Source organism: Myotis nattereri (assembly GCF_964212035.1).
Source record: "Myotis nattereri genome assembly, chromosome: 7".
Taxonomy (NCBI): Eukaryota; Metazoa; Chordata; class Mammalia; order Chiroptera; family Vespertilionidae; genus Myotis; species Myotis nattereri.
This window is the reverse complement of record NC_138082.1, coordinates 45,969,797-46,041,885: the sequence shown is the minus strand read 5'-3', so window position 1 is coordinate 46,041,885 and position 72,089 is coordinate 45,969,797. Positions and strand designations below refer to the sequence as shown.

The following is a 72,089-nucleotide window of genomic DNA, read 5'->3' as shown; positions in this document are numbered from 1 at the left end:
GGCGGCTATCCAGGACTGACCCCTCTGATTCAAATGCAAAATGCTATTGCAGCCGACAGTCACTGGCACAAAATGTTCAATGGAAAGATTACATTTCCAGTGGAGCAGAAAGATATTTGCCAGCATCTCATTAAGGCTTCGATACCAAGTCTTGGATTTCAATCAGCATTGAGATGGAAGAGCAATAATCCAGTAGCAAGAATGTAGCCAGGTCTTTGTTTCCCATAGCATTACGCATTTTTCCCATCTATAATAAAATCCTGAAATTTTTTTCCAGGAGAATAGATAGGGAAAGAAATAACGTTGTAATCATTTTAACACAAAGCGTTCGGGGAAGCCTCTGCGGCCTAATAACTTTGCCTCTCGCTAGAGGAGAAGGTGACATCATTTGCATTTAGCCCAACTCGTGAAAAGGCCTGAAATTCTCTGCATCGTAAATGTAGCATCAATTCTTCCACCTTTGCAGCCCCACCTCCCGTCATTAATACAGTCCAGCCATTTTATCACCAGCATTTTCTCCACTTTGCCTAGAAGTAATTTACCGACTTAATGGAAATGTGAGGGGTTTGCTTTAACAGATTTTATGAATTTAAGCAAAAGGTCCTGCTGAACATTTCCCTCTGGAGAAGGGTTATTCTTTGGCCAGGAGGCATTTGTCATAGTTAGGTAATCAAAAAAGATTTGCCTCGGACTTGCTAATTTGCTCAGACTCTTAAGTAACAAAAGGATCTAAACTCTGCCTCTCAATTTAAAGGGAGCCCATAAAAGCTTCCCAGTTTAGCAAGGAAATCTAAGAATCCACAATCTGAGCTTTTCACCCCATTTCAATTTGTGCAAGTGTAATATCATTAGGGACTAATTTCGACTATGGGGTAGCTGTGGCTTTTCATGGAATTTAGTTCTTTATCCAAGAGGTGGTGGGGTGGGAGGACACAGTGAAGACAAACTACCACAGAAATAGGCTTGTTCCCCTGAAGGATTAGATGCTGGGAACGCTGCAGATTTCATGGGAAAGTCTCTTTTCTGTAAAACTTTTGGTCAAATGTAGGCAGGTAAGAGCTCGGGATTAGAGTTGAATTAAGGGGTGGAAAATTCAACTGTATTCTTTTTTTCTTTTTTTTTAAGAGGAGAATGATGATTTTTATTTTAATTTTAATATATTTTATTGATTTTTTACAGAGAGGAAGGGAGAGAGATAGAGAGTTAGAAACATCGATGAGAGAAAGACATCAATCAGCTGCCTCCTGCACACTCCCTACTGGGGATGTGCCTTCAACCAAGGTACATGCCCTTGACCAGAATCGAACCTGCGACCCTTGAGTCCGCAGGCTGACACTCTATCCACTGAGCCAAACCGGTTAGGGCAACTGTATTCTGAATTTTCATGGCTGCATCTGAAGAAGATACAATCAAGCAGATTTACGACACTGTATTCCCAGCATCAAGAACAGTGCCAGGCACTGGGATGCTCAGGAAACATTGGATGCATGGATGAACTCTAGTAGCACAGAGTCATAGCCATTGTTTGGCGAGGGAGAGACACTGTTGCTTGCCTCAGTTTGTATCAGCATCCCGCCATTCTTGGACTGGCTTCTTTGGGCTGGTTGCTCCAGCTCCTGCTTCTAAACACTTCTTTTCCTGGAATCAATTAATCAAACTGCACAATTTAATGGGAAAAATATGTAATGAAGACTAGAGCCTCGTAACCCAGAGAAAAGTAGAAGAAAACTAACCTGTAAATCTATAATCTTCCTCAGCAACTTTGGTCCTTAAAAAAAAAAACCTACACAATTGAGAACCTGGAATTACCGTATTTGCTGGAATTCCTGAGAGAGTTCTAATCTTTAAAGTTTTGTCTCACTGCCTTAGAAATCAGTGCCTAATCATACCACGTGCTCATTCTAATTAGACTGGCAGGTAGGGAGAGAAACATAATAAGATAGCCGGAAAGAGAGGACAGGCTTTGCCAAAGCTAACAGAACTAAATTATCTCCTCCGGATATGTCGTTCTGAGAATTATTAAAAACCCCACCAAACAGGATGACCAGCCCCCCACAAATAAGGCAACAGGGATAATGATGCAAGCCTCGGTAGCCCAGCATCTGATATCCAAAGTAGTATCAGTGGTGGTGAGACTAAGGTCGGTTCATAAGGGTATATAAAGAACCACCTGGGAAGGAAAGGTGACGCGCTTAGGTAACGGGGAGGGGAGAGTTCCATGTGACCGAAATATCAGCAAGTTTGTTTCCTCATCAATCCTCTCTCCATCTGCGCTAAAAATTCTTCCTGAAATACCCTGCCACTCCTAGGGCAGTTCTTCCTGAGCACTTTGTACTCGCACTGTCTGAGGCCCGTGGCCTGGCCTGTCTCACTGGTGTGTTCATTGGCTAAATCATGCTGAAGTCTTGCAACTTTTAGAATCAAGGAACAAAACAAATATCACTTTGGTTGGAATAAAAATTCCTGTGGAGTACTACTTGTCATAGGCAAACGAGAGAGGTGGCGGGGGGATGGGGAGGGGGGAGGGAAACATATAGGGATTTTGCCTTTGTAAATAATCCCTATGTTTTTGTTTTGTTTTTCAAAATGTGGATAAATGCTTTTCTTAATTTTTTTATTAATTAATTGATGCTCATAATTTAAACAGTCAAATGATAATATTAGGGCTCTGCCCCAAACTTCCCCACCAATAATATCTGCTCTCTTAGTTGTTTATCCTCATTTCTAAATAATATTTTTAAGCTACTATTTCTTAATTTTTTTGCAGTTTTATATTTTATCTTACTTCCTACTATAGAAGAATTTGATTCTTATCCACATATCCTCCCACCCAATCTCTTCTTCACTTTCTTATCCTATATAATAAAGAGGTGATATGCAAATTGACCCTCACTCCATCACACCGTCACAAGATGACTGCACACACAGCGGAGGTGGGGTTCCCGTAACGAGTCGTAACAAGTGATCAGCAGGGACCTGAGGCTGCGTGGTGCCAGGCCGGGGGGGACCTGAGGCTGCACCCCCTACCTGGTGGGGCTTGATGGGGGACCTCAGGCTGTGCCCCCGGCCTGGCGGGGCTTGATGGGAAACCTGAGAGTGCGCTGGAGGACATGAAGTTGTGCCCCCTGCCTGGCGGGGTTTAACGGGGGTGGGGCCAGCCTGGTCTGGATCTTGCCCAATGGGGGTGGGGCCAGCCAGGTATGGTTCTCGCGAAATTTCAAGGTGCATGCAGGTGGGCAGGGACTTGACTCTGGGTCCCGCAGGGTGCCCCATACTCTGACAGGAGGAAGATTTTCATATACATTTTACTAATATTCTTTCATCTCTGACACTTCTATTACAGAGAAAGGCAAATAGCAATATTAAAATATTTTCTCTAATTAATTTCCTTTTAATGTGCATGAATTTTGTGCACCGGGCCACTAGTGTAGATATAAAATAATTTTCATTCACTAATCAATGTTTACATAATTGCCATGTTTAAATATTTTTCACAGCTAAGCTATAAAGTATACTATAAATACATTTTCTTTATGGTACAATGCTTAGTTTTCTCTGGCCATAGTTTTCTCATGTTTCCATTTGCTTAATTTTCTGTGATTCATTCCTAAACTTTTGTTGTTGTTGTTGTTGTTGTTAATCTTCACCTGAGGATATTTTCCCACTGATTTTTAGAGAGAATGGACAGGAGAGGGAGAGACAGAGAGAAACATCAATGTGAGAGAGACATATCAATTGGTTGCCTCCTGCATGCAACCTGACCAGGGCTGGGGAACCTGCAACCAAGCAAGGTACATGCCTTTGACTGGAATCGAACCCGGGACTGATGCTCTATCCACTCAGCAAAACCGGCGAGGGCCATCCCTAAGCTTTTTAAAAGAAGTACCAATATCCTTCCAGTACATTCAGATACACCAAGTAATCTAGCAACTCCATTTTAATCATCTTAGAGACATCCCTACCAGAGGGCCACATTCTCTGACTCCCATCTGGCCTGGCTGTGTCCAGGCCTGCTCTACGCTGAGAACTTCCTTCTACCCTGTCCTATATCGCCTTCCTCATTTCCCAGACCCTGTGTCTACTTTCTTGTTTTTGCAAAGCAATGTCATTACATTTCTTTTTGCTAGACCCCTAAATTAGTCTGTCTGTTAAGTCAATGGTTTCATTTCCTCCCACCAACTAGAGTTTGGTCTTGGAGATATGGAAATCAATTACTTATCTGGCTACACAACTATAACAAAGAGCAGAATCGAGCATTGATTCTTCCCTATTGAATGAGATTAATCCTTCACTGAAAACAAGATGCTTTCAGAATTGACTTGGTCAAATTCTCTTAAAACAATTAAACCTCAAGATCAATACAAAAAGAATATTCCAATGCCCATTTATGCATTTCTTTTACATGCTACAAATGTATCTGTCTGTATTTTTGCTTTTCTCTACAGTAAGCATTGCCAGTTGTCTTGGCTGTGGTATTGCACAAGCAAATAATCTTTTCTCTGAAAATCTGAACTGTCATTAATGATTCAAATTCTAAGGCAAACATGCAGAGAAAGGATTACAAGGGCCTGATTACCCTATAAGAATATTCTTCAGCCCTAACTGATTTGGCTCAGTGGATAGAGCATCGGCCTGCAGACTGAAGGGTCCCAGGTTCGATTCCGGTCAAGGGCATGTACTTTGGTTGCGGGCACATCCCCAGTAGGGGGTGTGCAGGAGGCAGCCGATCGAAGTTTCTCTCTCATCGATGTTTCCAAATCTCTATCCCTCTCGCTTCCTCTCTGTAAAAAATCATTCAAATATATTTTTTTAAAAATAATATTCTTCAATTGTTAATTATTTGATACATTTGCACTTAACAGCAACAAAAGCTTCTTCCCTTCCCTTCTGTTCATGGGAAGTTGCAATGTTTTCACTTGAGGCTCCAATAAACCAGGGATAGATTAGGTATTCCCCAGGCTGAGCATGCCACTTTAGTGCCAAGAATATGGGATTTCTAAAAAGAGGAGTGTAGGACTTCCAGTCAAGATGGCAGCATAGACAAATGTGGTACTCACATTCTCCCACAAGCACATCAAAATTACAACTAAACTAAAGAACAACCATCATTCAGAACCGCCTGAAATCTAGCTGAATAGAAGTCCTACAGCTAAAGATACTAGTCTAAAGAAGAAGCCACATCAAGACTGGTAGGAGGAGGGGTGGAGATGCAGAACAGGCTGGTCCCACACACACATGTGCCAGATAAAAATGTGGAGGGATATCTGGGCTGTGGAGGTTTCCCCCGAGGAGCAAAGGGTCCTAGCCCCATACCAGACCCCCCAGCCCAGGGTTCCAGTGCCAGAAAGAGAAGTATCCATAACTTTTGGCTGTAAAAAACAAACAAAAGGGGATAGTGGTGGAGCATGACAGGAGTGCTGCTGGAGTCCCAAACATTATACATTATATATATATATATATATATATATATATATATATATATATATATATATATATATATATGAAGGGAGAAAAGAGAGAGGGAGAGAGAGATAGAAACATCAATGATGAGAGAGAATCATTGATCAGCTGCCTCCTGCATGCCCCCTACTGGGGATCAAGCCTGCAACCCAGCCATGTGCCCTGACTGGGGTCTTCTTTATGAAGAAGAAGGAGAAGGAGGAGGAGGAGGAGGAGGAGGGGAAAAAGATTTAAAATATGACTAATAATATGGCAATAAATACATATCTATCAACAATTGAATCTAAAATACAAAATAAACGAACAAGCAGAACAGAAACAGACTTATGATACAGAGAACATTTTGACAGTTGCCAGATGAAAGGGGGTTTGGATGAGTGGGTGAAACGTGAGGGGATTAAGAACAAATTGGTAGTTACAGAACAGTCACAGAAATGTAAAGTACATGGCCTATATAGTCAATAATATTGTAATAACTATGTATGGTGTCATATGAGGATGAGATTTATCAGAATGATCGCTTAGTAAGTTATATAATGTCTACTCACTGGGTTGTACACCTGAGGTTAATATAATACTGCAAATCAACTGTAATTGAAAATGAAAAAATTGTTTAAAGTTAAAATATTAATCAATGAACTATTTAAAAATAAAAGAGGAGTGTAGGGATTTTTGGTTTGTTTGTTTTAACGGCATTAAACAATCCCCTTATGTAAATCAAGACATTCCTTGTCTGGCCTCTCTGCAGCAAACACTCCAAAGGGAAAAGTACAGACTAGAACAATAGTAAGGATAATAGAAAAGTAACGCTGTTAAATTATGAGGACAGATTTGCTGGTCAGCCTTTGAACATTGCTCTGAGTGAAGGAGTTCTGTAGAGAGCTGCCCTTAGGCATGAGAAGTCTTGTGGTTGCAAGTTCTTGTGGTTTGCAGAAAGTAGAGGACGCTTTGTCTCATTTGCCATTTGAAGGGAAACATCATGCATTTTCAATGCAATCCCTTTTCCTCTACTCAGCCCCAGATATGAAAAGAAAAGCTACTAAATTCCAAGGAAATAGAAAAAAGAAATCAGAGAAAGATGGAGATCAAGAAGTGGATGTTAAAGGATCAGGGGTCAAAAGGAAAGAAAGGGATTCTGAAAGACTCACAATTTATTTGATTACATTAAGTTATTTAAAGTAAGTCAGTGAGCAAATCTGTACATGTTGTTAATCCACAATTGTGTAAAATTAGAAACTCATTTCCATATTAATGTAGAAAGTCTTAACCACCCTGAAATTTGCCTAAAGTCCGTGAGGTCAAATGTTGAATAAATATTTATTCAAAGAGGAATATTACAGGTCAATGCTTCTAATCTGAAAAAAACTAATCAATCTGGTTCTGATTGGGATTTGCATAGGGCTTGTGATTGTTTCTTTCTCTGCCAATTAGTAATTGCTGTTTTCTACCCCTACACTTGAAAACACACATGTTGAATATCCAAGAATAACTTTTAAAAAAAATGATACAAGATTTTATTCCACCACAAGAAAGTAAATCAATACAAGAAATTCTGGGAGGATGAGAGTATCCCCCTACCACATTTGTGGGGGTATATAGACTCCTTTAATGGGGCACTCATAATTCTCATGACAGTTGATGGGAGTTGCATGTATGTGTCATGAGGTGCACAAGCCTCGCTGTCTCCATCAGAAAAGGATTCCTTTTGTGTTGATCTTCTAGCTGTGTTTTCATTCTCCCTTTTAAAACCATTACACCTAATAGAGTTGTGAGTGCCTTATAGGTAACTTTAAGAAGCCGTCATTATCTCCTCTCTCTTAACCAAAAGTGAGAGCACAAGATACACCATGCTGAGGAGCGGGGACTTGCCTTGAATTTTTGAACCCTCAGCCTATTTTCTGTAATGCTCAGTGGTGAATCACTCTTAAGTACTCCATCATTCACTAGGATATGTACTTCCGGCCAAAGGTTACCAGATTACAAAAGTACCCTTAGCTCAGAAGGGACTCATCATTTACCATCACCTTATTTTGACACTAAGAGAGAAAATATGTGCATCAAGACAAGTAGAGAAAATAATGGGGGGTTGGGGGGGGGAAGCTATATTAAGTTAACAATGCAGCAAACACCCCAAAGGGAAAATACAGACTAGAACAATAGTGAGGATAATAGAAAAGTAACGCTGTTACATTATGAGGACAGATCTGCTGGTCAGCCTTTGAACATTCCTCTGAGTGAGGGAGCTCCTTAGAGAGCTGCCCTTAGGCATGAGAAGAAATGGGAAAGTTAAGATAGCTCCCAAAGTTGGAAGAGAATAGTTGTGTCAACATTTCTAAAAGACAAGATCAAGTACGTTTCCTGAAGGTGAAGTAGAAGTATTTAGAAAAAATTAAAAATACCAGTGCCTTGGAAAGAGCTGTTGACAGGAAAAAGATGAGCAATCTCCACATCTTGGAGGCAAGGTGGTGGAGACCTCATGAATTTAGGCAACCAAAGCAAAATCTTAGAGGACCTCTGATTAACATATAGAAAAAAATAATAGAGCTATCATATTTAAGAAGAGTTGCTAAGAAATATGCTCTTTGCCTAGTAAAAAGCTCACGGGAATGAACTTTTTAGTGCATTTCATTTTGCAAAGTTATAACCAAATGAGTGACATTTACAGAAGAATGCTAAAAGCATAGTTACCAGAAAACTGCATCATACATGCAGCTACAACTTTCTTTTTTACAATATAATGTCATCATAGACTTTGTATGATGAGGTGCTTATCGCAAGGTTTTCAACAAACTTATTATAAATTCGAGAGTTGCCTACTTGGGAAAGACTTAACTGGAGTCCCTTCAATATTTTGAGACCCTGGATCACTGGGTAACAACACATTTTTAACGCGTTCACATTCCTTCCCTTTCCAATGTGGGTGTGTACTACATCTTTCAGATGGTGTGTATATTTACTTATTTTGAAGTGCCATGTTTTAGTATGTTGCTTCTTCTTAACTTCTTAATTGATATAACATAGATACAGTAAAGAGGAACCTTCTTAAGGGTAGAATTTTTTACAGAATATAAAAATCAGTAAATTTATACCATTTTATAATGTATAATTGTACAATGAATTTTTTGCAGACTATATAAATCTGAGTAACCCCCACGCAGATCAAAATACGGAATATTACCAGTACCCAGACACCATCCTATGTCCCTTTCCAATCAAGACTCTGTAAATGAAATCCTGCAGTATGTTCAATATTATCACTTCAAAATTTTTTTTTCATAAGTTGGCATATTTGAGTTCAGGTGTAATTCTAGATATAAATTTGTTCAACAAATGACAAATTTTATCTATTTGTATCCTCTCTTACAAACCATTCTGAGAAGATTTAAAATGCAAATTCCCCAACCATACCTCCCCTAAAACAATATAACCCTTCAGCACTAATGCTCACTACATCTCCTCCTCAATCCTGCCAATTTAAATAATAGGAATGACATAGTGGTTTGAGCTATGTAATATCTGGAGTACTGGCCTCATCTTAATCATTATAGTCTTTGTAATCAATGCTGATAATGGATTTTTTAATATTAAAAATGAGCCCTAGCTTGGCTCAGTGGTTAGGGCGTCAGCCTGCTGACGGAAGGGTCTCAGGTTCGTTTCTGTCCAAGGGCACATGCCTGGCTTGCGGGCTCGATCCCCAGTAGGGGCGTGCAGGAGGCAGCCAATCAATGATTCTCTCTCATCATTGATGTTTCTATCTCTGTCTCCTTCTCCCTTCCTCTCTGAAATCAATAAAGAAATATATTTTTTAAAAAATGAAACAAAAGCCCAGAAACAAAAAGTTATACGTTTATATATAATATTTTTTAAAATTCAGGCAGGCCACAGGCGAAAGTCTTCCTGTTACTTTAGATCCAAAGACATCTACCCTTCCTCTCTAGAGACATTCATTATTACTGACTTCTAGTGTGTCCTTGCAAAAATAGCATACACATACATATGTTTCTCCTTTTTTGCACAAATGAGTCAATCTGTGCAAATGATTCTATACCTTATTTTTTTCACTTCTAAATTATATTGGAGGTCATTTGCCATCAGCATATAGAGAACTACTGTGCTGATATTAATGGCTCTATGGCACTGCATTCCAGGGCTGTATCTTTATTCACTAAATCAGATTTTAGGATTTGAAAGATAGGTATGCATCCCTGTTTAGCCAGTAATTCTTTAACCACATGAGATGGAAATTTCAGGACACAAAGACACAGAAACTAGTTAAAGGGTTTCACATATGCTTTATTCCCTATTAAGCAGATGGAACTTCCAAACAATGTTTAGATCTTTCCTGCACCACTTTCAGCTCCCTGTCTCTACCCTGCCTCTTCTCTCCATCTCCCATCCTTCCAACCAAGCTGTATAAATAGGGTCTCAGCAGAAAACAAAATTCACCCACATAGTTCACATGAAGACATTTTAATGAAAGGGCCAGTTATAGGAGGGCTAGCTGAGGTAAGGCAGCAAATAAGAGTTGACAGTGTATTTAGATACTAGCTACAGAGGAGATGCTGAAGAGGCAAAGGGAGAAAATAAAGTTTGCAGAGCCCAGTGAAAAGTGTAGCCATGAAGGAGGGGCCACCTGACAGGAGCTATAATCATGGAGGGGTGAAGTTACTGCTGGAGATGTGACATCAAAAGAGAAAAGGGCCCTGGCTGGTTTGGCTCAGTGGATGGAGCGTCGGCCTGAGGACTGAGGGGTCCCGGGTTCGATTCCAGTCAAGGGCATGTACCTTGGTTGCGGGCACATCCCCAGTGGGGAGTGTGCAGGAGGCAGCTGATCGATGTTTCTCTCTCATTGATGTTTCTGGCTCTCTATCCCTCTCCCTTCCTCTCCGTGGAAAATCAATGAAGTATATTTAAAAGAAAGAAAGAAAAAAGAAAAGGAACGGAGGAGAAATGCCCCATTTCCCTTTCCACCTGCCTTCTGATAACCTTGCCTAGGCCTTTCTTTTTTTCTTTTTTTTTCTTTTTATTTTATTTTATTTTATTTTTTTTCTTTTAATTAAATCTTTATTGTTCAGATTATTACATTTGTTTCTCTTCCCCCCCCCCCATAACTCCCCTCCTCCCAGTTCCCGCCCCACCCTCCACCCTCACTCCCCACCCACTGTCCTCATCCATAGGTGCACGATTTTTGTCCAGTCTCTTCCCACATCTCCCACACCCCTTTCCCCCCCAAGAATAGTCAGTCCATTCCCTTTCTATGTCCCTGATTCTATTATAATCAACAGTTCATTCTGTTCATCAGATTATTTATTCACTTGATTCTTAGATTCACTTGTTGATAGATGCATATTTGTTGTTCATAATTTGTATCTTTACCTTTTTCTTCCTCTTCCTCTTCTTAAAGGATACCTTTCAGCATTTCATATAATCCTGGTTTGGTGGTGATGAACTCCTTTAGCTTTTCCTTATCTGTGAAGCTCTTTATCTGACCTTCAATTCTGAATGATAGCTTTGCTGGATAAAGTAATCTTGGTTGTAGGTACTTGCCATTCATCACTTTGAATATTTCTTGCCACTCCCTTCTGGCCTGCAAAGTTTCTGTTGAGAAATCAGCTGACAGTCGTATGGGTATTCCCTTGTAGGTAACTGAGTTTCTTTCTCTTGCTGTTTTTAAGATTCTCTCTTTATCTTTTGCTCTTGGCATTTTAATTATGATGTGTCTTGGTGTGGTCCTCTTTGGATTCCTTTTGTTTGGGGTTCTCCGTGCTTCTTGGACCTGTAAGTCCATTTCTTTCACCAGGTGGGGGAAGTTTTCTGTCATTATTTCTTCAAATAGGTTTTCAATATCTTGCTCTCTCTCATCTTCTGGCATCCCTATAATTCTGATGTTGGTACGCTTGAAGCTGTCCCAGAGGCTCCTTACACTATCCTCACATTTTTGGATTCTTTTTTCATTCCGCCCCTCCGGTTGGGTGTTTTTTGCTTCCTCGCATTTCAAATCTTTGCCTTGATTCTTGCGCTCCTCTGGTCTGCTGTCGGGAGTCTGTATAATATTCGTTATTTCAGTCCGTGTATGCTTAATTTCTAGGTGGTTCCCCAATATAAGATCGAGGGTCTCATTAGTTTTCTTGTAGATCTCATTAAGTTTATCGGCGGCTTCTAAACAGTTCTTGAGAGACCTTAAAAGTGTGGTTCTGAACTCTATATCTTCCATTGACAATTTTGTCCTGTTTCTTTGTCTCTGCATTTTGTTATGCTTCCTTGGTGCACCCCCTAGTGGTCTTTGTGCGCAGTCTTATAGTTAAACCTTGATTGCTGTAGCTAATACCAGGGAGGGTTTGACCTCCAGGCCAAGTGGCTATGAGAATCAGCTGTGTCAGCAGTGAGAGAACTTCTGTCCTCTAGGGAGGTGCTAATCTAGCCTTTGCCTGAGGCTATCCGGCAAATGCCTGTGTGCAGGGCTTGGGCGGGGCGGGTCGCACAGGATCAACAGGGTGGGCCGGAGAGAGCAGTGATGGCCGCTCTCAGTCCTGTCCCCAGGGGCTCTGCCTCTCTGAGTCCCAGCAACGGCTGCAAACCTCGGAGAGAAAACTGCACTCGCTCTGACTGAAGCCAGACAGTCCCGCTTCTCCCGTTTGAGTCTGGGTCCCTAAAGACTCGCCCGGGTCTGGAGCTCAGAGTCTGCGACTCCCTCCCGATTGAAAACGCCAACCGCGCCCTCCGCCGCCAGCCCGCTCTGCGCGCTCCGCACCTCAGAATTTGACTTCAGCACTGCGCCTCCTCTGAGTGTCCGTATGCGTTTCTCTTTCCTCCTAGTTGTAGGACCTCCACTCAGCCAGCGTTCCTGTGGTTCTGGGTGATGTCCCTTCCGTTTTCTGGTTTCACTTTTGAAGTAGTTGTTCAAAGCAGCAAACTCCGGCGTTAACCTATGCCGCCATCTTGGTTCTCCCGCCTAGGCCTTTCTTTGGTCAAACCCAACCCCAAGGAAGTCCTCAGAGAGGCTGAGGTCAATCCCCACAAGCTAGAGCTTGACACAGAAGGGCAGGAAATGAGTCTGAGGGCCAAAGAAAAAACACCACACACCAGCCTTTCTTCAGACCACTTCAAAAGGTCAATTGTTTAATATGCTAACTGCTTCATACTATCCTCCTACTTAAAAGCTGTCAGTGGATTCCCATGATCTTCAGGACTAAATCTAAACTGAGATATGTGATGCCGCTGTTATTTATGTCTTCACTCCCCAGTTCTTGTCTTAGCCTATGGCCGAATGATTTCCAGATTCTCCAGTCATCTGTGCTCTCACACTTTTGTACATTGGCCAGGTTCTTTCCCCTTCTTACTGTAAGGGACCTTTTTCCATCCCCTTCGCATGGTTAACTTCTATTCAATCTCCCAGAACCAAAGACAGCCCTAGAATCCTGAAAAATTTTCTTTTCCAGAGTGTTTCCATTATTTCCCTACTTAATCAGATCATAATATTTAGTTGAACTGAGTGTCCTGACAGTCTTCCCATCTTGAGAACAGAGATACACATTTTAGCCCTTAGACCTACCACCATTCCTGGCGCAGAGTGGTTAATCAATCACAATTTTTTCAAATTAATAAATGAAGACTCAATGTTAGGAAAGAAGAAAACAAAAAGGCAGAGCAGGCACACCTTGTTTTATTGCACTTCACAGATGTTGTGATTTTTATAAATTGAAGGCAAGACCTTCCACCAGCAGAAAGATTACAACTTGCTTTATTGTGATAGTCACTTTGTTGCAATGGTCTGGAACCGAACCTGCAATGGTTTTGATATACATTTATAGTTATAAAATAGCTCTTTGGAATTTTAGGTTATGGGGGAAAGTCTTAAAATTTGGAGAATTTTCTTTCTCAAATTAATTTCTGAGATATTTATCTTGTATATTAGGCCCAGGCCCAAGGGCTTAAATTTGAATCCTAAAGGTTAATCTGAGATTTGACCGTCTAGAATATAAGACATTGCTTTGGTGTTGGCTTTCATTCTTGCCAAATAAAGCTTTAAATTGTGTAAATAAAATTTTAAGAAATGTGTATCAACCCATAAATTTCTGGCAAATTCATATTCTAATAACTTTTGCTTTCTTTGTATATGAAAAAACCTACAACTGTGGAAACCATTTTTGCTTGGTTTAGATTTCAATAGTATAAAATGCTTTCTTTTAAAAAATTCTTGGAAAGAAAACCACAATGCTACCAACTATACTGCAGCAAAGTACAGGAGAGTTATATGCTATGATGATTAATATTATTTAATATTATTTTATAATTATTAGTTTTATAACAGTACTAATTTTACTTGTAGCCCAAATAAACAGTCAGTCCATGTGTATATGATGAAATTTAAGAGGAAATATAGGAGTTAGAAATTTTTATTATTAATTTTCAGAACTGTAATACTGCAGCTAAGCAAGTGTACATCATAAATACTAGTAAAAACTGAATTAGGTTTACAAGGAGCTTTCTAATTCAAGACAGTTTCTCCCAGTTTTTGACAGAATGGGGTTACAGTACTTTTTCAAAATTTAAATTTTTAAAAAATATTTTTATTGATTTCAGAGAGAGGAAGGAAGAGGGAGATATAGAAACATCAATGATGAGAGAGAATCATTGATTGGCTGCCTTCTACTCGATCCCCAGGAATTGAGCCTGCAACCCAGGCATGTGCCCTCCAGTCCGCAGGCCGGCACTCCATCCACTGAGCCAAACTGGCTAGGGCAAAAATTTAAATTTTGTGTTATAAATTTTGCCTAAGGTCCCACATGAAATCTCTATAAGGCATTTTTTTTTTTTTCTTTCTAAGACTGGTATATATGCCCTAGAAAGTTTCTACACCAAAATGTGCAGTGCAATATATAGGGTGTCCCAAAAATGTATATACACTTTGAATAATTATAAAGGCAGTGTTTATTAAAATGCATTTCATTTTCAAAATTGAGCTATCATCTGTTAAAGTGTGTATCCCTTTTGTGGGGACACCCTGAATAGATTCACCACTGGAAAATCCTTAAAATTCAGCCAGTGTTGAGTCCAAGATCTTAAGATACAAGGAGCACTGATCAACAACAGACTGAATACATTAAGCGCTGGAAGCTTCTCATGGGAGTTTTGAAGGAAGAAGGCCGCAAAGTGGGGAACCGCAAGACTAGGAAACACTACATGTCCCAGCATACTTTGCGACGACCATTGACCACAGCTCCCAGAATGCATTGCTCGCCCCAAGCAAGTGTCTCTTGGAGCTGGGGCTTGTAGTTTTCCCGAGTCGTGTCTGTCTGTTGGCCAGGGCGAGGTTGCTTATCCAGTCCGAGGATATTAGCAGTCGTCTTAGTTTTTGGTAAAGCGGAAACACGTCGGGCTCCTTGTTTCATTCCTTGTCTTCTGCTTTACGCAGGTAAATCACGGAAGGGCTACAATTCCCCGCAGCCGGGCTCCACCCCTTCTTCCTGGGAGCGACTCCGTCCTGATGAAGCCATTTGTCCCGAAGCACTCGCCGTAGCAGCCACCGCCCATCCCTCTTTGTGTGCCTGGAGTCGCCGCGGAGCCAGTGGCGGCGACGCTCGGTGTCGTGGCTGGAGGAGAGGGACGTTGTCGGAAGTTGCAGGCGGGCGGATTCTTCCCCTTCCCACCACCTGACAGGTGGGTGAACCGTCCTCCCCTCAAGGCCCTCCTGTCCGCTAGGTCTCACGTCGGGGCTCGAAGGGCGCCTCGGGAGTGCCTGCTGACATTGCCGCCCGCGGCTGCGGGGCGGGAGGCGGAGGGCCAGCCGCGGTGACTCCGGAAGGCCGCGGCGAGGCCACGCCCTTGCTTCTGGCCGCCCCGGGCGTGCCTCGGAGGGTCCCGTCCCGCGCCCACCGGTCCGCCCTCCGGTCCCCCCTCCGACGCACCGTCCCGGACGCGCCCTCCGGGCCGGGACCCCAGGGGAGGAGGACTCCTTGTCGCCTGGCTCCTGTTGTCAATACAAGTCATTGCTGCGTTTCCCTCCCCTTTGTGTGTGGGAAAGTTCCCGGACGCGGAGACGGCAGCACGAATGCCAGAGACATTCTCTTCCTCGGAGTTTTAGGAAAGTGGCCGTGCGTGAGTCACGGCGGCTCGGGCTCCCGCGAGGATGCGCGGGCCGGGCCGCCAGCTGGGTGTAGTTGAGCGGCGGGACTTTGTTTCCGGGCTTTCACCAAGCGTGCATTTACTGCAACTAAGTATATTCGATAGCAAGTGAGGGTGATGCTTGTGTTTTGCTTGTCAAAATACTACGATGACATTGCACTTCCAGAATTTACAGAAACGTTGTGTGTGACCACACGTTGTTTTTATCAAATTCCTAGGAATGAATGGAAACTCTGGTAATAGATTTGATCGGTATGGTTTTAAGCTTCTTCATGCCAATCCACTAATCTGTTTTAAGAGCCAGGTATTGTGTTAGGTTTGGGCCTGTGAACACTAAAGAGCAGTGTGCTAGCTACTGTGCTTAACGCTGAATAATATTCCTTATGTACGTTTGTTCATAATGTGTTTCAAGTCTTAGTAATGTATATGCTTCCAATGTTTTAAAGTTAGAGTTTACATGTTCTCTTTAGATAGCACTGAACCACACGGCCTCTTGAGACGCTTGTTGAAGACAACTTTTTGAAAAGAGTGCTGCTTTTACCAGCGTTATAATGACTGTATATGATTACATGCTTCTTCAGGTCACAAACATGTCGGACAAAAGTGAATTAAAGGCAGAGCTGGAACGTAAGAAGCAGCGGTTGGCCCAAATCAGAGAGGAAAAGAAGAGAAAAGAAGAAGAAAGGAAAAAGAAGGAAGTATGTCTGAATTTTGAAAAGAAACTTAATATAAAATAATTGGATTTTATTTCAAGTACTTACACCTTTATGTAAAGCTTTCAGAATTGTTTTTTTAAAAAGTCCAGCAGTTGTGATTGCAAAATAATGACACTATAGGTGAATCTGACTTTAAAGAAACAGGTCTAACAAAATTCATTGCAGATGGTTGCATGAGTAATAATTATCTAGTCAATGTAGGAATTTGAGATGTACATTAGTCTCTTCTTACCTGTGGGGTCCATGACCCCCAGTGGATGCCTGAAAGCGTGGATAGTACCGGGCATGATACAACGGATCAAAAGTGGTCAATTAAAATATGATTTTTTTACTAAGTAAAAATATTTCACGTAGAATGATGCATTTCTAGGGTTTAATTAATAAAAGTTAAATTTACATATTTAGTTTTCTAAGAATATATACTAATAAAAGGGTAATATGCTAATTAGACTGGGAGACCTTCCAGGAGACCTGGATGTTCTTCTGGACAAAGCCATGCGGGCGGGGCTGAGGTAGAGGCAGTTAGAGGCCCGGAGGGGAGGGCAGTTGTGGGTGATCAGGCTGGTGGGGGGGCGAGGCCGTTGGGGGTAAGCAGCGTGATGGCCAGTGGGGGCAAGCAGACCAGCAGGGGGAGTCAGTTGGAGGCGGTCAGGACAGCGGGGGGGGGGGGGGGGGCGCAGTTTGGAGTGAGCAGGCCAGCAGGGGGGCAGTTGGGGGCGAGCAGGCCAGGGGGGAGGGAAGGTGGGGCGAGCAGGCCAGCGGGGGCAGGGGGCAAGTTGGGGGTGAGTAGGCTGGAAGGGGGGGGGCAGTTGGGGGTGATCATGCTGGCGGGGGGCGGGCATTTGGGGGCAAGCAGGCCAGCAGTGGGGAGTAGTTGAGGGCAAGCAGGACGTCAGGCAGAGTGGTTAGGGGCAATCAGGCAGGCAGGTAGGCAGGTGAGCGGTTAGGAGCCAGCAGTCCTGGATTGCGAGAGTGATGTCCGACTGTCAGTTTAGGCCCGATCCCTGTAAACCAGCAGTAGGACATCCTTCGAGGGGGTCCCAGATTGGAGAGGGTGCAGGCCAGGCTGAGGAACACCCCTCCCCCGTGCATGAATTTCGTGCACCGGGCCACTCGTGTTAGGGGTATCAGCTCATAAAACATGGCATCTATAGTATATCATAACGTAGTTTCGATTTTGAACCTATTTACCTGAAAATTTTACTAGCCTGAACTGCTAATAATATTTCAAGATAGTATTAACGACAAAGAGAAATATATAATAGAATATTTAATTGGTTAGGGCAGTGGTTGGCAAACTGCGGCTCGCGAGCCACATGTGGCTCTTTGGCCCCTTGAGTGTGGCTCTTCCATAAAATACCGACTTCTGTGCATGGGCCATGGAGTTTCAGTTGCACTGTACATGCGCTCCCACATGTGGTATTTTGTGGAAGAGCCACACTCAAGGGGCCAAAGAGCCGCAGTTTGCCGACCACCGGGTTAGGGGATTTGTTTTTATCTCCTTTATCATGAGTAGTTGTTGAAATATTTTTACAGAGTTATGGGTTTGATAAAGGTGGCCCAAGTACTTATGTCTTCTGATTTTTGGCATCACCATTTAATCATGTACTACAAATATACATTGGCCCTGAGCTGGAGATATTTTACTTGCTCCTTTATTGAAATGTACTGTACATTTATCTTGATGAAAGCTCTTTAGATAAATTTGTATATTTTCACCACAGATATGTTTTAAATGGCCAGTGTAAGGTAATTTGTCCTGTGACATTTTGCCGGATGGACCTTGTACCAAGTTTTTCAATGTGATAGCCTAAAAAATAGTCAAGACTTACAGGAATCTCTTAGGGGAAAAATAAAAATATTAGTAAAATAAAATCAGTGGTACGATATATATGTGGCATGCAATGATGCTGTGAAGGCCTATAATTGAAGAATTTTCTAGTGTTTTCTGAACCTTTCTGTGGTACATTATTATAAGTGAGTTGGAGCTTTTAGTTATTTCATTAAAAACTATCTGGTAGAAGCATGAGTCAGACTGGCAGAGCCATTACAAAGTAGTATCTATAACTTTAAGCCTCTTAGTGCTGACAGCAAATTTGGTTTTTGTTTTCTAAGGATGGTCATAAGTGGCCTCTAAGGGATATCAGTTACATAATTTATATATTTAATTTAAAAATTTTAAAACATTACAAGTGATAATATTAAACAATGAGCCTACAATATGTTATACGTATATAGGTAAAGTGTCAACTTGATAATATAGCCTGTTTGACTATTTTGACGAAATTTTCTGATGAATTTTTAAAGTTAAAATGGCATCATAGAATATTATGACTAACAAAATTCACTGCAGACAAGTGTATGAGTAATAGCTATCTAGTCAAAATAGGCATTTGAGGTATACAGTAGCTTTTTCTTCTTCAAGGGATAAGGTTCCAAGACACCCAGTGGATGCCTGAAACTTCAGATAATACCAAACCCTATAAATACTATGTCTTTTCATATACATACGGACCTATGATAAAGTTTAATTTAGAAATTAGGCATAGTAAGAGATTAACAACAATAATACAGTCAGGCACCACTTAATGATGGGAATATGTTCTGAGAAATTTGTCAGTAGGCAATTTCATCCTTGTGCAAATATCATAGTTACTTACACAAACCTAGATGGTATAGCCCAGTGGTCGGCAAACTGCGGTTCGCGAGCCACATGCGGCTCTTTGGCCCCTTGAGTGTGGCTCTTCCACAAAATACCACGTGCGGGCACGCACATACAGTGCGAGTGAAACTCCGTGGCCCATGTGCAGAAGTCGGTATTTTATGGAAGAGCCACACTCAAGGGGCCAAAGAGCCACATGTGGCTCGCGAGCTGCAGTTTGCCGACCACTGATATAGCCTATTACCCACCTTGGCTGTATGGTACAGCCTATTACTCCTAGGCCACAAGCATGTTACTGTACAAAACAAAACAACATCAAGTCTGCATAGTACATACGTGTAAATACATGGTAAACAGATATATGAGGGCTCCTGCCAGGGTAACATGCATGCTGTTTTACCATAAACTCGTTTTTTATAAATAGAAATAGTACACTCTAAAATAATGATAAAAAATATAGTAAATACTTAAACCATTAACATAGTCATTTATTATTATTATCAAGTGTCATGTAGTATACATAATTATATGTGCTGACCTTTCATCTGACTGAAAGCACAGTAGGTTTGTTCACACCAGCATCAGCACAAACACGTGCTTAATGCATTCCACTATGACATTCCTAGGAGATAGCTAGGAATTTGCCGACCACTGATATAGCCTATTACCCACCTTGGCTGTATGGTACAGCCTATTATAATCTTACAGCTCCATTATAATTTTTCAGCTCCATTATAATCTTACGGGACCACCGTTGTATATCTGGGTTATTGTTGACTGAAACAGTGCAGCCCATAACTGATAAAATAGAGCAATTATAATAATATACTGTAATAAAAGTTATGTGAATGTGTTCTCTCAACAAACTAGCACAGATTTCTTTTTCCTTTTTTACAATTTCACAAATAAAATATTCATTCTTATCATAGAATAGATCTTAGCAACCTCAGCGTACAATTGTTTTTCTTTATTAAGTCAAGAACTTTCACCTTTTCACTTAAAGGATGCATTTTATGGCTTCTATTTGGCATATCTGAAATGCCAGTGTCATTAATGTGGTTTGGGACATTATTATTATTTTGTTGTTGTTAATCCTCACCCAAGGATATTTTTTTCCATTGATTTTTAGAGAGAGTGAAAGGGAGTGGGAGAGACAGAGCGAGAGAAACATTGATGTGAGAGAGAAATATCAGTTGGTTGCCCCCTGCATGTGCCCCCAACCAGGGCTGAGGATTGAGCTTGCAACCGAGGGACATGCCTTACACCTGAATCGAACCTGGGACCCTTTAGTGCACAGGCTGATGCTCTAGCCACTGAGCCAAACTGACCAGGGCTGGTTAGGGACATCTATATATATGAAAGCCTAAGCAACCGTTACGACCGAACAACCAGAATGACCAGTGGCTTTGATGCACACTGACCACCCGGAGCAGATGCTCAATGCAGGAGCTGCCCCCTGGTGGTCAGTGCACTCCCACAGTGGGAGCGCCACTCAGCTGACACATCCGTCCTGGTGACAGTGCAACTCACCAGCCCGGCAGCAGCCACTCACTCCCTCAGTACTCCTGCAGTTCCAATCTCCAGGACCAGCTCCGCCGCTATGATCCCAACAGCGCCACTGGCCTCCTGGAAGTCGGCCTCGGGCACCGCGGCCGCTTCCCTTCCCTAAATGCTCCGCAAGGAAGAAACAATATAAAAGTGGCCGCCAGGTAGCTCCCGACAACCAGTGTCAACATCCACAGGACGGATCTGGATCCCAGGCCGGAAAGGGCGTCCCACCACCAGCTCAGAGGGGCGATCGCATCCCGCCCCACCCCTTTATCCCCCTTGGGACCCCACCTGTGCATGAATTTATGCACTGGGCCTCTAGTTATTAAATAAAATAAGGGTTTCTTGAACACAAGCATTTCAACACCATGATAGTCGATCTGATCACCAAGACTGTTACTAAGTGACTTACAAGCGATTAGCATATACACTGAAAAAAGGGATGATTCACATCCCAGGCTGAAAGGACAGCTTCAGAGCAAAATTTTACCATGCTATTCAGAATGGCATGCAATGTAAAATGTACGAATTATTCATTTCTAGAATTTTCTATTTAATCTTTTCAGACCAAGGTTAACCACAGGTAACTGAGAGCATGGAAAGTAAAACCATGGATAAGGGGACAATACTGTATATATAGAACTTTCCCCAGAAGGCTTAAATTTCACTTGAAATGTTTTGGATGATCTGAGAGTATTGAGGTTTCTCTAGTTTAACTGGAAGATTTTGCTGAAATTATAAATGTCTAAAATAAAAGTTGACAAGAACTTAATTTAAAAAATGTTTTGAACTATGCAAAAGTGAATTTTATCAAACCCAGCCATATTTTTATGATGAACTAGAGGCCTGGTGCACAGGATTCGTGCACTGGTGGGGGGGGGGCGTGGCCTGCGGGGATTGGCCTGCTGTGGGAGCGCCGCTCATCCGAGTTAGCCAAGCGGCTACAGCGGGAGCAGCCACTCATCCTGGTCAGCCGAGCAGCTGTGGACCCACCCTCTGAGCGGCTGCTCCTGCTGTGGCAGCGCCACTCATCCGGGTCAGCCGAGCGGCACTCCCATTGTGGGAGCACATTGACCACCATGGGGGGCAGCTCCTGTGTTGAGCATCTGCCCCTGGGTGGTCAATGCGTGTCATAGCAACTGGTCGACTGGTCGTTCTGCCTTTTGATCGCTGGGCTTTTATTATATAGGATAATAGCTATAGTTAAAAAAAAATTTGTAAAGCTTTTTTACAGATGCATTTTTTACAAACATCCTTACATAAAGTTGCATAAATACAATGACTACTTCATACAGAAGTTTGAGGTACCCTACTGTTTTCAACAAATCAAATTGTCTGTTTAGTTAAAATTAGTTACCTTTTAAAGAACTCCATCTTTTTTATTTTTTTTTTAATAGCATTGTGATATTTATGTCTAAGCTTTTGTGCCACTGGGGGAGAGTTTCACAATTCCTAACTGTGGATAACAATTTAATATTGTAGATAATTAGAAGTTGACTGTACTTTTAGAATTTACCTATTAGGAAAATTTTTGTGGGAGCTCTTTGATTATATAAAAAAGTGAATCTAGTTAGTACATATCATTTAGAGATTACTTACTAGAACTCTGTTGAGAATGATTTTCACTTAATTAGTATAATGTCTATTCAAAATACATTTTTTGCAAATGTTGTGTACCATATGTAAACTTAAGTTTTTAACTTAAAAAATTTTAGACTGATCAGAAGAAGGAAGCAGTTGCTCCTGTGCAAGAAGAATCAGATCTTGAGAAAAAAAGAAGAGAAGCTGAAGCATTGCTTCAAAGCATGGGGCTAACTCCAGAATCCCCCATTGGTAAGGATAAGAATATATCCATTTATGAGAGACATATATTCCGTTCAGCTCAGATGTACTTGAGATGAGTGAGTTGACAATATATTTTGCATATTTTTCTTATTCGTGTATCTTAAGAATTATTGATCTTATCTTTTATTTTGAACTAGGGGCCCGGTGCACGAAATTCGTGCACTGGGTGTGGGGGGGGGGGGGGAGTGTCCCTCAGCCCAGCCTGCCCCCTCTCACATACTGGGAGCCCTCAGGCGTTGATCCCCATCACCCTCCGATCGCCTGATCGGCCCCTTGCCCAGACCTGACGCCTCCGCCAGAGGTGTCAGGCTTGGACAGGGGACCCCCATCTCCCCGCGATCACTGGCTCTGGCCCCCGCCCAGGCCTGAGGCCTCTGGCCCAGGAATCATGCCTGGGCAGGGGACTCCCATCTCCCTCTGATCGCTTGCTCCACCCCCCGCCCAAGCCTGACGCCTCTGACCCAGGCTTCAGGCCTGGGCAAGGGGACCATCATATCCCCCCAATCCCCGGCTCCGCCCCCCACCCAGGCCTGATGCCTCGGCCAGAGGAGTTGACCCTCATCACCCTCCGATCACCAATCACCGGATCGGCCCCTTGACCAGGCCTGAGGCCTCCGGCAGAGGTGTCAGGCCTGGGCAGGGGACCCCCAGCTCCCCGTGGTTGCAGGCTCCGCCCCTGCCCAGGCCTAACGCCTCTGGCCTAGGCATCTGGCCCAGGCAGCGGGGACCTGCAGTGGCAGCGGGGGGCGCCGCGATCGTGGGCTTCGCTTTAGGCCCAGGCAAGGGACCCCTAGCTCCTGGGACTGCCAGCTTCGACCTTGCCCAGCTCCCATCGCTGGCTCCACCCCTACTTCCTGCTATCACTGGCCAGGGCGGCAAAGGTGCCTGATTCTCCGATTATGGCTGGGTGGCAGGGCAAAGGCGGCCCCAGGGCCACCTTTGCCCTGGCCCCCAGCTCTTAGCTCCCCCCTGGGTTTCAGATCACTGTCAGTGGCAGGGGGCTTCTTCCTGCTTTCCCTTTCGCCTCCCTGCATTGTGCCTACATATGCAAATTAGCCGCCATCTTGTTGGCAGTTAACTGCCAATCTTAGTTGGCAGTTAACTGCCAATCTTAGTTGGCAGTTAACTGCCAATCTTAGTTGGCAGTTAACTGCCAATCTTAGTTGGCAGTTAATTTGCATATAGCCCTGATTAGCCAATGAAAAAGGTATCGCCGTACGCCAATTACCATTTTTCTCTTTTATTAGTGTAGATTGTCTTTTTTCAGATGTGCTAATACATGGTTCTTTTGTTTGTTCAAGAGAGCTGCAAGGTTAATTATGTTTATTAACATACATGAACCACCACTTAACTTTTCTTGTTAAGTCAGTAATTTATTTCAACAAATATTTGTTGATCAAGTTTTCTGTGCCATACTGTATTAACCTTAAAGATGACTGTGATTCCTTATTTTAATTCTACATTCTTTGCTGTAGGTTAGACAGAGGTGTAGATAATCAATCAAAATTCTAAAGGTATATTAGTATTCACAAGTATAGGAGTGGAAGGAGAAGCTTATAGCCTTCTGCTCTCAATGGTAATAAGGAAAATAATATTGGTACATTCTTTTGACTTAGTCTCATTCTTTTTCTGTGTTACTCATTTTTATAGCAGTGCTAGACCAAAAGGCTGAAATAGAAGAGGTACTGAGGATAATCTATAGTTACATATTAGAAAGCATTAGTGCCTAAAATAATTTTGAGCTGGGTGCTTTTACATGGTATTTTAGTTTGACATGGTCATTGTCCTTTAGGGACCTAAAATTTCAGGGTTAGCTTGTGGGCTGATTTCATCTAGTCCAGGGAACAAATACCAGAGATAGTAACTGCTGTATACCTGTTGCAAAACTACAACAAAATAGTCCTTAGAGCTGATATTTCTAAAAGGTTTGAAGATGAAAAAGCTGGTTTCTCTCATGGTCTGCTCCATTGTTATTTCTTTCAGCTCATTTGCCTTTTCCTTTTTGTAGAGTGTGAAGATTGAAATATGTTAATGTTTAATAAACTGACGTTGCATATTATGGTTTTAAAAGTAAATAAATCAGAACACTCTTTTCTTGTTTAAAAAATATCAAGTTGCTTGTTAGCTGCTTAGTCTTTGAATAATGATTTTTTTTCTGAGCCTTTGGCTTTTGTTTAGATGTTAATATTCCAGGTTTGGAGCACTTGTGTCCACAAGGGAGCATAATTGTAACAAGGGCTGTTTTTGAATAGTAAGAATCCTGGAAGAAATTCTTACAACCTTAGATTACCTTAGAGTTGTAGTCACTTGAGGTGTTGACTGGGACAAGAGGATTTGCTTTCAAGGATTTTTTTTTTTAATATATTTTATTGATTTTTTACAGAGAGGAAGGGAGAGGGATAGAGAGTTAGAAACATCGATGAGAGAGAAACATCAATCAGCTGCCTCTTGCACACCCCCTACTGGGGATGTGCCCGCAACCGAGGTACATGCCCTTGACTGGAATCAAACCTGGGACCCTTCAGTCCGCAGGCTGACGCTCTATCCACTGAGCCAAACCGGTTAGAGCACTTTCAAGGATTTTTTTTCCTTTTCTGTTCTTTGTAAGATATCCATTTCACTGCATTCACCTGCACATATTTATTAATTTATTGCCCACCTCCATAATCAGTTCTTGAAAGATCATTCTTTAGTTGTATGCATATGTGTGTTTGTTTCTCCCTTATACCCCACCTACAGTTTCATTCTTCTTCCGTCTTGCATTAAGTACTTTTGCATTTTTCACATACATCCTTTTGATCTGTCCTACATGTGTTTACATTTTTCAAATTTTCATATATCTATGTGTGTATGTTTTTTATACATACATGGCATTATACAGTGTGTCTCATTCTTCTATAAAGGGGAGCTTTTCCCTCCATAAACAGGGCTATGTGGTTACTCTAACTCAGCCATGGGCAAACTACGGCCCTCGGGCCAGATACGGCCCGTTTGAAATGAATAAAACTAAAAAAAAAAAAAAAAAAAGACCGTACCCTTTTATGTAATGATGTTTACTTTGAATTTATATTAGTTCACACAAACACTCCATCCATGCTTTTGTTCCGGCCCTCCGGTCCAGTTTAAGAACCCATTGTGGCCCTCGAGTCAAAAAGTTTGCCCACGCCTGCGAGTCTAACTGCATTTTATGTTAGAAAAGCATGAGACATGCTTAACTTTTCACTTTAATTACTAATAGTCACTTCCAAGGTGTGGCAGATAAGGGTGTGTGTGTGTGTGTATTTTATGACTTTGCTGTAATATTCTTGTACTATCCATACTAAGTGGCCATTCTCATTTAAAATAAATTGGACAGCTTTCCCTTTTGCTGTTTTATAGAACAACTTGTAAAGGATAGATATTACCTGTTCCTTAAGAACTTGAAAAATTGAACTGTAAAGCTGCCTGGGATTATAACTTTTTTCCCCAGGGGTGGTGGACAACAGGAGTTTTTTTGTTTTTGTTTTTTTCACTGTTTCAGGTTTTTTGTTTTTGTTAAAATATATTTTATTGATTTTTTTACAGAGAAGAAGGGAGAGGGATAGAGAGCCAGAAACATCGATGAGAGAGAAACATCGATCAGCTGCCTCCTGCACACCTCCTACTGGGGATATGCCTACAACCAAGGTACATGCCCTTGACCGGAATCGAACCTGGGACCTTTCAGTCCACAGGCTGATGCTCTATCCACTGAGCCAAACCGGTTAGGGCTGTTTCAGGTTTTAATGATTATAGTCTATTTAAGTTTTCTATTCTTTTACCAGGTTTGTGTTTTTTTTTAAATACACAAAACAATAATAAACGTTTATTATCTCTAAGTTTTTGTTAGCCAGGAATTTAATAGTGGCTTAGTTGAGTGGTTTTGTCTCAGAACTCTCATGGGGTTGAAGTCAAGATGTTAGAGTTGTAGTCACCTGAGGTGTTGACTGGGGCTAGAGGATTTGCTTTCAAGGTGGCTCAGTCCCATGGCTGGCAAGTTGGTGTTGGCAAGGGAGGGCTGAGTTCCTCCCCCTGTGGCCACTCCACAGAACTGTTTGAGTATCCTTGCAGCAGGTCAGCTGGGCTCTCCCAAAGTGAGCAATCTGGGAGAGAAAGAGAGCCAGGAGGAAGCTGTCCTTTTTATGGCATACCTTTGGCAGTCCCACAGCATCATTGCTGCCACATTCTGTCCATTGCAAGAGAGTCACTAAATCCAGCCCACATTCACATAGAATTTGTGGATGTTCTTTAAAACCACCAAAATATTTTCAGAACCTTATAGGTCTCTTCATATTTTGAGATGAAAATGTGCTTTGTTTTCCTTTAAATATATATGATGATTTATATTGGTATGTTTTCTAATGTAAAAGCATATTTACATTCTGCAGCTTAGCTTTGAGATACTATTTTTCTTATACATTGCTAGATTTGTTAGTATTTTATTTAGGAACTAGAGGCCCGGTGCACGAATTCGTGCACAAGTGGAGGGGGGTCCCTCAGCCTGGCTGGCAATCGGAGCTGATCGGGGCCATCTCACCCAGTCCTGATTGAGGCCGGCCAGCTGGGGGGAGGGACCATGGGAGGTTGGCCGGCCAGGGGAAGGGGCCGTGAGAGGTTGGCCGACTGGGGGAAGGCGCCACTGGAGGTTAGCTGGCTGGGGGGTGGGAGGGGCTGCACAAGGTTGGCCCATTGTGGGGAGGAGCCGCAGGAGGTTCCAATCAGGGCGATTGGGACCCGGAGGAGGGGCTGCTGAGGTTGGCCAGTCGGGGGAGGGGCCACAGGAGGTTGGCTGTGGGAATGCACTGACCACCTAGGGGCACTCCTGCATTGATCATCTGCCCCCTGGTGGTCAGTGTGAATCATAGTGACCAGTCGTCCGGTCATTCCGATCATCCAGTCATTCTGGTCGTTCGGTCCTAATGGTCACTTAGGCTTTTATATATATAGATTCTTTATTTAAGCTCAGAAGACTAAGATATTTTTTTTCCTTTTACTGTATCTGGTTTTATTATAATGGTTATACTGGTCTCATTAAATGAGTTGTGTGGTTTTCCACACATGCCTAAAAATCTTTCCAGTATTTATGTAAAATTGGGCCTGAAGATTATGGAATACAGATGTAGACAGTGGTTGTCAAATTTTTTTGACCTTAACCCATGAGGGAAAAAAAACACATGTTGTATCATGATCCAGGGTGGATACTTGTTTTTCTTTTTAATACAGAATAAGTTTGTTAAATATATTTTATTGTAAAATATAAAAACACTGCTAGGATACTCAAGAAAATTTATTTTTTTTAAATCACTCTATTATTTTTTTAAAATGGATTTTTTTTTAAATATATTTTATTTATTTTTCACAGAGAGGAAAGGAGAGAGATAGTCAGAAACATCGATGAGAGAGAAACATCGATCAGCCGCCTCCTGCACATTTCCCACTGGGGATGTGCCCGCAACCCAGGTACATGCCCTTGACCAGAATCGAACCTGGGACCTTTCAGTCCGCAGGCTGACGCTCTATCCACTGAGCCAAACCGGTTTCAGCTAAAATGGACTTTTTATTCTTTTTTTTTATTCTACCAAAGAGAATTCATGTGTTGCTTTTTTTTTGTAAAAGATATAGCTAATAAAAACTCTTAGCTTCTGTTCACTGGTATATCCTTATTTATTTGGTCATTTGACTGCTTTCTGTCAGAGGTTCTTGAGAGAGGAGATAACATTTTTATTCCTGGTGCCCAGCACAGGCTAGACAGTTAAATATTTGTTCAGTTATTAGGTTATATGTCTTTATAGCTGGTAAGGCCAAGTAAAAGCCATTCTGCTTTAAAAGCAACAGCAAAATCTTAGTGTTTAAAACTTAGGAAAAAGCATAGTGGAAATTTCCATTATGCCTTTTTTTTTAAAACTAAATTTAAGTTGAAGTCTTAAGAAAGTTAATTTTAGATACAGCATTCAAGACATATTGTATCAAATGTGGAGTTCTTAAACATTGATGATGGAAAAAATAAAGTGAATCTCCTTTTGTATGTGTAACTTCTGTTTTATCTAGTTTGTAAAGAGATGAAAGCATATTGTCAGTTACTCTGTAGCCTGAGTCTGTATCAATTGGATAGAGTAAATGTGATATCTAGGTTTTCTTTTATTAAAAAGAAAAGAAATTTATTGGTCAAAATAAGTATTGCTTCATTTTTTCCCCTTCCTCTTGTAACTTTTGAATATTTTAAATATGATTTTTTGATAGGATGCTTTCCGTATACCAAGTCATTTTTTTTCAAATTTTAGTCTAATTTTAAGTTTCTTATAGTATTTTAATTCTGTAAAATTTTATTTTTATTTCTTTTTAAGCATTTATCTGATGCTCTGAATTATATTGTAGAAAATAAAAGAACAGAAACATTTAGGGGAGATTAGTGGAGAATAAACTTCATTATTAGGAGAAGGGGCCAGAGAAAAGGGAGAAATTAATGATTTCTAGAGATTTAAGGTTTAAAGCAATAGCTTTCAGGTAAAAAAGAGTAAGGTATGAAAAAGTTATTTAGATGTTAATATTCCATGCTCAGAGCACTTGTGTCCACAAGGGGGCATAATTGTAACAAGGGCTGTTTTTGAATAGTAAGAATCCTAGAAGAAATTCTTACAACCTCAGATTATCTTAGAAGCTCACTCTTCTATATCACTGTCTTCTACCACCACTTTCTTTCCCTGCATTTATTTGCCTTGACTGTCCACCTTTCTAGGTCCTTTTTCCTGGAAAAGTCCCTTCTTGCCAGAGGTTTTCTTTTACTTGAAAAATAATTGGGTGGTGCAGCATTTTTCATCTCTGAGACTTCTGTGTAGTTTTCAGTGGTTGACTCAAATGTAATTCTAATTCTAAATCTAGGTACATTCCCAAGACCTTTGTGCTTTAAGAATATTCTAGACTTAGCTGGTTTTGCTCAATGGATAGAGCGTCAGCCTGTGGACTCAAGGGTCCTGGGTTCAGTTCTGGTCAAGGGCACATTCCCAAGTTGCGGGCTCAGTCCCCAGTAGGGGGCATGCAGGAGGCAGCCAGTCAATGATTCCCTCTCGTCATTGATGTTTCTCTCTCTCTCTTCCTCTCCCTTCCTCTCTGAAATCAATCCTATATAATAAAAGGCTAAGATGCAAATCGACTGAACAGCAGAATGACCGGTTGCTATGATGTGCGCTGACCACCAGGGGGCAGATGCTCAATGCAGGAGCTGCACCCTGATAGTCAGTGCAGTCCCACAGGGGGGCGCCGCTCAGCCAGAAGCCAGGCTACAGCTGGTCAGCGCAGTGGCAATGGCGGGAGCAGGCCTAAGCCATCAGTTGGACATCCCCTGAGGGCTTCCGGACCACGAGAGGGCACAGGCCGGGCTGAGGGCCTTCCCCACCCCAGTGCAGGAATTTCATATACTGGGCCTCTAATAAAAACATATTTTATATATATATATATATATATATATATATATATATATATATATTCTAGTAGTTTCTTCACAGGGCAAAAATCAGCAATGCTAATTTTATATCCCTGGAAGGCCAAAATCTAAGCTGGCGGGAAAGGCCTTCTCAATTAGCTTTTTGTCCTAGAGAATTAGAGTCATAACCTTTCAGTATTACTTACATGATCAGTGAGTGCTTGGTGTAGATTTGTTTTTCAGTTTACTCCATATTTCTCTGTCGGTTCTAAGAGAAGAGAATAGGTGTCTTTGCTCTAAGCTTCTAAGACAGCGGTTCTCAACCTGTGGATCGCGACCATCGGAAAACATATATAGCATATCACATATTTACATTACGATTCATAACAGTAGCAAAATTACAGTTATGAAATAACAATGAAAATAATTTTATGGTTGGGGGTCACCACAGTAGTCATCAAATAAAACTACCATTCCCTTTTTTTCCCTATTAACATTCTTCCTTTTTCAATAATAGTAACTTCCTTTTTTTAGTTTTGTTCCTTCTTGTGGTTTACCTTAATTTATTATTGCAAGATAAAGTTGGTGGGCCAGATAACTTTGAGATCTTAATAAACCTCTTCGTCATCCAGCTTAGAAATCTTTTTTTCCCCAGAAAGAATATAGTTTTGGTATAGAGATTTTTATCTTATTGTAAACTTGAAGTTATGGTGATTTATTTTGCTTCTGGCTGATAATTTGGTAGCATCACACCTAAGATGTACTTTTTTTTTTTTTTTAAATATATTTTATTGATTTTTTACAGAGAGGAAGGGAGAGAGATAGAGAGTTAGAAACATCGATGAGAGAGAAACATCGATCAGCTGCCTCTTGCACATCTCCTACTGGGGATGTGCCCGCAACCCAAGCACATGCCCTTGACCGGAATTGAACCCGGGACCCTTCAGTCCGCAAGCCGACGCTCTATCCACTGAGCCAAACCGGTTTCGGCCTAAGATGTACTCTTTATTTCTGAAACTTCTATTTCAGAATTGGCTAAGTTAGTGTATTTATTTATGTATCTATAATTACAATTTAACATATCTCCATAAAGAATTTGAGGAGAATATGAATATATATATATATATATATATATTTATTTTAAATGTAGTCTTAACCAAGAAAGATACTATTGAACTTGTTGAGTGGAATTATTGATACTTGAAGTCACTAGAAAGGGGAAATAACATATTACATTGAAAAAGAATTTTATAGTTCATCACAAATAATTACATGGAGAGGAATATTACTATTTTCTTCTAATCTTTCTAATAATTACTTAGAAAAATTATTTTTTAAACATGAAGTTAAGTATGTAATTTAAAGAATATAAACTTTCTCTTTTAAAAACCTCTAATATCAAAACATTATGTTGCCCCATTATGATTTAATAAACATGTACTTGTGCTTATAATGGCAAACCACTATTAGATATTGCTCTTTATTTAGATCTTAAGGGAAGCCTTATAGTGAGAAATGGACAAAAAGATAAGGAAATGTAACATAAGAGAAGTTAAGGGATATTAATGTTCTTTTATTTCAGATACAAGTAATTTTTAGCTACTTTGAGTTATACATGCAGCACTTAGCACAGTGCCATCTGCATGCGAACTATAGGTTATCCCCCCAAAATGTATATACACACTGAATAGTTATAAAGATAGTGTTTATTAAAATACATTTTGTTTTCAAAATTGAGCTATCAGCTGATAAAGTGTTCATACATTTTTAGGGGACACCCTGTTATATGAAAGTGATTTGGTTTTATCATTGTCTCTGAGAGATTTAATCACAAAGTTAGAAACATTTGATTTTGCGTTTCAAGTCCTTTGGAAATTAAGTAATAGTTCATCACTATCTCAGGAAACATTATAGCTATGATTTTTTTCCTTCTAATCTTACTGGTTACCAATAGAATTTGCCACTGAAAAAAATAAGATGATCAGTTGTGCACCTATGTTTAAGATGTAATTTGTCATACTAAACTTGTTAGACTAGCAAACCCAATGTTTCTACTGCAGCATGTATAAACATTTAACATAATTATAAGGGTTCAGTGAATATGACTATTACAATAACACAGACTTTTAATTAAGTACATATTTCGTTAGTTCCTATATAACTGGGAACTTACCTTCTTTTCAGTAGACTAGTAAAAGAAGGGCTCACAGCTCAACATAAAATGTATTAGTCACTTAATATTGTACATTAGAAAATGATTTTAAAATGATATTTGGGGTTGGGGACAATTATGGTAAAATTTAACCAGAAGATGGCAGTGATGATCTTCTTACACTCCCTGCAGTGGTAATCAAAAAGTTTTACAAATGTGAAAGCATGAAATATGCACGCTCAACTGTTAGTATATAATGTTATAAATGACAGTTTAGGGGAAAGCATTTGCTGTTTGTTTTATATATTATGAAAAATGTGTATTTTTCTATAAGAAGGGATTAAGAATATTTTGGGTGTCTGTATCTTTGTCTGTACACTTCAGTTTTTTCTGAATACTGGGGTAAGGAAGTTACCATAAGTCTTGCCTTGTCTCAGTTGCATGCATCACTTTATGTTATGCATCATGTCTAGAAGGCATGCTGTTTTATGGCCTGTTTGCACTTTTCACCCAAATTGCTGGAAACTAATGGACATTTTAAAGGAGTCATTCCTGTAGTCAGTCATTCTCTAAATTGGCTTTTATTTTTTGGTGGGGGAAAATTAAATCAAGACATTTTTGAAAGAAAAAAGTATTAAATAAAAATTAACACTTAAAAATAAATCTCAGAAAAACCAGAGTTAATGACTTTTGAAGCATATTTTAGAGTTTTGATATTGACAGCAATTATAAGTATTATTTACACTCTGGTGATCTTAAAAGTGGGAAATTAGAAAGGGGAGAAGGAATGCTCTCCTTTGAAAATTAGTGCCCACATTTTGTATTGGCTGAGATGAAGATGCATCCTTCTGTAACCTTGCTTTTTAAAAATATAAAGCCCAAATGCATTTTGCCAGAGAAGTTGCATGATCATCAGCATGCATTTTTAACTTTGTCTTTCTTCTCTTCTTTCTACTGTTCATTTTCATTCATGTATTTTGTTTTTTGGTTTGACATTTTTTATTTTTTGTTAATTACTTCATGTTAAATTACTTTTGAAACGTCATAAGCTGAGCAACCTCTCTGTGTAGTAACAGCGGATACCTGTCTGTTTCACTATTTAGTCCCTCCTCCTATGTCTCCATCCTCCAAATCTGTGAGCACACCAAGTGAAGCTGGAAGCCAAGACTCTGGAGATGGCGCAGTGGGATCCAGGTATAGTAATTTTCTTTTAATATTTTTAAGAATAGAATGCATTTAGTGCCCAGGTACTGTCGGTGCTTTAGAGGGACTCTAAATAATTATGTTGAAGTTAATATTTTGAGATCTAAATGGTACAGAAATTTTTGTAAAGTGGGGGAAATTTTTTTCTTTACAATATTCAGTTATTACACTTGATAAATTTAGTATTGAGTAGTTAATGGATTTTATTCTAATTATATTAAAATAGAGGTGTTAATTTATTTAAATGTTTTCTGTTTAAGCAAACTTTATATTGGTTAATATATGACTGTTTGGAGTATAGCATAAAACCTTTCTATTGTGCTTAATTTCCCATTCAGTAATTGAAAATCTCACCAGTACAGTTAAATAGCCCAATTCTGTTCTATTAATTCACTAGTTCTGATTAAGATAGAAAATAATAATGCATAAAATATCAAGAATAAGGAATAACTGCTAAGGAAACATTAAGTTTTTCACTGCCTTGAGGACATCATGCTAAGTAAAATAAGACAGAGAAAGACAAATAACCATATAATCTCACTTATATGTGAAATCTTAAAAGATAAATATGGTCATAGAACAAATTGGTGGTTGCCAAGATGGGGGGGCGTGGGCAGGAGATATGAAAAATGGGTGAAGGGAGTCAAAAGGTACGAACTTCCAGTTATGAATAAGTAAGTCATGAGGATGTGAAGTACAGTATGATGACTGTAGTTAATAATACTGTATTACATATTTGAAAATTGCTAAGAGAGTAAATCTTTAAAAAGTTCTCATCACAAGAAGAAGAAATTTGTGTGGTGATGATGTTAACTAGATGTATTGTGGTGATCATTTCACAATATATACAAATATGGAATCATTATGTTGTATACCTGAAACTAATATAATGTTATGTGTCAATTATATCTCAATGAAAAAAGAAAAGAGTGCTTACTACCAAGTTTTCCTAAATTAGCATCTTCCTTGTGAAACTGTATTTCATGTTTGTTTTAGGATCCTGCACACTTGTTGGGTCTTGCTTTTCAAAAGTTCAGTAAGATTTCAGCTTCTTTCTAAAAATTGTGTTGGGAAAATTATTATTACTTCTTTCTCTCTCTTTCTCTCCCTCTCTACCCCTTTCCCTCTTCCTCTTCTCTCTCTCTCTCTCTCTCTCTCTCTCTCTCTCTCTCTCTCTCTCTCTTTCTCTCTTTCTGTCACATACACACTAATAGCAAGTTTTTAATAACATCATACTTTTTTACTTCTTGTGACAGCTGAAATGAGATTAAACATAGGTTAAAAATCTTTATTTAGAGTCCTTATTTTGAGCCAGGAAGTTACATATCCTTCTCAGGAAAATCTCTTAATACACCTTTTAAAAAAAATTAAAAACTGAGAACTTTTATCTTTGTTGTGCTTGACCCCCCTCTAATTGAACTTACAAAGAAGTGATGAGTCTCTAAAAACAGGATCAGCAAAAGAGGAGCAAGGGAGCTAGGTAATCCGAAACTTGGTACTTATTATTCCTAAATAATCAGGTTATCATTAATAATTAGAAGGCACAAGAGGTTCAGTTTGAATTTGAGATGTGCTTTCCAAAACTGTTCTGTATATAGAACCAAAATTGCAAATCAAAGCAATACTGTCATTGGAGATAAATGACATAACTCTTATCATTTAAGAAAAATCAGCCATAGCCGGTTTGGCTCAGTGGATAGAACGTCGGCCTGCGACTGAAGGGTCCCAGGTTCGATTCTGGTCAAGGGCACATGTCTGGGTTGTGGGGCTCAATCACCAGTGGGGGGCATGCAGGAGGCAGCCAATCAATGATTCTCTCTCATCATTGATGTTTCTATCTCTCTCTCCCTCTCCCTTCCTCTTTGAAATCAATAAAAATATATTTTAAAAAATCAGTTTTCTTTTTAGAAATACTATTATCTTAAAAAGAGTATGTATTAAAGATTATTTAGTCTAAATTTATCTCTAAGGCTTATTTAATTTTTAAAATACTCAGACTTTTGTGTTTTTATACAAATATGTTAGTAGTAGAGGCCCAATGCATGAGATTCGTGCACTGGGGGAGGGTCCCTCAGCCTGGCCTGTGCCCTCTGGCAGTCTGGGACCCCTTGGGGGGATGTCCGCCTGCCAGCTTAGGCCCGATCCCTAAGCCGGCAGTCAGACATCCCTCTCGCAATCCGGGGCGCTCACAGTCCAGGACCCCTCGCTCCTTACTGCTCGCTTGCAGCGGAGGTAGGAGAGGCTCCTGCCACTGCTGCTGCGCTCACCAGCTGTGAGCTTGGCTTCTGACTGAGCAGCGCTTCCCCTGTGGGAGTGCACTGACCACTAGGGGGCAGCTCCTGCAGTGAGTGTCTGACCCCTGATGGTCAGTGCGCATCATAGTGACCAGTCGATTTGCATATTACACTTTTATTATATAGGATTCCTTTGCTGATAAGCAAGTGGTATTTTTAAGTGAAGGCTTTTTTTCTTTCTTCAACATTACCATAGTAAAAATATTTCCCAAAATAAAAAATAATATTTATCCAATTTCTTTATTTGATACTATACATTATTTTTATGTATATAATATACTGTGTTCCAAACTCAGTGTTCTTAAGTTTGAATAGGATTAGCAAGATTATTTTAATGCAGCATCAGCAAGTTTGTTTTAAAAAATATATGTAACATTTACTTGGTTTTTAAAATTAATATGAATTAAAACATGTCCTTGTGAGTTTCATTGGGAAACGTAGAGATTATTAGAGACCTACTTTTGCCCCACCCTATAGAGCAGGCACTCATTGAATTGCCAATTTAGTGTTAAATACTATAGATTGCCACAGAAAATAAAGTGTTCATGGCCCCTGCCTTCATGGAACTTACTTTCTAGTGATTACATCATTAATTTATGGGAGAGGATATTCACAAATGATATGTCTGATATTCAAATTATATAAAGAATTCATAAACTCAACATCAAAAAACAATGTAGCTAAAAAATGGGCAGAGGACCTGAATAGACATTTCTCCAAAGAAGACATGAGATGGACAACTGACACATGAAAAGATGCTCAATATCACTAATCATAATGGAAATGCAAATCAAAACCAGTGAGATGTCACCTCAAAAAGACAATACATAAGTACTAGTGAGGATGTGTAGAAAAGGGAGCCCTTGCACTGTTGGTGGGATTGCAAATTGGTGCAGCCACTATGGAAAACAGATGTGGATCCCTCACAAAACTAAAAATAGAACTACCATGTGATCCAGCAACTTCACTCCTGGGTATCTATCCAAAGAAAATGAAAACATTAATTTGAACATGCATCCCTATTATAATTGCAGCATTATTCACAATAGCCAAAATATGGAAGCAGCCTAATTGTTCATCGATAAATGGATAAAGAAAGCATGGTATACATACATGAAAAAGAATGACACCTTACCATTTGTGCCAACATGGACGGGCTTAGAGGATATTATGCTAAGTGAAATAAGTCAGAGAGAGAAGGACAAATATGATTTCATTTGCATGTGGAATCTGAAAAACAAAACAACTGAGCAAACAAAACAGAAACAAACTCATAATACAGAGAACAAACTGATGGTTGCCATAGGAAAGGGGGGAGAAGGCAAAAAGGTGAAAGGGTATAAGAGGTACAAACTTCTAGTTATACAATAAGTGACGGGAATGTGATACACAGCTAGAGAATAGTGTTAGTAGTATGGTAATGATTTTGTACAATGACAGATGGTTACTAGACTTATCGTGTGATCACTTTGTAAGGTATATCCATGTTGCAAACTATGTTGTATACCTGAAACTTACATACTGTTGTCAGTTGTGCTTTGATTTTTAAAAATTAAGGATGTTATTCACTGTATTGAAAAGTTCTAATGATAGGCTAACTCGTGTTTAAAGTGTAGATTTTTAATAAGTTGTAAAACAAGAAAATAGGTATTTAAATATCTTTAGGGGGTATTTGTTCTTATTGCAGAATGAGTACAAAATTAGTTTTTCTAAGTTTAACAGGGGAGGGAATTATTTATTTATTTATTTATTGTGATTGATTTCAGAGAGAAAAAGAGAGGGAGAGATAGAAAAATCAATGATGAGAGAGAATCATTGATCGGCTGCCTCCTGCATGCCCCCAACTGTGGATCGAGTTCGCAACCCGGGCATGTGCCCTAGACCGGAATCAAACCTAGGACCCTTCAGTCCGCAGGCTGAAGCTCTATCCACTGAGCCAAACCAGCTAGGGCAAATTTTCTCTTTTTTAATGATGTGACATACCTTTTTAATCTTAGTACATACATTGTCTCTTTTGAACTCATTTGAAATAATAATTTTCAAAAGGGCTATGTTCATTTTATATATATGTGTGTATATATATAGATATATATAGATATATACATATATATGTATACACACACACACACGAGTTGGAAATTATGACTTCCACTAAATTATCTCCAGATTACATTAGGGGAAAGATAATTGATATTGTTGATTTGGTACTATTGGCAATAAAATAATAGCATTTCTAAATATAATGGCTTTGAAAAAGAATAGGGTCTGATAATGAAACAGAAGTAACTCAAATTGAGCAGGCATGATAATAATGAAAAAATAAAGAGGAAAGAAGAAATATTACAGGAAAATGCATTAAGATGTGCAAGATAGCCAAGACAGCCTAAGATTAGTACACTCACAGAGAGGAAAGAGATATATTAGACGTTATCAAATATGATATCAAAACAGTCACTATTTCTAAATGTCAAAAATTTCTATTGGACCTGATAGTAATTCATGAATAAATATAAGAGCCTGTGAAAAATGGTATTTCTCTAACTTTTCAGATTAGGAAGTTATATTTCATTAGGTTTCTAGTTCACTTTCTCAATCACAGAATTATCTCTAAAATTTAGGTTGTGGCAGTTATTCTATTGGGGAATCATGCCTCTTAATTCCTTTGTTCCATTCTTGATCAGTTTATCTCTTGGGCTTTCAGATTATTTTGTAATTTTACTTTATATGTCTGTAGATGCCTTTAATAAATAATAATCCCATAGGTTGTTCAGTGTGTAGCCAGGCTAGTATGTTTTCTGGACAGGCTGTATTTTACAGCAAACTTTTACTTGATATTAGACTAACATGACATCCTCAACAAGGAGTTTTATGTCACTGATAACAGCTATAGCTTCATATGATGTAAAGGCTTTCACAGAACATTCCTTGGAGAGCATCTCATAGAACCCCGTCTGGTTTAACAAAGCCTTCGTTTGTTGCTGCTCATTGCTTTGTACAAAGTAAATCTTCACTGTGACCTCCTCTTCCTTTGCATACACACAATACTGTTTAAGTCTTTATATTTTCAAAATGAAGAATTCCTCTAGTTCAAGTCAACTGATTGTTTTTATTGATAAATTGTATAGGCAAGTAAAGTACAGAAATCGTTTTTTTATATTTAACTATAGCAGTTTTAGTTGTACATTGTAATTTACATGAGATGCTAATATTTTGACAAAAATGGTAGCACTGAACCTATTGTGCTTAACTTTTTAATATGGACTGTGAGCATCATACAGTACTGTACATAATTATTTTATATATTGCTAACCTGTGAGAATGCCAATGTGACAAAGTACCTTTTGTTTTAATAATGATTAGATCTCACTTAAATGGAAAAGATCCAGTAGGCAAGGCTTTAAGGCACAACTGAATATTTATTTAGGATGGATAGGATATTCTCCAAAATTTTAGTTTATGAAAATCTTTTGAATATAAAATAAATTTTTCTGGGAAAAGTCTATTTTTTCCTAGCGACAGAAATCTGTAGCTGCTTTCTAAAGCAGATGACATGTACGCCCAAGGCAGTGCTTAACCCATAAATTACATAAGGGTCACATTTTAGAAACTTTAGCTGTTTTATATCCCAGTGGAATAGTCTTTGGCTTTCTTACCGAAAGGCTTATGTGTTGACTCATTTCCTTTACCAATATGATAATTTCCTGCACACATTTAATGCTTTGGGCAAGATTATAATAGGTTAACTAAAATGTTCTTACTAATTTTTTTTAATTAGGAAACTTAAATTTTAAACTACTTTTACAGTCCACTTGTTAACATCCAAAAATAATATATTATTTGTGTTGTTGAATGCTTGGCTGTTCTTATCCATTATTGTGCAATAATAGTTTGCCTTAATCTGAAAATACTATCTTTTAACGATTCTAGGTTGTATTTTTGCATCCTTAACTTTATTATGCTTTTTGCATGCACTAGAGCAGGGGTCCTCAAACTACGGCCCACGGGCCACATGCAAATACAAATATTGTATTTGTTCCCGTTTTGTTTTTTTACTTCAAAATAAGATATGTGCAGTGTGCATAGGAATTTGTTCATAGTTTTTTTTTAAACTATAGCCCGGCCCTCCAATGGTCCGAGGGACAGTGAACTGGCCCCCTGTTTAAAAAGTTTGAGGACCCCTGCACTAGAGCATTGAGTGATACCTGGTGGTTTTTTCATACTAACAGAACATGTGGTTTTTTAATGTGAACAGTACTTTAGCTATTCATAGAGTATATTTGCTTGACTAACTTATGGCCTTTTCTGCTAATGCTTCATGGTTGTCCTACAACCATTTAGGACGCTGCATTGGGATACAGATCCATCAGTTCTTCAGCTTCACTCAGATTCCGATTTGGGGTATTGAATAGATTTATTACCTTCCCTTTTTTATAATTAATTTGATTCTTTGTGAAACTGTCCTAATTTTATTTTGCTTAAATTTGTAATATGCAATATATAGTTAGGAAAAGCGTTATATTTTACTGTGACACCTGATTTATCCTCTGTCATTTCGTGAAAGAAATATTCTATGTATCTGATTTTCTAGGTACCCTAAATCTGCCCATTTAAGTGTCCAGATTCCTTTTATTACTTCTGTATTTTCTATGTAAGTTTTTAAAAGATGTGTTACAAAGTTCCCAGACTTTTAATACATATTCTACATGTGATTGAACCTTTTCTGGGTTACTCGCTATAAATATTGATTTATTTTCCTATATTAAAATTCAGTGATGTTTTCTGAGGAACAGAGCTGTTGGTCTCTATACTATGACCCCAGACTGCTATTGGTTTATTCATTTATTTATTAGTTCATTTATTCACTCATTTATTCTAGTCTCCAATGCAAAATATAAATGTTAGTTGCTGTCACTGTGCCTGACTGAGATAGCTATTTTCCCTTGATAATTTGCATCTTCTAAAGCATGCAAATGACCAATACCTTTGGAATTCTATCTAAAGTAAGAATAAATAAGCCTTGAATTGCAGATGAGAAAACTATATATATTAGCTGGAAGGCCTCTCTGTTGGCTCTCCCACCCCCATATGCTTCCTTATTCTCAGGAAAAATGGTTTTTATTTTTTTAAATATATATTTTATTGATTTTTTACAGAGAGGAAAGGAGAGAGATAGAGAGTTAGAAACATCGATGAGAGAGAAACATCGATCAGCTGCCTCCTGCACATTTCCCACTGGGGATGTGCCCGCAACCCAGGTACATGCCCTAGACCGGAATCGAACCTGGGACCTTTCAGTCCGCAGGCCGACGCTCTATCCACTGAGCCAAACCGGTTTCGGCAGGAAAAGTGGTTTTTAGATAAGTGAGGTTTTACCTCTCTATCTTTCTACCTTTAAGTCTTAGAATATTTTGTTTGTTCTAATATTGTGATTTTTATCTACTAAGTTGTATATGTACTCAAGTTAGTACTTGTCCTAATAGTTGTTGGCTTGACCATTTTCCCCAGATATGTGAGTGCTTTATTTTTCTTATGGTTCACATCGTGAAAATCAGAATATAATATTTCTTATTTCAAATTTTATTCTTAGAATACTAGATTATTAAAATGTATTTAAAATTTCTCATTTAATTCTTTGATTATGCTCTTTTTCTTAAAGGCTAAGATAGTCCCTAAGTAGAAAACACATTAAAAATTTCTTATGGCCCACATTTAGGAGCTTAGAGAAATTAATGATATATATAATTCAGATAGTCTGCTTGATATTCTGGAAGTTATAGCAATGTCTTTATTAGATATCCTTTTAAAACAGCTTCATAATTGAGAACTTCTTGGTGAGTTTGGATGCATACTTTATTTGGTTTAAAATTTAAACATCTAATATAATAACCAAGAAAAGATCCCCCAGATACCTAATAAAAGATATTTCTCATTTGGTCCATTTTCCTTAGCCACAACTTTCTTCTGTTTGTCTAAAGAGAATGTTTTCCCTCTATTTAAAATAGAAGTGACTTGAATAGTTGTATGGTATCCAAAAGATCTGTTGCTTTAGTTTACGTATAAAGTACCTGCACTGTAGTTTGTCCATATATGATTCGAGGACAACATGTACCATGCAGATATTAGCAATTTAAGTTTAAATATTTCATTTTAAAATCTAAGTGGACTATATGATTCTCAATTTCTATAAAGTAGGTAAAAAAGTTGTCAACCAAAAATTACTTTTCAGTCTTAAAAGTGAAGTCTTCTACTGGTGAAGGGAACTGAAAGTGGTCTGCATGAGATCCATATTATCTGATTCTTCAAAACAGTCCAGAATCATATCCTTGCAAAAAAAAAAAAAAAAAAAAAGTTCTTATAGTCAACCATATTAAGCAGACCACTACAAAATCCCTATCCTCTTACTTTATTATTACCCACACATCTACTCTAAGAAACTAAATTATTTGCCTTTTTAAAGTGAAAAATAAATACCTTGAATGACTCAGAAATATCTTTTGTTTTTGTTACCTTCTAATTCTTTTGTTAAGATAAAGCCAATTCATTGTTCATCTAGAATTTCTTGAATAAAACACGGATTTAAATTACAATGTTGGATACACAATGTTTGATTCCTACTTTTCTAAAATAACATGGCTTGATGTAGTTAAATGTATCATTTATTGTATTTTAAAATATTGTGTTCACTTTATTTAGACGAGGACCTATTAAACTTGGAATGGCTAAAATTACACAAGTTGACTTTCCTCCTCGAGAAATCGTGACATATACAAAGGAAACGCAGACTCCAGTTATGGCTCAACCCAAAGAAGGTGAATATCCTTAATTATGATTGTCATTAATTCCCCCCCCCTTATTTTTTAATAAGTGGATTTTTCCCCCCATGCTTTTTTGTTTTTATTTTTTGGCATATTTTCTTAGAGGGAAACATCATAAAACTAATGCATTATGTATTTGTTTTTTAGAGTTTTAAAACTTTTTCTTTTAAAAGTTAATAAAGTATAAGCTGTATATATGGGTAATTAGCATCTTTCAACTATTATATTAGCTGTTCATGTGTAAGTTCTTCAGACTTCATGTTTAAATTGATTATTGAAAATTTTTTTGTTTTTAAAAAAATATTTTTATTGATTTCAGAGAAGAAGGGAGGAGAGAGAGATAGAAACATCAGTGATGAGAGAGAACCATTGATTGGCTGCCTCCTGCATGCCCCCCACTGGGGATTGAGCTCTCAACCCCGGCATGTGCCCTTGACTGGAATCGAACCCAAGACCCTTCAGTCCGCAGGCTGATGTTCAGTCCACTGAGCCAAACCGGCTAGGGCTGATTATAGAAAGTTTCAACAGCAAAGAGAGCCTACTACATATCAGGTATAGTGTGAGGCACTTTACATTACCTCTAATTTTCTCACCAAAACCCTTAGAGTTAAGTATTGGTTCTATTTGTTCATGAAGAAACTTAAGCTGAAAGAGATAATTTATCAAGGGTCACGTAGCCAGTAGCTCAGATTCTATCAAGTCTGACTGATTTCCAAGATGTGTTTTCTCTCTTATGCTGCCACTGTAGCAGCATGTTCATGCTTTTATGATAGTTAATCTATGGTAAGAAATTCAATTAATATTACAATCCAGTATACACATAAATACACATGATTAACTGAAGTTTTATGAAATAGCACCTTCCCTTCTCTATTTCATTTTTTTATTATTTTATTTATTTATTTTAATCCTCACCTGAGGATATTTTTCCATTGATTTTTAGAGAGAGTGGAAGAGAGAGGGAAAGACAGAGAGAAATATCAATGTGAGAGAAACACATTGATTGGTTTCCTCCTGCACCAGCCCCAACCAGGGCCTGAGCCAGGGAGGAGCTTGCAACCGAGGTACATGCTCTTGACGGTAATTGAACCCGTAACTCTTTGGTCCGCAGGCCGACACTCTATCCACTGAGCCAATACAGCTAGGGCTCTATTTCATTTTTTAAAATGTTGAACATTATGTACTAAATTTATTGGTTTAGACCAGCCATGGGCAAACTACGGCCCGCGGGCCGGATCCGGTCTGTTTGAAATGAATAAAACTATTGAAAAAAAAGACCGTACCCTTTTATGTAATGATGTTTACTTTGAATTTATATTAGTTCACACAAACACTCCATCCATGCTTTTGTTCCGGCCCTCCAGTCCAGTTTAAGAACCCACTGTGGCCCTCTAGTCAAAAAGTTTGCCCACCCCTGGTTTAGACCCATAGTTTGAAAAATACTTCATTAAAAGATGGCATGGTTTAGTTAGCTTATTTATTAGTGTATGCATCAGGATAATATTTTATAGTGATTATCCCATATAATAAAAGGCTAATATGCAAATCAACCGAACAGCGGAACGACCGGTCACTATGATGCACACTGACCACCAGGGGACAGACACTCAACGCAGGAGTGTCCCACAGGGGGAGCGCCACTCAGCCAGAAGCCCTGAGCCAGACTCACGGCTGGCAAGCACAGTGGCAGTAGCGGGAGCTTCTCTCGCCTCTGTGGCAGTCGGACATCCCCCAGGGGCTCTCAGACTGCGAGAGGGTGCAGGCCGGGCTGAGGGACTCCTAAGTGCATGAATTTTCGTGCATCGATCCTCTAGTCTAATAATAATAAACAGCTTTGATCTTTCATTGAGTTAAATATAATATTTCTTATCTTCACTGAAAGAAGGTGAAAGTGACAAGATGGGTGAACTGAGCCCAGTTTTAAAATCATAACTGATGCAGACATACCTGTAAATTTTCACTGTGAGAACTAGACTTAGATACAAATTTTACAAAGGTCCATATTTATTCATTTGCAACCTAATAAGTACTCATTGATTCTGCAGGTTTAAGAGTGTATGCTATAATTAAAGGCACTAGATTATCCTTTTTTTGTTGTTTTGTTTTTTAGTTTCAGGTTAAGATATGTAAATGAAGGCGGGTGAGAAATATTTCCCAATACCATGGGGCCATCTTTAGCCTTTGGCACTGTTTATAAAAATGAGATCATTTTCTTTCTATATTGTTACAATTATTTTCATGTCAAAGTTTATTACATTAAGTTTTTTTCCCAGTTTGTGGAAGTTTCTAGAAAGAGGGGAAAGAAAAAACCCCTGAAATTAAGGTTTTTATATGAAAATATTTTATGCTTAACTGTACTTGTGCTTATCCATTGCTTTAATGCAGTAGTTCTCAAACTTAGCCTGGCTGGTTCCCATTGAAGAATTATGTAACAAATTCCAAAACTCACCATGAGACAGAATTGCAGGAATCACAATTTGAGTGTAACAGATAGTAAATTAAACTTGGATAGGCTGTGTAATCAGTGCAGAAGTAATTTGAGTTAACCAAATTGAAGATAAAAATTGGTCTTAGATTTAACTCTTACCTTTCTCCCATTTTTTTAAATGGCTGAATCTCTTCTTTTAAAAAGCAATAGTTTTTATTTTGCCTTGTTTTTTTCTCCCTTACTAGCCATCTTCTTGCTTTCAAGTTTACTCTGTAAGTTGGTGATACAGTTTCTGGACTGATGTTCTTTGCTGTCTTACAGCACCTACTGTGAATGAAATTGACTAGGAACATGCAACCTTAGTCAATTTTATTCGCGGCAGGTAAAAAGCTTCTCATGGCAGGAGCATGGTGCCCACAGATACACTCCTGGAAAAGTTACTTTCTGCCTTTACCTTTTTAAAGTTTATAACTCTTTGAAAATGGCATTATTTTTTCTTATTCACCTCTCAACATGGATTTTTTTTTGTCACTGTTTTTAGAAACAGATTTTTAAAGAGGAAGGTACCTAAAGGTTATCTAATCTAATCATCTTGTTTACACCTGAGGAAACTGAGGCCTAGGGAAGTTAATTGATGAGCTTGTGGTCTCATTGTGAGAGAATATCCAGGCTACAACCAGAAGCTGCGTTTTGATTTTCAGTGAAGTGTTTTGTTTTGCTTTTCTTATACCATTCTACTTTTTTATCTGTGTGTATTTTGCAATTACTTTTGGTATTGGTTTGGTCTCCAGATATTTTTATTCTGGTACATGTTGATTAGTATTTATAATGTTTGGAAAAGTATTATATGTAAAGAGCTTTTAATTTTTTATTGCATGATCTTAACATCTGGAATCCACACTTCCCAAGTAGACTAAATTTGTGGGCCTCTGGTTAATATTACCTTTGTCAAAAATGGATTTTTAAAAAATTCTGGAATAAATAACACATTTAATAAATAATTTTTAACCCTCAGAATCAGTAAGGACATAAACATAATTAAAAATTGAAGAATTTGTTTTTCATATTGATTGAAAGACTTTAATCAGCATGTCTGAAATTATGGTGTCAGAAAAATGTAATATTTATGAGAGCCCAGCTCACAGAATCTAATGGAAATGATGCCAATAGTCTCTAAATAAAATCTGAATTTTATATTAAAAAGACCATTAGAGCCCTGGCTTGGTGGCTTAGTTGGTTGGAGCGTCATCTGTATACCAAAAGGTTGCAGGTTCAATTTCCAGTCAGGTTACAGGTTTAATCCCAGGTCAGGGCATGTACGGAAGGCAACCAATTGATGTTTCTCACATAGATGTCTTTCTGTCTCTCTGTCTCTCTTCCTCTTTTCCCCTCTCTCTCTAAATCAGTAATAACATACCCTTGGTTGAGGATTAAAAAAAAAAAAGACCAGTGACTTTGCATCTTACTCTCTATGTTTAAAAAAATAAAAGGAATGGATTCCCTTGATACATTCATGAAGCTTTGTCGCAATATAAGTTTTCTTAATAATGATCTTAAAGAATAAGGTATAAGAAGATGAAATTATGGATAAATGGGTTGAAGTGAAGTGATTCAAAATGATATTGATCCAGAAAAGGAAGGATTATTTTGAAAATATTAAAGGAAAATTATTCATATCTGTATTTGTGAATTAATGATTGTAGCATTTTCTTCTACTATTCTCACTTTCTGAAAGATGTTCATAAAATTATAAGATGTTCATTAATGTATATTTTATATGCAAATAATTTCCTGATTTTTAGAACTCAGTGGCAACTTCCTTCATACCACGAATAATCCGACTGCTTTTTAAATTAGGTATTCGTCATTGGATATTAAACTGTCTTAAAATAGGGGACACCAGCATAATGAAAACAACAAATTTATTTCCTAAACAACATTAATATACTAATGATGGGATTTGTTTTTCACTTCCTATTGCAAATTAATCTTTGTAAGTGATAGATAAAAGAGTATCAGTATTTAGTGAGGACTTTTTAGGACCTATGCATATTATCTATTTAAATGAGTTGTAATATTTTAAGTATACTTTTTGGCTTAGTCTTATTTAGATGTCTCTTCAATGTAATATGACATACAGATGATAAAACTTGCTCTGAAGACTCCCTTCAGTTTAACAAAAGCCACCCATTTCACAGATGATTTAACTTTGATTAACCTATTCCTTTGTAACAGATTATTCCGACAACTGGAATTTCATTCTTTGGTGTTATTTCTAGGTGCAGCTTAATTTACAGAACAGCTTTTCTTTCCATCTCAGCAAAATACATCACAATTTTGATGTTAACTCAAAGTAAAAATTCAATGGTTCATTAAACCTAGTCTTAGCATTCATTGACAAGAGATTTGTCATTTTAAAAGTAACTGCTACTTTTATGCATTCTTTACTGCTCAGTTTATAACCTTAGATTCCCTGTCAGAGAAAGCATGGAGTTAACCACTTAGCATATTTCAATGAATATTCATCAATAAATTGATGTGACATGGCAGTCCCATTTTTCAGTCTTCCTGCTCTGTTGAAGTCTTTCAGTTTTAAATATATTAAAGCTTATCATGTAATAGGGACTGGCTTAAATCTTTAGAATTGTAATATTTTGGTCATGCTAATAGTCCTTTAGTAGCTATTGTATTAGTTTTTAATAAGAGAAATATCTTTGTTTCAGAGGAACATTCCTTAGTTGGATGTTACTGATGTTAGGTGTTTTTGCCAGTTATTTGGTATACATAGGTAATTGTTAAAGATCAGCTTTATAATGAAAATATTATGTTTTGCATTTTATAAGAATAGCAGATCATTTATTTTTATGTCCCTTCAAATTCATTTAGCTTAATCATTTTTATGAAATATGGGTTTAAATACCTATCATAATTTTTAAATCAGTTTTTAATCCATGTGGAAAGGAAGCTATGCATGTTCATTCTAAAATGAAATCCTGAAAAACATGTATTTAAATAGTTAATAATTATTATTCAACTACATCTAAAATAACCTATATAGGCAAATAGGCATGGTAGATGCCATATTGTAGGCAGATATAGATCACTGCCTAACATCATCTACATTTTAAAAGGAAAAGAGTGTCTATAAACAAGATCTTTTCTTTTAAATATGTAGATTATGAGGTCACTTAGCACTAAAGTACTGACCATATGCATTATGACAGGAATTTGACACCTGTCATTGGAAATGGTACTTAGAAGCCGTATAATGCAACAAAGTTGAGGGAGGAGAATACGATGTGGGCAGGAGGCTGTAATTTATAATTCACAGTGCTCAAGAGTGACCTGTCCAGGGTGATTCAAAATCCCTATCTTTGATTTTAGGGTTTACATTCAGTGAACGCTACTAATGAGATTGATTAGGATAATTGATAGTATTAGCAGAAAATGGATATATATATATATATACATATATATATATATTCCCAGTTTTAATTTTTAATTAAAGTAAATATCCTATTATTCTAAAAGTTAACTTTTAAGTTAAATGTAATTAAATTATTACATTACACTTGCAGGTGACTTTATAGTAAAATTTCGTTCTAATGTTTGAGCAGTATAGAATTGTTACCAGCTATACTGTTTTCAGATTAATAATCCGTTGTATATGAGAATTCATCTAAAAAGGAGTACTGTCTTTCTGTTTCTCTGTGTGATTATATTGTTCCAAAAAAGCTTTCATTTTTTAAGTAGCACAAAAGCTGTAATTGGCATGCTTTGTAAGGAAGTGTCAATGTGCAAGAGAGTGGCGATCACTAAGAATTCTTTTACGTGTTCTTTCCCCTTTGCACTACCGCCTCCTCAGTGGGGTCACTGAGATCACTAGCTTTTCTTGAAATGGCCATTTTCACTGGCAGGTGCATTATACCCTGTATTTTCAGATTGTTTTTCCATTCTGAATGTTTGGCAGGTTGATTGCTCTGGCTGCATTGACGGAGAAAGGGCTGACAAATGCGGTTGGGCTGGCTGAAAAGACAGTGATTACTGTTTTCCTTTGTGGCTGATTGAGGCCCTTGAAAGGAAAAATTTTAACCTTCACCATTTGGTTCAAAAGTATGAGCATATATTGAAATCATTCGTGCCATTTATCCTAGTTCTGTAAACTTGTCAGAACGTAAAAATCACTCTATTTCAAGTAATGTAGGATTGGCATACGTCATTATCATTTTGATTAAGTTGGAGGTTGTATCATTGTGTGCATTATACAGTGTCGTTTAAAGCTTTCTTCCCTACAGCTACAGTTATATTTTTATTGCCTATACTATAGAGTTAGAAAGATTTTCATAGCTCTCCAAACCTAACACTATGTGTGTGGTTTGGCAGCTGGTGTGGCCTACAAGCTGCATTTTGTTTGCAGGGCAAAGGCTTATCTGTAGGCCTCCTGGGGTGCGGGTAATTGCATGGGCTTGCCATTGGGGAGAGACAGGATTGGAAGCAGTCAAGCGGAAGAATGTTATGCCATCCCATTGCCACCTTGTAGCAGAAAGACACAATCCTAGCAATGCCATCTGGTTGTTGCTATCTAGTCAGCTGGCTTGGCTGTGGGACCATGACTTGGCAGCTGGTTCCCATCCTTGACCATTCTTTTGTGTCCGTCGTATATATGTGTGTTTTAGATAATTTCAAACATGGGTCAGGGAAAGGACTGTAACTAACAAGGAAAGTTCCCTTATTGAATAGGCTCTCATTACTTGAGATGCACTGTGCTGTAGATGCCTGCTGCTATTCCCCCATAGACAAATGACACATCTGTTTCCGCAATAAAAAAAAAAAGTGTTTTCTCCATAAAAACCCATCTCAGTATGTAGTGAAAGAGTAGGCAGAGCTGTATGTTCTATAACATTTTAAAATAAGTGATTTTAAGTTATTTCCTGGTTTGGGAATATAAGAGTAGATTTAGTAATAAAAAGTCTTCTAAACATTATATATTATCTCAATATATATTTTTATTCAAGAAAACGTTAAGTGCTTATTGCCACATTATATAACGGTAGTAATGAGACTTGCATTTAAAATGACAGAATAGAAAATGTGGTCTCATAGCTATTATCTTTAAAACCTGCCTCTCAAATAGCAACCTGAGAGTTAATGTAAGCCGTCTTTATGCCATATGAAGACCCATTAGACGCTGATGGTTTCAGATCACAAGTAAGCAGCCAGCTCTGTAGGCTATTTTCGACATTTGATTTTCTTCATTCTACAGCATTAATGTGTCAGCATGCTACATAAAACCACATAGGAGTTGCATGTTGTTCTGTCTGGAATGATAAACCTTGCAAGCTTTTAGAAATTTCCCTGAGGAATTCATCCTAGTTGCTTACATATTTTATTTCAGTTTCTGTAGCTACAGAATTTGGAATGACTGTTGATAAGATGCTACATAGGTATGTATAAAAACCAAGAGGTTCTACATAATTCTTTCTTCAAAATTATGTTGCCCTAATTCATATTATTTGTACTTATTCTGTCTTATCAGTGATTTGCTTTTGCTTTTATGTAAAGAGTTGTGATACCTTCTGCCTGTGACCTCAAAAATTAGCAGTTATTTTCATAAAAATAATTCTTGTTCTGTTTTTTTCAGATGAAGAAGAAGAAGATGATGTAGTGACTCCTAAACCACCTATTGAACCTGAAGAAGAGAAAATTTTAAAGAAAGATGAGGAAAATGATAATAAAGGTATCTTAAAGAATTTAACTTTAAAAAATTTTGTTGATTCCTATTAAGATTTCCTTTATTGTTTATGTATGAAAGTAGAATAAAATGCTCTAAATTAAAGAGGCGAATCTGGTTGTAAAAGAACGTGTGGCATTCATTGATCCAAACTGTAATAGTGAGTTGACCTGATTTGACTCACATAAGTCAGACTTCAGAAAAACATTTGTTTTCCAGCTCCCCCTCATGAGCTGACTGAAGAAGAAAAGCAACAAATCTTGCACACTGAAGAGTTTTTAAGTTTCTTTGACCATTCCACAAGAATTGTAGAAAGAGCTCTTTCTGAGCAGATTAACATCTTCTTTGACTACAGTGGCAGAGATTTGGAAGACAAAGAAGGGTAATGTTTAATTGCTAAAATTATGGCTTCAGCAATGTTAAATTACATTAAGATTAAGAGTAAGAAGTTATAACACCACCTTTTTCTGGATTTGGTCTTTTCTATAGAGAGATTCAAGCAGGTGCAAAACTGTCATTAAATCGACAATTTTTTGACGAACGGTGGTCAAAGCATCGGGTTGTTAGTTGTTTGGATTGGTCATCTCAGGTAAATTATAAAACTGGTTGCTATTAATTCATTTTTGTTTTTTCCTCCTTTATTTTTATTCTTTTTAAATTTTGTTTTACTTTTATTGAATTTATTGGGGTGACATTGGTTAATAAAATTGTATGGGCTTCAGGTGTACAGCTCTGTAATACATTAACTGTATATTGCTTGTGTGTTCATCACCCAAAGCCAGGTCTCCTTCTGTCACCGTTTATCCTCCTTCACCCTTTTCTACCTCTCCCCACCCCCTTTCCTCTGGTAATCACCATAGTGTGGTCTGTATCTGTGAGTTGTGGTTTTTTGTTTTGTTTTTGCTTAAATTACTTCACCTTTTATTTTAATAATGGAAATTTTGTGTAATTAAATCAATATATATCATTTAAAATAATAATAGATGATAGATCTAATGTTTTCTTATTCATTTTGTCTTATGTAAACTGTGGAAGAAATTATTGGAAACATTACTTATATTTAAAACTCAAGATTTTATTTATGCCATAACCCAGTTTCAATTGCTCACCAAATCCTTTGGATAAAATTGTAATACACATATTAATGAAGTTAATTAAAGCATTTTAAATAACTAATTTAAGGTAATGTTACATTCCAGTAAGCAAACTCTAGAGATACCTCTTTTTTTATGAAGTATTAGGTATTAGTATTTCAGAATAATTTGATAGAGACAATGAGTAACTAAGAATGTAAAAACAGTTCTTATCATAGCATTTTTTTCTACTTGGTTTTTGTGAGCAGTATCCGGAGTTACTCGTGGCTTCCTATAATAACAATGAAGATGCTCCTCACGAGCCGGATGGTGTGGCCCTTGTATGGAATATGAAATACAAAAAAACTACCCCAGAATATGTATTTCACTGCCAGGTAAGATGGTCTTTTCACAGCTTTCCCAAGTTTAAGAATTCATTAATGCATTTAGACAAGTGCCTTTTTTCTTTTCTTGTCAACATAATGATTTTATTGGGTTGGCATTTTCTAAACCACCCATATTTGCAAACAGATGTTAACAGAAAACTGAAGACTTCTCAATTCAACATGATCTGCCTTTTTGTAGCATTTCTGACATCTCTTATAATGTTTAATCACACCTAAAGTTCTTTGCAGTTGTGATTTTCTGTTATTGTGATTGATTGTATAAAAGAAATATTTTCTAAAATGTCTTTTCTACAGGGTATTTCTTAGGAACTTATTTGCTGAATATACAATTAGACTGTTGGCCCACTGAATTACTTATACAAGGCCTGAGGAGTTGGAACTAGATCGTTTTAAGTAGAAACATATGTGTGAAGTAGGAAACAGATGCAGAGTTTTAAAGAGGATTTAGTAGGTTAGAATTTGCAAGCCTTTTTTGGTTACATAAGTTATAATCTTTTAATAATATTATAATTCTGAAAAAAGCACTTAACTGAATCAAAGCTAGCATATACTCTGTTGTCAGATTATTGTTAGAGGTTAATGCAAAGCCAGTTACCTTTTGACTTAATACTATAATTGAATAAAATAATATTTTCCTTTCTTTAGAAGTTACTTAAACATATTTATGTAAGTAATCATTACATTAGACTTTTAAGCAAAAACTATTCAAAAATAAATTTTTATATTCTGGAACAAAGTAAAAATTTTAAAATGAATTTATTTACTTGTTTTTATAACCTCTAATACCTTATAATGAAGGGGAAAATGCTTTTTTATAACTTGTCAAGCTTCTAACATTTGAACTTTAAATATAAAAATCTTACTGATTTGCAGTCAGCTGTGATGTCTGCTACATTTGCAAAATTTCATCCAAATCTGGTTGTTGGCGGTACGTATTCAGGCCAAATTGTGCTGTGGGATAACCGTAGCAATAAAAGAACTCCAGTGCAAAGAACTCCACTGTCTGCTGCTGCGCACACGGTAAGTAAAGAGGTTATTTCCCTTAGACTCCTATGCTCCTTCACCATTAAATACTTAGTGGTGCCCGTCAGAGTAGCTTCAGAATGTGTTTCCTTTGATGTGTGAATTCCTTATCATTTAGCAGCCAAGAACAAAGGCCTTTTTTCTGTTTTTCTGGAAATTTGTTTTATTAGAAACCCATTTCTCTTCTGAGACATCCTTTTGTTAATCAACAGAATAGCGTCAAACTTCACATTAAAAATGCCCTGAAGATATGAGACAGTTTTGATATGAAAGAGAATATCTATGATTATGCAGTAAAAATTGTTTCACTTTCTTGGTGAAATAATTCCAGAAAACCTTAATATCTCTTTCTTCAGCATCCTGTATATTGTGTAAATGTCGTTGGAACACAAAATGCTCATAATCTGATTAGCATCTCTACTGATGGAAAAATTTGTTCATGGAGTCTGGACATGCTTTCCCATCCACAGGTAGGTTTATTTTGGAAAACTCTGAAATTTTGAGGCAAATGTTATTTTTTAAATCTATAAACCCCAGCTTATGTTTTTCATAAATGTTTTATAATGGTATTATGGTAACAGTTTATAAATCTAAACATGTGTTAAATATAGTTTATTGTATATATCTTATTTTCAAACCTGCTTCACTTACTCAAAGGCAATTTATATAAGAAGTATAATAAAAGAATTGTTTACAAACCAATTAAAAATATAAATTTTTCTTAAAAAAATAAAAATTACAAGTTTACAAAATAATTTCCTTAATTTTTTCTATCCAGGACAGCATGGAATTGGTTCATAAACAGTCAAAGGCAGTAGCTGTGACATCAATGTCCTTCCCTGTTGGAGATGTCAACAACTTTGTTGTTGGGAGTGAAGAAGGTTCTGTGTACACAGCATGCCGCCATGGCAGGTACATCTAAACTGGAATTTGCAATTATTTAAAAGTTTTCCCTGAATAATCTCATTGAAACAAATTGCCCCTTGTTTAAGGGGCACTCCTAGAGTCACTCATTTTTTGTGACAAATTATTTGAGGTCAGGTGTATAAAATTAAAACAATTTTTAAAAAATCAAAGGTTATTTTGGATCATGATGTATTTTGGATGTTGAAAGTTGTGGTGTAGTTTTGTATGTGTGCACATGCTTACAGAAGTTAGTGGTGGAAAATAACATTCAGCAATTGCAAATATATTATACACATGCCACATATTGACCTTTAAAGTTGTAAATAAGACTTTCAGCCCTTTTCTCATTTTATGTGGACTTTGAGCTTTTAGTTCAGTCCTCCTGATAATTGTAATGTCACGTACACATTTTAAATTGACTAGTATTTCTCCTGCTGTTCAATATGTTTTGAAATTGTCTAGCTGTACCTTATCAATTGCTTCCTTAAAAAAAATTGAATGTCCAGTTTTCATCTCAAATACAGATCACCTTCACTTCAAAGCTTCACTTCAAAGTAGTCCAGATTTTCTCTCTTACATGTAGTATCCCTTTATCTCTATTCCACCACTTCAGACATTGAACTTTTGAGTTCTGTTTTCAATATCATGTTTATGGTTCAAATATGAACTTACTAGGGGCCCAGTGCACAGATTCATGCACCTTGAAAGGAACTGTGGGCCATGAGGCTGCGGTGGGCACAGGGGCAGGTCTCGGCCCATCCTCCACGCCCCCAACTGACCCCTCTGGTCCCCTGTCTGCCGGCAGCCCCGCCCCCACCGCCGCTCCCATGTGCTGATGTTGTGGAGCAATTGGGGCAGAGCGATCGGGGCCAGCACCAGCAGCGGGTGTGAGCAGCGGCTGCTGTCCCTGATGGCCCCTCAGGAGCAGGGGGAGGTGGAGAAGCCCTTAGGGGCAATCAGGGCTGGCAGCCGCCACTTGCACCTGCTAACAGTGCTAAGCGACTGCGACCTGCGCCGGGCGCCGGCAGCAGGTGCAAGTGGGGCCAGTGCCGGCAGCAGGTGCGAATGCCGGGTGGGACCGTGGCGCACAGGAGCAAAGAATTTTCAGTAGCCACCAGAGGCTCACCCCGATGACAGCAACTGGCACCCCACCTTGGTCCACGCCCCCTGCTCACCTGCTCCATCATCCCACCATGGCCGACACCCGCCATGTTTCACGCTCTGCGACCTGTTGCCGACGCCTGCCATGTTCCTCACACACCCCCTGGTGGTCAGCGCGCATCATAGCAACTGGTTCAGTTGTTCTGCCGTTTGGTCTATTTGCATATTAGCCTTTTATTATATAGGATTGCTTTAGTAGTGTTACCAAATAGAGTAATACTCAATTTCAGTTATTCTGATAGGTTATGAGCACAGAGTTAAGTGTGTTGAAATTATGTCAAAGTCTGATAAATAAACTGTAAAATAATGTTTTTGTAAGTTGGTTATCTTACCGAGATTTCCCTAACATTATCTATCACTTTGATGAAACAGCAAAGCTGGAATCAGTGAGATGTTTGAGGGACATCAAGGACCAATCACTGGCATCCATTGTCATGCAGCTGTTGGAGCAGTAGACTTCTCACATCTTTTTGTCACGTCATCATTTGACTGGACAGTAAAGCTTTGGACAACTAAGGTATCTAAAAACAGATGTCTGCTCATTTGCTTAGGTTTCTAGCACAAGGTGGTGCTCTAGTACTACGTAGGAAAGATGGAAAGTTTTCTAATAGCTTAGCATGATTAACTGATAGATCAAACTTGATAAGAAGTTAGACAGAACATAAGTGAGCTACTAGAGGTTGTAGTTTTCATAAAAGTGTGCTGACAAATATGGTCATCCCACACACAAACACCAGTCTTCCAACTACTTCAGGCTTTTTGAGCACAGAACTGTCTGCCCTGAACTGAGTTGGAGAAAAAGCCACTGAGTATCTCGCATAGCACCTCACATAGCTGTCATGCAGCACTAAAGTCAGACATTTTTTTTTTTTTTTGGAGAGTTTTTAGAGATTTGTTCAGACTACAGTGGCTTATAGAACTGATGGGAAAATGGAGAAAAGACAGATAATAACTAATGTACGATAAGTCCTATTTGATAAAGCTACACATAATAAGTTTGAGTCATTAAGAAAGTATGGCCCTAGCCAGCTTGGCTCAGTGGATAGAGCGTCAGCCTGCGGACTGAAGGGTCCCGGGTTCGATTCCGGCTGAGGGCACATGCCTGGGTTGCGGGCTCGTTCCCCAGTGGGGGGTGTGCAGGAGGCAGCCAATAAATGATTCTCTCTCATCATTGATGTTTCTATCTCTCTCTCCTTCTCCCTTCCTCTCTGAAATCAATAAAGAAATATATATTTAAAAAAAAAAAAAAAGAAAGTATGGCCCTAGCTGATTTGGCTCAGTGGATAGAGCATCAGTCTATGGACTGAAGGGTCCCAGGTTCAATCCCAGGCAAAGGCACATGCCCAGGTTGTGGGCTCGATCCCCAGTGGGGGATGTGCAGGAGGCAGCCTATCAATTCTCTCTCATCCTTGATGTTTCTATTTCTCTCTCCCTCTCCCTTCCTCTCTGAAATCAGTAAAAATATATATTTTTTAAAAAAAGGAAGTATGGTATACCCTGGCTGGGTAGGTCAGTTGGTTAGAGCACTGTCCCATTACACCAAGGTTACAAGTTCAAAACCCGGTCAGGAACATATACACGAAGCAGCCATTGAATGCATAAATAAGTGGAACAAGAAATCGATGTTTCTCTTTCTCTGTCTCTCACCCTTCCTCTCTCTAAAATCAATAAATTCTAAAAGAAATTTTTAAAAAGAAAGTATTGTATAAAGTTATAGATGGATATGTATTTTTGTTTTCCAAAATAAGTAATTTAAATAGTTATTTTCTGTTTTTAATAAGTTTCAGTTATTCAAAACCCCCACTTAAGTAATGAAGTACTTCCTGATTCTCCAGCAATTCCAGATAAATGTGACAATGCCCTACCTCACTGAAAGTCTCAAGGCAAAGTCAGGTCAGGAATGTTACTTCCTGTGATAGGCCTTGTAATTTCATTTGAGCTGTTTTAAAATTAAAGTGCCTTGACTTTGCTCTCTAGCTTTTCTGCACTATTACATTGTTGCTTGCAAAGTCGTATATTCAGAATATCAGATTCTATTTAAATTAAGTTTTAAGCTACATTTTTCATGTTTCCATCTGCCTTATCCTAAATATTGACCTTTTGAATAATTCATCATGAGACAAAGTTTAGAGACCTTATTTTGTTCTTCAGTATTTTGAGAAAACCTAGTAGTCTTAAGAGATTTTTTTTTTGCTATTACAGTTATCAAATACTGGCTTCAGAAATCTAGTTCAAGTTAACTCACTATTCACTATTATCTTTTCTTGATGCTTTCTTTCAGTCTAATATGAAGTGAGTTAGAAGACTTCGCCTCTAAAACCTTGCCTTTTAAAATTAAGCATTTTCCAGTTTGGCATTAGCAGGTAGAAAAATAGCACTTACCTTAAACCTAATGAAGGAAACAAAAATGCTTAACATAGTGTGTAGCATGTAGTAGGCACTTAACAATGTTCAGTTCCTCCTTTTCCCTTCATGGGTATTAGACAGAACCTGAATGCGTTTAGTCAATGGTCTGTTTTCTTTCTTGGATTGTTCTTGACTTCCTTCTTTTAATTAGATTTACATCATGGAAAAGAGAAGGAAGACTCCTCCAAAGAAATGCGTAAACTAGCTAGTAACACCAAAGGAAGAGGCAGAATTGGAAAGATGAAGCCCCCGCTTCTCTATAGGCTGCAGGCAGCAGTGTAAGTGGCTAGAACTTGGCTGTGCTCTCACCTTAGTAGTCCTGTGTATAGCACAGGAGACATTACATCTCTTAGGTTTTCTGGCTAGCGTCCTTTTAGTAATTGAAAAGAATTTATCTATTTGTAGATTTATTGTTATTTTGAATATCTCAGGGCTTCAGTTTGCTAGCCTTCCGTTAGCTTTAAATTTGAGGCTTTCATCCTTACATATATTGCTAACAGGACTGAAAAATGAAGGGGCCGTCTTGCCTAAACAAGAACAGAACTTATATCTGTGGAAGCAGACTAACTGATGCTTGCTTTTGTTATATTATTGGTTGATTGGTGGTTGATATCTTCTCATTCTTGTATTTTGTTGTATTTTAACATAGAACTGTCTCTGAATAAGAATGACAGGCAGGCATATCTCTTTCTGGGCTAGGTATTGCTTTCTTCCCTGAGCTTCGTATAGAACACTCTTATTCATTCAACTGTGATATATGCCTCTTCCCTCTTCCCCACACATACATACCTCTCAAAAGTTAGTGGCCAAAGAATGGGCCACTGTATGTAGAACGGTGTTTTTATCCATGCCCAAGGACCTTCAAAAACTTCATTAGAATTACTTTTTATTCGAATTGTTCTTCACACAAACAGTTTTGTATGAAGGATGAAACAACAATAACAGTGTGCTGGGTAAATAGTTTTTATTTGCCAGTATCATGGCTCCCAGTGTCATTGCTCTGATCTTAGATTTTTTATTTTATTTTATTTTTTATATATATATTTTATTGATTTTTTTACAGAGAGGAAGGGAGAGGGATAGAGAGTTAGAAATATCGATGAGAGAGAAACATCGACCAGCTGCCTCCTGCACACCTCCTACTGGGGATGTGCCCGCAACCCAGGTACATGCCCTTGACCGGAATCGAACCTGGAACCTCTCAGTCCGCAGGCCGACGCTGTATCCACTGAGCCAAACCAGTTAGGGCTGATCTTAGATTTATACTTTAAGGTTAATTGTGTTGCTGGTATTTATTTCTATCCTGTCAAACAACTTGATAGAGCCTCTGTGCTCTTTAACATAATGGTGATGAATAACAGGCAGGTAAGGCTTTTAAATACTCTTTTTAAAAACATTCTCTCGTGCCAAAACCGGTTTGGCTCAGTGGATGGAGCATCATCCTGCGGACTGAAGGGTCCCAGGTTCGATTCCGGTCAGGGGCATGTGCCTTGGTTGCGGGCACATGCCCGGTGGGAGATATGCAGGAGGCAGCTGATCAATGTTTCTCTCTCTCATCGATGTTTCTGACTCTCTATCTCTCTCCCTTCTTATCTGTAAAAAATCAATAAAATGTATTAAAAAAAATAAAAAATAAAAACATTCTCTCAATTCCATTTTAAACTCTTTAAACCAGTATCTTTACATTCAGGAATTTAACATACTTTTAAAGTGTTTTTCTTCTCTATCTCTGTGCTCTGTAAACTGGAAGAATGCACCATTAGATATCACTGTATCTGTGTACTTTTTAAGATCTGGCTGTGCCCCAGTAGCAAAACAAGAGTCCTTTTTATCCCCTTTCTGTAAATCCTCTAAAAAAATCCTTAGAAATCTCAATTTGGCACTGCCTCAACTTTAATTTAAAGTAATCTACTTTTGTAGTCAGCTTCTAAATTTATTTGGAGGATATGGTTACCTTTTCAAAATACCAAATTTGAAATTTCACAATAAAAAGCACTTTTCCAGCCTTGAAAATGGTAGGAAGAATATGTGAGAAGTAAAAGCTTCTTGAAAGTAACCTGAAGATTTGTTCCATTACATTTAACCATACTTGTTACAGATGACTCTTAAACTATAAAAATTATTTATTTGGGGGACAAAGTGTTTTAATGTATACACGGTATTTTCTAGTCTCAGAGCAATATCTGTCAAACCATATTTACTGTAAAGTGACAAAATTAAGATTGTTAATGTGATAATTTCTTAGAATTGGTAGTTTTCAGACTTTTGTAATCCTTACACACCCTAAAATTTTGTTACAGTCTCTGATATCTTAAATCCCCTCCTTATTTTAACAACTTCCCTATTTAATGCTCAGAGAATACAAGCATTAAAACAGGGTCAAAGATATTTTACTGACTCTTGGAATAGCAACTGTGCACATTAGACAAGTTAAAATGAAAAAATGCTTTGAGATTGGGGTGTTTCGTGAGGAAGCCTACTGACCATTGGGACCGAGTGGCAGCATTGACCATAGTAACTTGCTGCTGACCGGTGTCCAGCCTGTCCTTCACATATTTAGAAATTAAATTTTGTCCATCTTCTAGAGTTGATTAGCTAGGGAGTGCTGACTGGAACTGACAGGCTCCTAAGACACGGATACATTGGAGAAGGTCAATTTATTAATTTACAATGAGAAATAACTGTCAAAAAGCCCCGATACTCATGCTGGCCTGACCAGCTCATTGTTTCCCTGTAGACAACCCACATGGGAAGCCAAATTATAATCAGAAGATTGCTTAGTGAGCAAGCAATTGGAACAAAGGAAGTTTTCTAATTTGAATGTTTAATGGCATCAAGCAATGATAGCATGATTCATTCATCTTCCTGTAGAGATAGTCTTGCCCTGGGTGGTAATTCTCACAGTTCTTGGATTGAGACTCTCTCCTAGATAGACAGTGCTTATATTGGATACTGTCTGTATTTTGTTGTAAGACTCTGCTTCTTTGTATTTCTTTTGTTTTTAATAGACACATGTCTTCTCAAAAAGGTCCTGTTGGCAGGTTATAAGGAAGGTATTTCTGACCTGGATATCGTTTCTTTTTGTTTGTTTTGTTTTGTTAATCCTCACCTGAGGATATTTTCCCATTGATTTTTAGGGAGAGTGGAAGAGAGAGGGAAGGGCAGAGACAGACATTGATGTAAAAGAAACACATTGATTAGTTGCCTCCTGCACGCGCCCTGACCAGGGCCTAGGTCGGGGAGAAGCCTGCAACCAAGGTACATGCCCTTGACCGGAATTGAACCCGGAACCCTTTGGTCCACAGGCCAACACTCTATCCACTGAGTTAAACCGTGTAAGGTGGTATCATTTCTTTTTAAAGAGGATCTGTTTATTCCTGTTCTGATCCAAGTGAAACTGTATTTCCCAGGTCTTTTGAGAGCACCTCACTGTTCATGTATTTACTGTAGGGACTCTTTTGGTTATTAATCTAGATCTACCCAGTTACCCCGAAAAATACAGAATTACTCTGTTTATTCCCTAGGGATGCTGGAACAAATAACCACAAACTAGGTGGCTTTAAAAGAACAGAAATTTATTCTCTCACAGTTCTGTAGGCAAAAAGTCCAAAATCAAGGTGTTGACAAGGTTGGTTACTTTGGGAGGCACTGAGGGAGAATCTGTTCCTAGCTTCTGGTTGCCAGCAAGCTGTGTTTCCATTTCTCTTAGGTATGGACCTAGGAGAAGAATTTCGGGTCATATGTCACTCTAATTAGCATTTCCAGGACCAGCCAAACTGTTTTTCAAAGCAGCTACACCAATTTACATTTCCACCAGCAGTGTCTGAGAGTTCCAATTTCTCACATCCTCCACCAATACTTGTTATTATCTGTCCTATATAGCCATCCTAGTGGTATGAAATGATCTCTCATTGTCGTTTAATTTCCATCCCTCTAATGGATAATGATGTTGAGCATATTTTCAAGTGGTTGGTTGCTGTTTGTAGATCTTTGGAGAAATCTAGTCAAATCCTTTGCCCAATTGTTAATTGGGTTATTTGCCTTTTAATGAGTTGTAAGAGTACTAATACTTATCAGATACATGATTTTCAGATATTTTCTCCCATTGTATAAATTATCTTTTCACTTTCTTGAGGGTTTTTTTTGAAGCATAAGAGTATTTAGTTTTGATGTAGCCCAGTTTATCCACTTTTTTCTTTTGTCGTTTGTGCTTTTCGCTTCTTATCTAAGAAACTATTGCAGAATCCAAGGTCACAATGATTTACTCCTGTGCTTTTTCTTAAGAGATTTATAGTTTTACCTCTTATATTTAGATCTGTGGTACATTTTAAGTTAATTTCCATGTGAGGAAGGAGGCAGTCCAACTTCATTGTTTTGCATATGCATATTCAGTTGCCCCAGTTTCATCTGTTGAAAAGACTGTTCTTTTCCCATTTGTTATGACACCCTTATTGAAGATCTGTCATGATAACTTTGTATGGGATTTGACTAAGATACCTTTTTGTTGCTTATTGTCTACTAGTGAAATGAGTTTTCTTTTAAGAGGGAGGAAATGGGAAGAGATAGCTTTTCTAGGTGTATTGTCTAGGTGAAAGCTCTCCTGTGTTTCTTGCAAAGCAGATATGTCTTTACCTCTCTCTCTGAGATATGCCTTTTTTATATTTCTTTACCTATCTCTCTCTTGATCTGAGATATGCCTTCTATATATTTCTTTACCCATCTAAGTGAGATATGCCTTTTCTGTTCTTCTTCACCACCTGTATCTGCACCTTCTCTTTCCTTTGCCCCTCCTGTGCTGTATTCCACAACTTGGATACTGCTCCCAGAAGTTTCTCTTTGGTGAGACTTGGTCTTTAAAGGACTCTTTGGTTTGTTAGAGATTGGGGTGTTAGAGAGTTTATAAGGCTCAGACTGCACCATTAGACCTTACTTATATCACATGGAGTCTGTATGCATTTATTTATAAATGCAATTGTGTCAAAATCCCTCACAGTTTCTGCTGCTGTTCTCAGACTGACCCCCATGCTGGCCACTAAGTATCTGTTATTGACTATGAGGCTCTGTTTTCTGGCTATCAGAAGCCCGCGTGCCTTCCCACATGCCCTGCCTCACAGATGCTCATACTGGGCAGGTCTTGTATTTGTCAGAGGTTTGTTTTTACCTGCTTACATCCTGATCTTGTTGTAGATGTCTGTGAATCTTTGATTTTGCTGTACTTTATCTGGGTTTATGGAGAGATTTAGAGGACATTCAAAAAATACAGTGCCATTGCTATCCTCTTCCTAGAATCCTCTCATTGACAAATGTTTTTAAAGTACCTTCTATTCCTTTTTTTAAACAGTATGGTTAACTATAAGTTAAAAAGAAAATGCAATCCAATAGTTGATTCTTAGTTCCATAACTCCAGATACGGTATAGTAAAACAAATTATGGGAACTTTTTCTAGACTGAGTTAAATATCATAAAATGTTATACCTGTTGAATGTATGTCATATTTTGACTGCGCTAAGCATCAACTTTTCCCTTTCAGAATAACAAGCCTTTATACTCATTCGAAGATAATTCAGACTATGTTTATGATGTTATGTGGTCACCTACCCACCCAGCCCTATTTGCATGTGTGGATGGCATGGGGAGGCTGGATTTGTGGAATCTCAATAATGATACAGAGGTAAGTGGGAAAATAAAAATTGCACTGAAAAATAGAAAATTGGAGAGTTACTGAATAATTTGTGAAGTTATTTTTATCCCAAGGAATGTAAAAGGGCTCTGTGAGTGTAGCATCATCACAAAGAAACCAAATAAGCTTTGTATCCTAATGATGAACAGCATGCTGTGCGGAACTGAAGGGAGAAACACTGTTGTGAAGAGCACAGGGGCATTTCCTTGTACTTCTGAAAAGCACTATGGTGCCTCTCATGTCCTGGCAAAGTCTCATTCATACGGCAGAGGGAATATTTTTCATTCATAGGCTAGAAAGTAGAGAGCCTCAGACTCTTAAAGTGTGTTAACCTTAATCCTAACTTTCTAGATTCTCTCTTAGCCTTGATAAAGTTGTATATCACCCACAAACATTAGTCTTAGCCTGACTTATTTGAATGAAGGAAAAATATATTTTGATGACTTGTTCCATGAAAACATTCTTACTGTTACTATAAAATAAATACAAAAACCATCAAATTTCCTAATTGCTATACTAAAATCACTGGTTGGCAGTGAAATTTCACTGCAGCTATTATTTGTTGTTAGCTGTGTATATTTTTACCAGCTTAGACATTCTTAATGACATTCTTAGAATTCTTAGAATTCTATATTGGTTTGTGGTGTAAGAAGTAATGCTAGCAGTTCTGTCAGTAACATGTAAGGAGAAAGTCTCTTGATTGCTTCCCCACATCCCACTCATTCGCACGTCTCCTTATATTTCTAGTGGTATCAGTCCAGTCCCTTGAAGTAAAATACTTGGTTATACAGGGCAAGGAGGTGATATATTGGACATATAAAAAATTTAACACTATGCTAACTGCTAGTTTAGTACTTAGAGGAGGAACATTTAAATACTGCGAGGAAATGATATATAAATGGATGATTGGACTTGATTATTCGTTGCTGATTACTAGAATGTTACCAATTTTATTTTCTGAATTTGGGTTTTGGTGTTAGAGATTTGTGGTTACAATTAAATTTTGATCTCTCCTATACTCAAATTGAAAGAATATATCTTAATTATAATTTTTCTATGTAACAGCATGCTAGAGGTTAAATTTATAATTTGGGGATGACTGGTAGCAATTAGAAGTATTATTTTGAGTCATATTTCAAATTTTTTAAAAATTGGATTGTGCTCTGGTCTGAGTCAAACATTGAATGTTTGCTGTCCATTTGGCAAGTAAATCTCTTTTTCTTCAGCATTTGAGAGACACCGTCAGATTTCAGGGGGCTGGTGCCATTGTGTTGGTGCGTCATTCTCCCTGCTCCAGACAGTTCATGGAACCAGGGGCTTTAGAAAACTATACTGTACCTTCAGTATGGACTGTTTCCAAGAATTCTGGTCAAATCACAAGTTCCAGCTGACAGAGATGCAAGCTTCAAAAGTAATTCCTGTCCTCTAAAATTGAACCACAATCTGTTTATGAGGGCTTTTGAAATGTTTCTTTAAAATGGGGTTTTGGCCATCTGTTGTCAAACAGCTAGACTTCTTAAGGAAGTTAAAACAACAGAGAATGCTTTATTATAGAGAAGATCTTTCAGCATGATGTATCCAGTCATATGAGAATTTCTTATATAAAGACTTAAGTTAATTTTCCCAAACCATTTTCAAGGATTAACTATAATATCATGCATAATGCATCACTGAACAAGAAGAAAGTTGGGAAAATTCTTTATCTATTTTCATCTTTGTCTTTAAAAATGTAGCCAGATTGGAAGAAAGAAGAATTACTACTTTACATGTTTATAGAAATCTTGATGAAATGTTTAACACTGCACTATATTTTAAATGCCTTTAGGTGCCAACTGCCAGTATTTCTGTGGAGGGTAATCCTGCTCTTAATCGTGTAAGATGGACCCATTCTGGAAGAGAGATTGCCGTGGGTGATTCTGAAGGACAGATTGTTATATATGATGTGGGAGAGGTATGGGGCTCACTGCCTATAATTTTGACACATCTATTTAGCTTTCACAATATAGTAGTAACTCTATCTTCGTGGTTAAAACTAGTCTTTGAGGTTCATGAATTATATAAACTATATGGTTGTAAAGATAGTACTTATTTTCCACCGTGGGAAGGACTCTTGAGATTAACTTTCTTTCTAAACTGGATGTCCTGTGTCCCCATGCAACAGATTTTGAGGGTAATATCATATGTTGGAAGTACCTTGCTTCTTGAAGCATGCATTGCTGGAAGCTAGAAATTCTTTAGGCATAAAAAGAAATTTGGAATTATAGTTGGACTTTCAAGCTTTACGGAATTGATATTGAAATAAGATTTTCTTTTTCTGTATTCATATATTTGTTTGGACCAGGTAGTGAAAATCAAAGTAATATTTTTTCAGAGTTTTCTGATGACATTGTGAAAAGTGATCTTGGCTCTCGAGCCTTGTTGCAGAATCATTATTATTGAATCGAACAGGATGAGTTGCAGTTCTCTCATTGGTGCTAGGTTGGCTGTACACAATCCCAGGAGTGATATCCTTTTTTCCAGGCCTGACTAATGCCTTAGTCACTCCTTCTTTACTGTGCCTTATGGCTCAGTAAAGGCCTTGGACACCCCAAGGCCTCTAGCAGTTAGATCTGAAGAGTAGATTGAATCATTTAGAACAGCCAATTGAACTATCTGCACAAATGGAATTATTCTGTATCAGCACGGTCCAATATGGTAGCCACAAGCCATATGTGACTATTGAACACTTAAAGTGTGACTAGGACAACTGAAGAACTAAATTTTAGATTTTATTTAATTTTAAGTACATTAATGTAAGTAGTCAGATGTGGCGGGTAGGTACCATATTGAATTGGATATCACTGTCCAACCTAATCTAATTTTATAAGCAGGCACATCCATTTGCTACAATGAATGGTTTGTGTCCTAATATGGCAATGTCATATTCCTCTAATATTATAATAACAATTATCAAAAAATTTTGCTATTGAACTGCTTCAGTGAGAAAAAAGCATCACAAGCCTCTTTTCCCGTTTTGCTCTTGGTACATCACTAAGTGGGGAGAAGTAGTGTACCTTCTGATGCAGGGATTAAGATATCAAGAAAGGTTATCTTGTGCTCCAAACAAAAAAAAAATACTTATAAGAAGCCAGTTCTTTTAAATATATTTTATTGATTTTTTACAGAGAGGAAGGGAGAGGGATAGAGAGTTAGAAACATCGATGAGAGAGAAACATTGATCAGCTGCCTCTTGCACACCCCTTACTGGGGATGTGCCCGCAACCACGGTACATGCCCTTGACCGGAATCGAACCTGGGACCCTTCAGTCCGCAGGCCGACGCTCTATCCACTGAGCCAAACCGGTTAGTTAGGGCGAAACCAGTTCTTTTAAACTATGCTTCAAAAACTAGTTCATACTAGGAATAAAGTATGAAGTAAATAAGTAAAACTTTTTAAGATTTTCCTCCCCAGCAGTAAAAGTCATGAGATAGTACATAGGAGTTATAGTTATAGAGCATCATTGTTATTTTCTCTCACACTGATGGTGATAATAGCAAAGTCATTTCTGAGGCTGTTAGAACACATTTCACAAGCACTGTCTTTTGTTTCAGAATGTGTAAATCATTGTTATAGTCACTGTAATTATGGAAAGGCTATTCAGGTCAACTATTACTTTTTAATGGAAAAGTTATTTGAAAACAAATTGAATAATAGTGAGTAGACCCATCTTTTATTTCAATATGCATAAAACATTGTCTTTCTTTTAACAGCAGATTGCTGTCCCCCGAAATGATGAATGGGCACGGTTTGGCCGAACACTGGCAGAAATTAATGCAAACCGGGCTGATGCGGAAGAGGAAGCCGCTACCAGAATACCTGCTTAGCCCCTAAAAAGAGGATAGCTAGCCTCAGTGGGTTTGGAGATGACTCTAAGTAGATCCTAAGACTGTTTGCATGCTCCTGTCTAAATGATAATTAAAAGGAAATTTCGTGGATTAGACCTTGGATTTAATGCAGCTAGCAAATCTTACAGTGTCCCTTTTTATATAATATGCATCTTGTTTTGGATATGTGTCATTTTTAATACAGCTGACTAACTTTGCTGAATGCAGCCTTTTTAAATTCTTATACACCAGGTGTATATTTGGTATTAGTTATTCTTTTGAGTTCTTTTCAATTTATAACACTGTATACATTTATTTCTAAAGCACAGATTAAATAAGTTCTGCATATTTTTAAATAATCATAATGCCCTGTTATACTGATAATGTTCTCATAATATGTAGAAACATTTATTTTAGCCATAGCATGCATACATCTATCAAGTTATATTCTGATATTCTTTTTCTTCTTTATAATTCATGTGATAGTTATATATAAATAAAAAAATATGGTTTAACTTTTCAAATTTTCATTTTGATTTACTGCTGCAATTTTAATTTTTCCTTCTCTTTTATAAAGTGTGGGTGTTTCTTTTTCATATCTTTAAGTTCCTGTTGTATGCAGCCACTTCAGATGTAAAGCTTTTTGCCTTAACTATACCATACAGTGTACTGTAGAACTCCCAATTCATTATGAACTGATCTTCTATATATAAAAGGCTAATATGCTAAGTGTCCAACTGGCTGCTGTGACGCGCACTGACCACCAGGGGGCAGACGCTCAATGCAGGAGCTGCCGGGATGTGCACAGAGAATTGGCACCGTGGAACTGGTGCCCACAAAACAACACTCAGCTTCCCTCAAGTGGAACACAGGCCCTGCTACCACCCCAGAGTGACAGCTCACCAAATTGCAGCCGACGCTGTCTAGACCCCATGGTGCAAAATGTGGCCCACAGCCCAGCCCAGAATGGTCGCTGTGGGCACCGGGTAATGACATCACGGAGCAACACCCGGCTTCCTCTCCCTAGCGACTAGCCTCTTTGCGGTTTCTTTAGCCCAGGAACATGACTTGCTTTATAGCCAAGTGCAAACATTTCACATTTTAACCAAATGTCTGTGAAGCGTTTTCCCATGCCTCATCTCATTTGATCCTCACAGAAGTCCTGGAGCACGTAGATAGGAGACTCAGTGGAATCCTGTTTTATTTTTCATTAGCCAGAAAATGGAGATTTAGAAAGCTTAGAAACTGACCCGACTGAAAAGAAGTACGAAATGGTGGACCTTGAAAATGACTTCAGGTTTTCTCACTGTGCAGAATATAGTCGATACTGCTGCAGTTAAATATTTTACCCTTTTTCTCCCTGCATGATCTACAATAATAATCTGCTTCATGTTGATATTTACTGCTGTGTTGCTAACAATCACCTGAAAGAGAAGTTGGGGTGCTTCACTGGGCTGGAAAAAGTTCAGCTACATCAGAAAGCAGGTCTAATTAAGCAAGTTTATTCTCTATATATAAAAGGCTAAGTTGACTTGCACATGCGCAATACATATATAGCTCTTGCTGGTGCCAATTGCATGTGTGTGTTTCAATCTGTCATTGTCCATCATGAATTTGGTTGACACTTCTATTATAAAGGGCAAATAGCGATATTAAAATATTTCTTCTAAAATTAATTTTCTTTCAATGTGCATGAATCCGTGTACTAGGCCACTAGTGTTGAAAGAATGTCAGTGAAAAAACGTTCTCCAACATTAATGTTTGCTTTACTCATTTTCTTTCCATTTATGATTTATTTAGTTCAAAGAATAAACAGAAATCTGCCTATTATTTTCACTGATTTGAGTTCCCTTAGATTAAAACCTCCTTTGAGAGAAATTGATTTCGTAGTTGCAGTAGCCATGAAGAAAAGGTGCTCAAATGAACTTGGTCATTGAATCAACTGTGCATCTTGAGGTCTGTCACCACAATCTTGTCTACAAGTCTGAAAGGCATGTGACAAAGATCTAAGAATTGGTGTTGAAATCAACCTATTTTAGAACTGGCAGAAAGGATTATGATTAGATCTTGATTTTATTCATTTTAAATTGTCCATTTCCTTAATCTTGACTTTTTGTTCTTCTAAAGCAGGGGTCCTCAAACTACGGCCCACGGGCCACATGCAAATACAAATACTGTATTTGTTCCCGTTTTGTTTTTTTACTTCAAAATAAGATATGTGCAGTGTGCATAGGAATTTGTTCATAGTTTTTTTTTTAAACTATAGTCCGGCCCTCCAACGGTCTGAGGGACAGTGAACTGGCCCCTTGTTTAAAAAGTTTGAGGACCCCTGTTCTAAAGTTTATCATTTGTTCAACAGAAGATAAAATAGGAAGAAAGAATAGCATTCAGACTTTGAACATTTTTGTTTGGTAATAATTCTAACAGCTCTGTTAGAAGATAAATTTCCAAATGATAAAACTTTTAAACTATGAGTATTGGATAATGTAAGGAAGTAATTGACCAGGAATATTAAACCCAATTCTGGTTCTAACTCTGGCACTCACAAGAAGTGTGATTTTAGCCAAGTCTTAAAATTTAGGGGAAACTAAAAGAAAGTAGTGTTAGTGATTACCCTAATCTTTTAATATTGTAAGAACGTTGATTCATTCTATTTAGTCCTGATAGACTGTAGCCTCTTTGAAGCATATGGGAAGGAAGGGCTTGAATGAATGAAAATCCGGTGTGCAGCATATGATTTCCCATTTCCATTCTATTGGGCAGTGCATTTTATTTGTTAATCCTCACCTGAGGCTGTTTTTCCATTGATATTTAAAGAGAGTAGGAGGGGAAGAGATAGAAATATCAATGTGAGAGAGACACATTGATTGCTTGCCTCCCACACATGCCCTGACAGGCCAGGGATCGAGCCTGCAATCGAGGTACATGCCCTGGACCAGAATTGAACCCCAGACCTTCAGTCCACAGGCTGACCGCTCTATTCACAGCCAAACTGGCCAGGCTGGACAGTGCATTTTTAAATGTATTTTCTGCAATCCCTGTATTTCAACATTGTCATGTAATTTTCTAAATAAAAAAAGCCATACAGTTAGGTGTATATTAGAGAGAATGGAGCTTCAATTGCAGCTTCAGCTGCTCAATGACTATGAAAACAGACTTGTTTAAAACATGACATAGCATCCAAGGTGGTGGTGTCATGCCTGATTCTTGGGCAGAAGTCTAGGGTAAAAAGCCTCATTTGATGATTTAGTGATGGGATTCCCATTGAGATTTTTCCCCCCAAGCTATGTAGTGACAGTAACGGAATTTGCTTTTTGCTATCATCTTGCTGATTGCTAGGCAACTAGGGACCTTACCAATTTGGGGAAAAAATACTAGAAATAAATCACTTTTGACTCATTTAAAAAATGCTGAAAAATTATTTACTTACAGATCTGGTTTATAGATTCTGGGGGCTTTTAGTGCTACTGGAGAAAGTTGCCCAAAGGCAAGAAGAAAAGAACACCCATGTTCACTATTTCTTTTGCAGTAGAGGACTATAAATAAGAACATTTCTTTGATCTTACTGCCCCCAAAAGGTAATAATTTATGTGTACCTAGTTTGTTGTATTTTTCTTTGCTCATATGCAGTGTATTATATTTTTAAAGTCCTTTTCATATATAAGAAATACATTTTAGAAAAAAGATCCTGCAATCCTATCCAGCCCAACAGGAAAACTTGGGATATTCATCATATAATTGTAATACTTTTCTCAGTATGCTCTCAGACCTTTTGTTGGACTTTAGGTTTACTGATTCTCTTTCTACCGGCCACAATTTCCTGTTCGCAATTCCCCAACTTCTTAAAGTTCGAATGGATTTCAGGTATTTAAGTTTTCAGTATGTAGCTTCTAGACACTGATAGTTTCAACGTAGCCAATCAGCAATCTTTTACAAACTTTTCTAAAATTACAGTATTTTGTGTTGTTAGTTTCATAGCAGGAATCTCCGTTTTGGCTTCTTAATATTCCATTACCAGCTCCAGCCAGCGGATGGAACAGCTTGCGCTCAGGTAAGCTTTCAGAAAGGCCTGCTTCACTTTGTGAGGTCATTTATGCACCTCTGGTAATGTATTATCCTGCTTCTCTTGTACTTGATTTGGTCAGAAAGCTGTGGGGCAGTGATTGTGTAGGGTGTAGAACACACCTACGTGTTGCTGAACATGCAGAGCCCCGACTCTGTGACTCCCGAAATCAGGTATACCGCCGGTACGGCTCTGATGGCAAGTAATTTTATCTTTTGTGAATTTTTGTACTAAATTTTATCTTAAAACTTCTTTTCTGAGCAAAGTAATGGAAATGCTTTGGAACAAACTCCTTATACTAAGGGCAGCCTGGTAGATGAGAGAGAAAACACTGGATTTAAAAGACCCAAGTTCTATTTTCCTAATACCCTCATTACCAGTAATGTCACTTGGGACATGGGTTAGTATTTTCATCTAAGTGAGGAAAACATTTGCTTTCTGTGAAGATTACATGAGATATTGTAATTATAAACGCCACACAAATAAGGGTTTTTATTTCTTCATTACATTTTTAAATACTAGAATGGAGACTTTTGTGTAGCAATCTGTGCGACGTAACCAGATCTCATCTAAGGATTAAGTGGCTTGATATTTAAGAAAATTTTTAATTCTAAGAAATCACATTACAATTTGAACCTTCAGACATTTGGGGTAGCGGCAAACTGACAGGATATTTTGTTGTTGGTAAAGCTCACCAAGGATGTTTTTTTCATTGATTTTTAGACAGAGTAGAGGGAGGGGGAGAGCACAGAGAAATATCAGTGTGAGAGAGATCATCAGTTGGCTGCCTCCTGCATGCACCTCAAAGGAACAATTGGGGATTCTTGAGCCTACATGCATTAAATTTTGTGCCCCTGCAAATAACCACATCTTGGCCACCTTTAGATTTAGGGGTGTACCTTGGGGAAGATGGACCTGGTTGCAGGGTGCTTTTGAAGGCCCTGGAAGCTGAGCTGTTCAGGCAGGAAATTTGAGTCCAGGTAACTTGAATATGATCTAAAATGGAACAGAATGGTCTGCAGGTGGGCATATCCTGTCGGCCCTATCAACTCTGTACCTCTCGGAAAGGGGCACAGCTATAGGAGGGGG

At 38.2% G+C, this 72,089-nt stretch overlaps 1 protein-coding gene across 11 annotated transcripts; it reads left to right on the top strand.

Moving 5' to 3' along the window:
• Positions 1-14,689: 14,689 nt before the first annotated feature.
• DYNC1I2 (dynein cytoplasmic 1 intermediate chain 2) lies at positions 14,690-67,671 on the top strand (the record flags this gene model as incomplete). 11 transcript variants are annotated; one of them, XM_081095654.1, is made up of 18 exons in its annotated part: positions 14,720-15,120; positions 16,167-16,283; positions 22,227-22,344; positions 32,331-32,348; positions 33,050-33,140; positions 39,782-39,841; positions 42,137-42,252; positions 50,328-50,423; positions 50,637-50,799; positions 50,907-51,006; positions 51,760-51,885; positions 52,771-52,917; positions 53,277-53,390; positions 53,699-53,832; positions 55,360-55,504; positions 62,924-63,064; positions 64,899-65,024; positions 66,824-67,671. In XM_081095654.1, the coding sequence occupies 17 exons, from the start codon at positions 16,176-16,178 to the stop codon at positions 66,935-66,937; spliced, it is 1,917 nt and encodes a 638-aa protein (XP_080951780.1). In that variant the 3' UTR covers positions 66,938-67,671. The 11 variants fall into 11 exon arrangements, with proteins under 11 accessions (XP_080951786.1, XP_080951778.1, XP_080951780.1 ...); XM_081095656.1 differs by having other exon boundaries at positions 66,827-67,658; XM_081095655.1 differs by having other exon boundaries at positions 15,107-15,837.
• Positions 67,672-72,089: the final 4,418 nt, after the last annotated feature.